The 69,531-nt window shown below is 52.4% G+C and overlaps 2 protein-coding genes and 1 pseudogene across 2 annotated transcripts; all 3 read right to left on the bottom strand.

The window, feature by feature from the left end:
- Positions 1-19,162: 19,162 nt before the first annotated feature.
- LOC129201301 (electroneutral sodium bicarbonate exchanger 1-like) lies at positions 19,163-31,481 on the bottom strand. Its single transcript, XM_054812422.1, has 23 exons — positions 31,307-31,481; positions 30,856-30,990; positions 30,248-30,383; positions 29,878-30,038; positions 29,255-29,386; positions 28,972-29,081; positions 28,694-28,851; positions 28,248-28,335; positions 27,620-27,766; positions 27,345-27,436; positions 26,668-26,842; positions 26,401-26,534; positions 25,481-25,726; positions 25,269-25,374; positions 24,201-24,362; positions 23,371-23,484; positions 22,886-23,047; positions 22,037-22,288; positions 21,182-21,250; positions 20,524-20,697; positions 20,287-20,424; positions 19,747-19,844; positions 19,163-19,250 (listed from the first exon to the last, which is right to left on the bottom strand). The coding sequence occupies exons 1-23, from the start codon at positions 31,479-31,481 to the stop codon at positions 19,163-19,165; spliced, it is 3,252 nt and encodes a 1,083-aa protein (XP_054668397.1).
- Positions 31,482-39,610: 8,129 nt separating this feature from the next.
- LOC129201303 (electroneutral sodium bicarbonate exchanger 1-like) lies at positions 39,611-51,675 on the bottom strand. The gene is made up of 23 exons (XM_054812424.1): positions 51,588-51,675; positions 51,143-51,271; positions 50,540-50,675; positions 50,170-50,330; positions 49,490-49,678; positions 49,293-49,381; positions 49,015-49,172; positions 48,569-48,656; positions 47,941-48,087; positions 47,666-47,757; positions 46,989-47,163; positions 46,722-46,855; positions 45,802-46,047; positions 45,590-45,695; positions 44,516-44,677; positions 43,686-43,799; positions 43,201-43,362; positions 42,354-42,605; positions 41,557-41,625; positions 40,900-41,073; positions 40,663-40,800; positions 40,195-40,292; positions 39,611-39,698 (listed from the first exon to the last, which is right to left on the bottom strand). The coding sequence occupies exons 2-23, from the start codon at positions 51,240-51,242 to the stop codon at positions 39,611-39,613; spliced, it is 3,078 nt and encodes a 1,025-aa protein (XP_054668399.1). The 5' UTR covers positions 51,243-51,271; positions 51,588-51,675.
- An 8,792-nt stretch (positions 51,676-60,467) lies between these two features.
- LOC129201300 (electroneutral sodium bicarbonate exchanger 1-like) overlaps positions 60,468-69,531 on the bottom strand; it is a 12,231-nt pseudogene continuing 3,167 nt past the window's right edge.

The following is a 69,531-nucleotide window of genomic DNA, read 5'->3' as shown; positions in this document are numbered from 1 at the left end:
GCTAGGTGGGCGTGTTAGGAGGAGAGATCCCCCATGCACCCCAGTGCTGAATAAACCAATGTTGGCTTTCTCAACTGCATTTCTGTTTGGAAAGGGTTTTTTATTGCCGTTTGAGCGGTAACAAAGGGATCCCCTTTGTACTGGGACAGGGCCCAGTCTGTACTGGGAGGGTTTTAAGGGATCCAGTGTCCACTGGCGTGGTGTCCAGTCTGCAGTGGGAGGGGTCTGGAGGACGGAGCTTTTACTGGTACTGAGGAGCAGTCTGTACTGGGCAGGGTTCAAGGGGTCCCGTTTGTGCTGGGAAAGGGCCCAGTCTTTACAGGTAGGGATCAGCGGTTCCACTTTGGCCTGGGACAGGGCCCATGTCTATACTGGGAGGTGTAAAAGAGATGCAGTTTGACCTGGGAGGGAGCCCAGTCTCCACTTGGAGCTGTTCAAGGGAACCAGTTTGTACTAGGATGACACCCAGTCTGTAGTGGGAAGGGTTCAAGGGGTCCTGTTTGTACAGGGACTGGGCCCAGTCTGTACTGGGAGGGATCAGGGGATCCGCGTTGTACTGGGCACTGACCAGGCTCTACTGGGAGTGGTTAAAGGCATCCAGCTTGTACTGGGACAGTGGACCAGTCCATACTGGGTGGGGTTAAAGAGATTGAGTCTGACTAGGAGTGGGCTCAGTCTTACTGGAAGGGGTTAAGGGAACCAGTTTCTACTGGAGAAAGCTCCATATGGACTGGGAGGGGTTAAAGTGATCCAGCTTGTACTGGGTCAGAGGACCAGGGGATCGAGTTTTTACTGGGACATGGCCCAGCTTGTACTGGGAGGTGTTAAACAAATCCAGTTTACACTGGGAGGGAGCCCAGACCATGCTGGGAGGGGTTAAAGTGATTCAGTTTGTACTGAGAGGGGGCAATGGCTGTAGTGGGAGGAGATAAAGAGAACCAGTTTGTAGTGTGACAGGGCCCAGTCTGTACTGGGAGGGCTCAGGGGACATACCTTTTACTAGGACAGGTCCCACTCTGTGCTGGGAGGGCATAAAGGGATCCAGCCTGTGCTGTGACAGAGTCCAGTCTGTAGTGGGAGGGGTTTAAGGGATCCAGTTTGTACTGGGAAAAGTGTCCAGTCTGTACTTGGAGGGGTTAAAGGGGAACCAGTTTGTACTGGGACAGGCCCATGTCTGTACAGGGAGGGGATAAATTGACCCAGTTTGACCTGGGAGGGCTCCTCGACTTGACTTGCAGGAGTTAAAAGGACCAACTTTTAGTGGGAAGGGGGCCCCGTCTGTACTGGGAGAGGTTAAAGGGATCCAGCTTGTGCTGGGACTGGGGAGCCCCATTCTTTACTGGGAGGTATCAGGGATTCCAGTTTGTACTGTTACAGATCCCAGTCCATAGCACGAGAGGTTAAAGGGATCCAGTTTGAACTGGGGAAGGGCACAGTCTGTACTGAAATGGATCAGTGGTTCCAGTTTGTACAGGTACAGGGCCCATTCTGGATGGGGAGGTGAATGAGGGACAGAGCTTCTACTGGGACAAGGGACCAATTTATACTGGGAGGAGTTAAAGAGATGCAGTTTGTAGTGGGTCAGAGCCCAGCCCATACGGAGGGGGTTAAAGGGATCCAGCTTTTACTGGGACTGGGGACCATTTTGTACTGGGAGGGCTTAAAAGGATCCAGTTTGTACTGGGAAAGGGGTCCAGTCTGTACTTGGAGGGGTTAAAGGGGATCCAGTTTGTACTGGGAAATGTCACAGTGTGTACTGGGAGTGGTTAAAGGAATTCAGTTTTTACTGGGATAGTGCCCAGTCATACTGGGAGGGGCTAAGAGAACCAGTTTTATTTGAGATTGCAGAGAGTCTGTACTGGGAGTGGTTAAAGGGAATCAGTTTGTACTGGAGGGGCCCCAGTCTGTACTGGGAGGGGTCTGGGGAACAGAGCTTTTCCTGGGCAAGGTCCCACTCTGGGGGGTACAGACCTGGAGAGATGAAAGGTATCCAGTTTGTACTGGGACAAATGGCGTGCTCACGCCGGACAGCCATCCTTCCCAGCACCTCCCTCCCTCTCTGCCCAGTCCATCCCGATTCAGGGCAGCATCCCAAGCCAGCTCAAGGACAACCCTTCGCACCTCAAGTCTCACCAGCCTGTCCCCATTCTGGTGGATGAAAGCCTTGTTGACAGCCCCAGCTGGGAAACCAGGCTGATGCTGGGACAAACGGGTCCCTTGCTGGAGTGCAGGAATCTCACAGATCCAGCGCTGCTCCCAGCTCTGTGCACTATAGCCCGATGGAAACGGACAAAACAGCCCAGGACTCGCTGCTTTTGCCAAAACAGAGTTGCTCTTCTCTATTCTAAAAAGCATCGTCTTCAGATGTACAGTATCCCTGTTGGTACTGGTAGCAGGGACACCAGAAGGGCTTGGGCAGAGGCGAGTCCAGAGAAATGCAGGTGTCCAGTGAAGAGGCATCGTCGCTGAGAGAGCAGCTGGGACAAGTGGGCAGAGGGGAGGGCTCTGTGCTCATGTTCCTGTACAGATGGGTGAGCTCTGCCGCAAAGGGCCACGGTGATGGGCAGGAGCTGTTGCAGATCTCCTTTTCTTGGGCACTCTCACCCTTTTCTGTTCCTTCTCCTGACTCTGCTTTGCCTTTATCTCGAGTTTGACCTTCACTTTTCCAGGCAGAGTCAGTATCGGCTTGTCCCGGTGCTTCTTCGTCTCTCTGGGTCCTTCTGTACAAATGGGTTTCAGAGAAGACTGCTCACTGATGTGAATTCAGAGGCCAGCCAAAGACCTTACTGCAGAAATCTCAGCAGAGTACTGCCAGCAGGTGCCTTGGCACTCCCTCGTACTCTAACTGCAAACACCTCATTGCCAACTGCAGCAAGAACTAACTCTGGGGAAAAGCCAACTCACGGGTCTCTCTTCCTCAGCCGGGAAATGGCTACGCAAGATACCACTGCCCCAGCCAGCAGCAGACCCAAGGCTGCTGCAGTCACTGCGATATAGAACTTGTGCAGCTCCTCAGGACCGGCAGCCTCAGCCTTTTTCCCAGCGTCCGCCCCTGGAGGAGAAGAGACAATGCCAGACGTTACTGTGCTCTGCGCTACGGATCATCTCACTGTGTGTGTGCTTCGCATGGCCAAGAGATTTTCTGTTTCAGTGTGCGTGCCTCTGGCTCTGGTGTCTTCTGATCTATGTCGTCATAACTGCATAGCAGAACAGACAAGGGGGTCCCGTAATGACCCCGTGCACACACATGCAGGTCTGTCTTCTCACACCTGCAGAGGCGCCTGGCTGACTTGGTGCTTTGAGCTGGCAGCTCTCAAGGGAAGGAAAAAGCCATGACGTACCCACACGACCTGCCTGCGGGTCATCCCTGGAACCCAGCCAGGCAGCTGGATAACCATCGCCTGCCGCCACGTCTGTAAATGAACACAGGACAGAGAAGCTCCCATGAAATATTGCAATGTACTTCTTCAGATGTGAATGAGAGTGAATGCAGTAAAAACACGGGATTACTCCAGAGCACTCCTCTCTCCCTTCCACTCAGGAGCATCTTGCAAACACCGACCTGGTGCCCACAGCGGCCACTAACCAGGCACAGAGCTGTCGGCAGAAAGGACTCCTTGGAGCTCACGCCAGCTCTAAGCTCAACCCCAACGTGCCCGCTGGCTTTGCGGCCAGCACTGGAAGCAGCGCAGGGGAGGAGAAGCTGGCAAAGACAGCTTTGCAAGGCAGAGCCCTCTGGGGCACATCACTGAGCCCAACCCATTCCCACTCTGCTCTTCTGCGTGCCCAAGCATCAGCCAAGAAAGCAGTAAGCTGAATTTCACATGAACAGGAAATTAAAATGTCCGTGCTCGGTCGTTCAAGGGAACGAACCTGCCTGTGGGATCACCCTGAGGCTCACGGACAGGCCCAAGTCAAGAAGTCCAGTAGCCGTTGCCTACAGGGAGAGCTGTAATCAAGCAGAGATGGAAAAGATTTCCATTGTTTGTGGTGATCCACCTCTTCCTTAGCAACTTGCGGCGACTGGAAGCAGGTCAGGCAACAACATGGGACCCGGGCGCAGGCAGAGATCTCCAAAGCTGCAGAGGGGCCTGGTGACCTCTTGGCTGGGAGCTGGCACCTTTCAAACTACTGTCTCCAGGCCATGTGCAACACCCCTCAATGACTAGATGGACGAACACACGGCCTCTCGGGGCCTTCTTACCAGGAGACCTCTCCCACACAAAAGGAAGCCCAGACTAAAGCGGGAGCATGTAGCACCCGAGGAAGAAATGATCATGCACGATTCCTATAGAGAAGAGCCTGCTGGCCACTGGAAGGCTGAACGATCACGAGAAGATATTAACAAATAACAAACCAAATACTACCAAGTACAAAAGGCCGGTAACAAATGAAGACTGAACACTTACCTCTGGGATGCCCCCCCGGCTCAGGAACAGGATTCCACCAAGTAGCTTGATCGACACGGGCTGCAGGAACCAAACAGGTAATCAGACAGAGGTGGGGAGAGTTTCCATTGCATGGCGTGATCTACTTCTTCCTTAGTCACCTCCAGTGACTGGAAGGGGGTGAGGTAATGACATGGGACACACAGAAAGGGGTAGGTTCCCACACCTAAAAAGGAACATGGGGGACCTTTTTGCCAAGATCTAGCAGTTCTTCAGGAAAAGAAATATTCAAGACTCATTTGTGCAATGCCTCCAAGGCACAAAAAGCTCTTGGAAGATCCTTAAGAGGGGCTTAGGTAAAACTGCACACGAATAACCTATTAAAACATCAATGTTTATTCCTTCTAGCAAACAGACATCGACAAGTTACCTCTGGGATACCCCCGAGGCTCATAACCAGGATCCAGCCGAGAAGCTCGATAAGCACTGCCAATGCCCTCATCTGGAATCAAGCACAGATCAGAGATGTTTCCATGCACACAGAAGAAGCCCACACTAAGGAACTGGAGGAAAAAGTGATTGTCTATGCTTGTTGTGGTCGAGAGCCCATGAAAGGCTACACCAGCACGACCCCTGCGTGTTCCTGTGGGCCAGGGACCTGCGGTTGATCCAAGGGGAGCAGGGCTGCAGGACTAGAGCAGATGCGCTCCTGTTTTACTGAGCGGACATCTCCTGAGCATGCCCCTCCGGGACGTCCCTGAGGCTGAAAGCCAGAGGGACTCGGCACCAGATTTCTTGCCCCGCACCACCACTCCCAGCCCCTTTGCTCGCCCAAAAACTGTTCCGGAAGCTGCTGCAGCCCCTCTGCACCTCCCACGGTGTGTCTGCCCCACTGCCCAAACTCTGGTGCCTGCCCAGCCCAGCTCCTCTCCCAGACACAGCCCTAGTCCCGGCCCCACTGCCACCACGCTGAGGTGCAGTGGGTGCCAGGCCGCACTGCTCGGGGCTGGGTGCTGGCCCCCTGCCCACCTACCTGCTCCCCATGCTCGTTTCGGAGCAGCCTGGGCATCCCAGGCTTGCAGGGCCACCAGGAGGAGGAGGCGGTGGGTGAGAACCACGGCCCCCCCACACTCGCATGCGCCCAGCAGTGACTCCATGGCACTCTGTCCAGGGAAGAGGCAGCGGCGAGGAAATAAATCAATGGGAAAAAGAAGAAAAAACCCAAAGCAAATTCACTGCAGCGAAGATTTTGCATGAGTTTTGCGCTCCCCCACGCCACCCAAGAGAGCTGCTCACGATGTGGCCGTCGGTCGCCTCCCCCAGCAGTCCCCCGAAGGTGATGACAGGGGACATGCAGGCACAGAAGAGGAAGAGGAAGGACGCCAGACACTGCAGGCTCAGACCATCCCGAAAGTCGCTCCAGAACCACGGGGCTTTGCGCTTCACGTCCAGGATCAAACCTCCAAAGAGCCTGGAGGAAGGAAAAACAAATAGACTGTTTCCCTGCAAGACCACACAGAGGGGTTTTTGCTGCAGAAGGACAAGCCCAAGCAGACAGTAACCTTCATTGCTAACCAGCAGCAGTCTCCTTCGGCCGTTTTATACCCGGCAGAAACCAAGCAAGCACAAAAACCCCTCCAACAAAAAGAAAAAGGACCAAACCTGAAAGCCCATCCCCTCTTACTGCAACTGTCCCTTGCTTGGAGAAGCAGCAGAGCTCTCCCTGGAGGTATTTACACAGCTGCTTCCACCCCAAATCAAGAAAATCTGTCTGCAGTGGTGCTGTGGCTGAGCCCAGCTGCCCAGATCTCACCTGCCCAGCCCAGGGGACCGAGCTGGTAATGTGAAGCCCCTTCACTGAACCAACTAACCCCAGAAAACTGCTACAAGGGAAGGTGCACGCTCCGATTCTAGAGGCAAAGAGAAAAAAAAAAACCAAACAACAAACCCCACAAACTATTAAAGCTCACACCTTCCCGTGCGCTCCAGTTCAGGACCACTGTGTTTCTCTGGCTTGCTGTGAGAAGCACTGTCATCGAGAGCTCCTGGCATCTTCCTTTTTCCCTGTTAAAAAGGAAATAAGCCAAAGCTATGGATTCGTAACCACTGGCTTGTTGGGCTTCTGGTCTGGGTATGTGACTGCGTCAAACTGGGACCTGGTGAATCTGGGTCCCAGAACAGCATCCCCGGCCGGCCGGCCGCCGGCCTGCCCGTCCCCCTCGCGCCTCCCTCCGCCGCAGCACCCACCTGCGAAGGGACGTTTTTCGGGGGCTCGATTCGGATCGATGGATCCCATTCTCCTGGCGGCAAGACCGTGACCTGATCCAGAAACTCGTCGATGCCGGCCACGAGGTCAGCCCGGTTCTTGGCTTTATAGGCAACGTCACGGAAAACCTGCCGACAGGAGACAACCTGCTCAGAGGACAACCCATCTCCGATGTCCTAAGCACTACAGTAAGCTCCTGGCTAAATGCAAGATCATTTTCCCCAAATTTCCTGCTTGTAATGGCAGGAAATATTCGCCCAAATGGAAAAATCTGTCCATCACGGTACTTGTAATCATCTCCTCCACGAGGTCCCCATCCCTCATGGCACACCATACCCTTTTGCTTAAAGCGGGGAAGTTTCACTGGCCCTGGCAACGCCACCACTGGGGACAGGGTGCTGGGGACCCCGGGGAGGTGCAGGATGCACACCGGGTGGGATTTCAACCTCCAAGAGGTGGGGTGATACAAATCCGTGCGTTTGCTTCGGCGTGTGAACGAGGGGTGGGCTATCTGGAGAGGTGTGGGCAGTTGGGAAGCAAATCCTCTTCCTCACTACTGCAGAGAGCTGAAGAAAACCAAAAATGACCCGGAATTCTCTCTTCTCGCACCTCATCCGTCATGATAGTAGCCATGGACCTGCCGATCTCATGGTACTGATGGGCTTTGCCTTCTGGTCCAAGCAAAACAAACAGGAACCTGGGCAAGAAAAACACAATGAGCGAGAAGAACGTGTCCTTGCTCAAAGGACACCCAAGGAAATCCCTGGGAGCCCCCAGCCCCGAGCGCAGCTCCAGAGGGGACACGTAGGCTCACCGACTCCGCCAGGAATTTGAAATTCACCAAAACCGATGGCAAATTTAATTTTTGGGCCAATTTTCATTAAAATTGGCCAAGGGGTTTGAAAGACACAGCAGGGAAGGGATGCGAGTGGGAGAAATGTCCTCGCTCCCCCTGCCCTTGTTCCCTTGGGACGCCAAACTGATGCATGCACCTTGATGTTCTTTCGTTGGGTGGGGGTTTTTTGAAATAAAATCTTTGTGCTTCTCGTTCAGACCTTGTTGGGATGGGAACTTCCGTCATGCCCGAGAGGAGGACAGCCGGGGTCAGGCGGACAAATGCCACGATGGGCTGGCGAAGGAAATCCAGCTCTCCTACGAGCACGTTGGATGCTTCAGCCCCGGTGGGAATTTTCTTCATGAAATGCAGCTGCGCCTAGGCACAACAAGCGATATTCAAGCAAATACCCCAAAAGCAAAGCCCTCAGCACTCTGCAGCCAAATTTGCAAGACCAAATCTGGCCCTAAAGGCATAAGATAGCTACGAGCGTCTCACCTTGCTTAAGTCCATCACGTTGCTCTCGTGGTTCACCCCATTTTTAGCTTCTGCAGTGGTAGGAGAAGGATGCGGGGTGAGTGTTTGGGCTGGTAGGAAAAAGAAAGACACTCAGAAAGACGGACAAGGAGCAATTGGGATGCTTCTCCTCTGCCAGGACAAGTCGAATGGGACCAGAGCCCTGCAGGAACCCTCACCTGGTGCCAAACCCTGCCGGAACCCTCACCTGGCTTGTCAAGGAGGTGCAGGTCTGACTGCTTCTTGCTCACATCAGCAAACGAGCGGACGATGGGAAGAAGGTTGTTTCTTTTCTTCTCATTCTGATGGTGATGCTTCTTCAGTAGGACTTCTCGAACTTTTGCCCGCACGTGCTCGTCAAACTCCGTGGACTGGTCTTGCGGGCCCAGGATCATATCTGGGGATGGCAAAGGGAAACGAAGCCGTCAGAGCAGAAACCCCCCCAGGTCCCAATCCCCGAAGCCCCCGGGGGAAGGCTGTGCCACGCAGGATCCCCTGACACAGGCCCAGCCTTGCTTAGCAAGACATTTTAATACAGTTCAGCCTTTGCAGCGAAAGCAAGAAGTTTCTTTTGCTAAAAAACACGAGCAAAGTGCTTATTCATCACTCTGCTAAGATAATTATTTCCCATTCGAAATAATGCAATTTTCTTGCCCCGTCTGGCCTTTCTGTCTGACTCTACACATTCAAAAAAAAAAAATGGAAAAAACACACCAGAAAAAGCTGGTGTGACTGTTGCACGCCCAGCCTGCATCCAAAACCAACTTAAAAACACAGCGGGGTTTCTGGAAAAGGACGCGCCGTTGGGGCAGGGTTTGATTCGGGAGCGGAGGGCACCGCGGCAAACCGAGCTCGGCCGTTCCCGCAGAGACGCGGCGCCCGCGGTACCTGCAATCTCTTCGATGCTGTTGGCACAAATGTCCAGCAGCACCGTCCCGTTGATGATGCAACTCCTCAGCTCAGAGAGGCTGTGCAAGGACAGCGTGGCCACGTAGGGCTTGCTCCAGCGCTCGCCGCCGTCTTCCACGTCCTCCTCAAACTTCAGCCACCTGCGGACATCAGGCGCGATCAGCCCCATTGCGAGGAAACGGCCTCAGCTCCGCAACCCCTTTAACAGAGCTACAGGGCGGCGAGAGAAGGCTCCTCGCATCGGCACCTGCAAAAGCTTTGCCAAAGTCCCGGAGAGCGGAAAGCAGAGCCCGCGGGCGCTGCCGGCGAGGGGACTCCTCTCCCACCGCGGCCGGCAGCGGGGATTTACCTTGCCGTTTCCTTCCACTCGGCATCTTCACCCTCTTTCACGCAGATCTCATCCAGCTCGGTGAACAAGTCATGGGGAACGTGCTGCTCGTCCTCCTCGGTCCCGAGGATGAACTGCACTCGCTGGGACGGAGTGTCTGGGGGCAGAAGGCAAAGCCCCGTCCCGTTACCGTGCCCGAATACGGCCCGTCACGCTCACAGGCAAAGCGGGCATCGATCGGCACCATAAACATCGGGCTGGCCCCTCTGCCCTGGCTCTGTCCAGGCTTGCACAGAGCCCCAGAGAAGGAGAAGCATCTAATCCACCTCTGCATAAGGATGGGCATCTTCCCTTCCCCACAGTTCCATTTTTAAAGCCAGGATCCCTCTGAGGAAGGCAAGCCTAAATCCTTTATGCATTTAACTGTCTTAAAAAAATAAAAAAATAAAAATAAAAAAAAAAGAGAAGAAAGAGGAAAGTTTGGGAAAAGAGAGAGGGTCCTGCTAAATGATGCCGCTTTCCCTCAGAAGAACAGCAAGCCACTCAAACCGGCACGGGGACCTGCTTGCAGAAGACCCCAGCACCCACGTAGCCCCGAGGAGTTCAGTGAACGCTGCGGCGGGACTTACAGTGGTAGCCCTGCTCCGTCGGGGCAGAGTCCTTCTCCCGTTCCCGATGCTTCTGGCTGTGGGGACGGTGATGCCGGTGGCTTTGCCTCACCAGCGGCATCCGCACGCCCACGTACAGGGTCCGGTGGCCTGCAAAAAAGCGGCGTTTGCATCGTTCTCGATACCGCGGAGACGCTTGACGCAGATGCCGCAATTAAATCAGTGCAGCCACCCCAGGAGGAAACACCAACTTCTCTTAATTTTCTTTTAACTGGATCCCTGAACGTCACAGACCTGCCCTTTTTTCCCAAGCCTATTTTACTCAAACTTTGCAACGAGAGAGCAACAACAAGTGATGGTTCCCGATCATCTAAAATGCCAAGCAAGGGACGTCGCAGGGACTTTGTGCGACGGGAAAAGGCGCTGGGCTGGCGGCTCCTCTACCGGGATCTCAGCAGAGACTCACCTTCCAACTCCTCCTTCTCATAGTGAATATTGACGACGTTGCTCATTCTTCCTTGGTCAATCGCTGCCTCTTCGTCATCTCCCTGTTTAGAAAGGAGAAGGGAAAAGTTGCGCAGAGCTCCCTTACGTCCTCCCGGCCATCGTCCACCCCCGTGTCCACCCAAATCCACGAGCATCACGCCTCCGCGTGCCTCCTCCTCCAGGCACAGCCCTAAAAGCACGGACTTGGAGGAGGTTTCTCTTCCCATAACCCAATAAAACAGCCCGTAGCATCGTTCAAACACAAAAAAAACCCCAAAAAAACCTCTGAGATTCGCACCCAGTTGCTCGATTTCTGAAACCGAAGTTTGAAGAAGAGCAAAACACCAAGAAAACTTGGGGAACTGTCAGGGCTGTTGGACGAAATTCAAGAAGCAAGAGCTACACCGGGCACTGGGAAACAGCCCAAAAGAACCAAACCCATAATTTAAAATAAAACTTCAAACGCTGCGCTGGCATATGCTGCCCGTCGTACTAATGATGATGCATTAATCACAAAGACTTAATTAAAAAAAAAAAAACAACAAACCCAAAGCCAGAGAATAAATAACTTGTTATGATTTAACCTGCAAACACTAACGTGAAATCTGCTTTTTATCCCCCAAATTCCTGCTTCGACTGAACAGCATCACCTGCCACCGTGCAGCAGCGATGCTCAGGAAAGGCACCAGTTAATTTAACGAACAAGAGGAAGAAACGCTCCTGTCTGGAAACGAGTTTGCTGGTCCCCGAGTATTAATTTCAGAGCCGACCTGTTGCTAACTCCCCGCCAGCTCCCGGGACTCGCCCACGTAACCCGGCAGCCGGATTATCACGCGCCCGTGGCTTTCCTGTCCTCTCTCCGATGACGGCCTCCACCACCCTCCGTCCCCTCTTAGCAAAAATGCATCCTGCTCCCCTTTGGTTTTGCCAAAAAAAAAAAAAAATCCCCAAAAAAACCAACCCCAAGAAACTCCAAACCCCAAGCCGGGAAAAGGTATGGGATGAAAGGGCTTAATAAAATCGCTTTAAATTGCAATTTAAAAAAAAAAAATTACTGTTTAAAGAAAAAATCGCGGTTTCAAAAAAAAATTGCAGTTTAAAAAAAAAAAAAATCGCGATTTAAACGAAATCACAAGCTCGAGCGCATTAGGTGGGTGTTGGAGTGGGAATACATGGGGCGGTTTGGGAGTCAAACACCCCGCGGGTGACACAGGAAAGTCTCCGTCTCTCTTAGAAACCGTTTTGCCCCCGTACTCCGACCAACGACGCTGAACCTGCCGCCGGGAGCCCTCCCCGGCACAAAGCATCTCCCCCCTCCGCATCCCTCTGCGCTCCGGGGAAATGCCGACGGGATTTCGGGGAGAGGTTTCCAACCGTTTGGGGCGGGGTGGGGGGGCATCGGGGACGTTGGGCCCCTCGGCAGAGCCCCTACCTGTAACTCTTCCAGCAGCGTCATTTTGTAACCCTCGTCCTGGCTCATCCTGACGTCGGTCAGCGGTTTTGGGGTTTTGGGGATCAATCAAGGGGGGTTAGACCCCCCCCAGGACACCGCAGTAACCCTCACCGAGAGGAGCTCAGTGTCGCCCGCTGTGTACCAACTCCAGGTACACAAAAAGTGACCGTTTCTTGGAATCGGAATCTTGGGCATGGGCGGTTATTTAAAGCCACGCAACCCCAAAACTCATCCTGCTTGGAAAACTTAGTGGATGGGGAGAAACCAGCTCTGTTTTGAACCAAACCTACCCGGAGGAGAGAAATGGGGTGTAAACGCCGGGGCGAAAGGCATAAGCGGCGTTTTGGTGTGTTTCACAGCATAAGCTGCCAACATACGACTGAGGCGCAAACCCTTGGGAAAATACCCGTTACGGGGCGGCTCAGATCCCCCGCTGCTTTTATATTATTAAGTTTTAAAGCTTCAGGAGCAAACGTGGGAGGAAACGGGACAAGTGGGGACCTCCAGGTCCGTGGTGAGATGCTCCGAGCATCCCATCCCCCTTCCCCGGCCACCACAGCATCCCCGAAATCGCAGCGAGCCTCGCACGGAGATGCCACCAAAGAAATTAAACCAGAGCAATGAAAGTGCGTGGTGATAGGCAAACAAGTGTCGAATTTTCAGCAAATGAGGGGGGGTGGGGGGTGGCATTTTACTCCCCCTGAAGTGCTAAGGCATCCAGCAAAGATAAAAAATGTACAACTCTAATTAATCTTTGAGTCTGCCGCTTCTTCCTCCTCACGGGGAGGACTCCTCTCATCGTTCCCCTGCTCCTACATGGAGCCTCTCCCACGGGCTACAGTCCTTCACGAACTGCTCCAGCGTGGTCTCTCCCACGGGGTGCAGACCTTCAGGAGCAAACTGCTCCAGCGTGGGTCCCCCACAGGGTCACAAGTCCTGCCAGCAAACCTGCTCCGGCGTGGGCTCCTCTCTCCACGGGTCCACAGGTCCTGCCAGCAACTTGATCCAGCGTGGGCTTCCCACGGGCCACGGCCTCCTTCAGGTGCCTCCACCTGCTCTGGCGTGGGGTCCTCCACGGGCTGCAGGGGGAATCTCTGCACCCCCTCATCCTTCCTCCATGGGCTGCAGGGGGAATCTCTACACCCCCTCATCCTTCCTCCACGGGCTGCAGGTGGAATCTCTGCACCCCCTCATCCTTCCTCCATGGGCTGCAGGGGGAATCTCTGCACCCCCTCATCCTTCCTCCATGGGCTGCAGGGGGAATCTCTGCACCCCCTCATCCTTCCTCCATGGGCTGCAGGGGGACAGCCTGCTTCACCATGGCCTTCACCACGGGCTGCAGGGGGATCTCTGCTCCGGTGCCTGGAGCACCTCCTGCCCCTCCTTCTGCACTGACCTGGGTGTCTGCAGAGTTTCTTACAGCTTCTCACTCCTCTCTCCCGCTGCAAAAGCTCTCTCTAACTGGTTTTTTTTTCCTTCTTAAATATGTTCTCACAGAGGCGCTGATTGGCTCGGCCTTGGCCAGGGGCGGGTCCATCTTGGAGCCGGCTGCCATTGGCTCTGTCAGACACAGGGGAAGCTTCTGGCAGCTTCTCACAGAAGCCACCCCTGTAGCCCCCCCGCTACCAAAACCTTGCCACACAAACCCAACACATTTGGGCTGGGTGCTGAGCCCCGCTCCATGCCGGCAGCTGTGTGGGAGGAAAATCCTTTGGGGATCTTCTGCCGGGGGGAATTTGTGGAAGGGGGGGACCCCAATGTCAGCTCTCTGTCCTGGAGCTGGAGGAGGTTGATCTAAACCTCGGGGCGGCACCACGCTCCCTCCCTCCCTCCCTCCCTCCCTCCCTCCCAGGCATGAACCCACCACAGCCGAGCAAGGAGTAGGGCAAATAATATGGGATAGGATAGTGCGTATATATGATGTCGGGGACAACCCTGGCCTGGCTTGGCAGACCCTCCCGAGGCTGCAAATTATTTTTCTTTATTATTAGAGCTTTTCTGGAGGATGCTGCACACAGTAAAGTACTTTACAGGACACACCCCCCACTCTGGGCACCTCCCGCAGGGACAATGCAGGATGCCACCATGTGCATTAAACCACATTTTCTTCCCCCATCCTTCTCTCCCGAGCAGATGGCAGTCGTACGAATCCCAAAGCGCCCAAAGCTTCGCCTCCAACATCAAGCGACACTCGGAAGGCACCTTCACCAGCGACTTCACCCGCTACCTGGACAAGATGAAGGCCAAGGACTTTGTGCACTGGCTCATCAACACCAAGCGGTACAGGTAAAAAGAGGAGAGGGGAAGGGGACCACGCTGGGAAATAACCTCCCACCACGCCACGATCCCAGTCGATAACGCAGTTTTAGAAGTTTTCTCTCCACCTGTTTTCTTATATTCGGCAGCTCCGCAAAGAGGTCCCCGAAGGAGGAGCCCCGTGGCGTCCCCTTCCCGGCCGCGTTCCCACCGCTCACGTAAGTCAGCCCAAACAGCAGACGTGGCCCATTAAAAACAAATAAAGGAATCATTTCAAAACGTAGCCACAAATCAGCGGGTGTGGTGCAAAGTCAGAGTCTGGCTTCCTACGCCTGACGCTGCTTCTCATTTTTGCTGGCTCACGGGGCTTCTCTGGTGTTTACTCGTAATAAAATAAAACAAGGAAAATTAAGCTGCTTTGGGGGAGAGTTGATAATTTACGATGGGAAGAGGCTGTTTTGTTCTTGCCGTGCTCCGTGCTGACGTTTTGCATTTCATTTCAGTCTCAACGCGGCGGGATCGTTTGCATTTACAGGGGATATTACCACGTTGCGGTCTCGTCGAAGCAAAGCATTTGCTCCTTTGCGAACGAGAAAATCCGCTGTTCCCAAGCTCCTAAACTGATGTTAGGGGGAGTTTCTAGTCCGTGAAACTGTTTGGTGGTTGTTTGCTTTTTATTTTGAAGGTACAATTAAACGGCAACATCAGCTTTCCAGCAGCATCAGCCTGGGGATAGTTGCACCCGTCCATCACTGCCAGCGATGGGATGCTCCACGGGAAGGATTTATCCATCACACGCAGCCGCATCAATCAATCCCTTCGGTGTTTCCCAGTCACCTCCTCCGAAAATTGGCACCCGCGGATCAGCCTTCCCTTCAAACCTGCATTTCTCCGGCTTCATTTTCTCTCTAACAGCTCCGAGGGCGCTGTAGATCCTGCGGCTTTCCCTAAACCGTAATAAAACCTTTGTTAAATCCGGCAGCCGGTTGGTGACGTCTCCAATGCTTCCGAGCATCCCATCGGGATCCCGCGCGCCGCTGGTCCCGGGGGATTTTGAGGCACCGGGCTCCGATCCCCGGCTTGGCTCAAGTGCCCCATTTTTCTCTCAATTCCTCAAGTTTTAGGTAAAAGGGTGATCGGGATGAACCTGCCTGACCCCACAGACCTGTGCCAGAGGGGATTTGGAAAGAAATTTAAAAAAAAAAAAAAAAAAAGGAAGATAACTAGAACCTTTGGATTGAATGGTAATTAATTGTGTTGCAAATGGTCCAAAAAAAAGCCAAAATAGGCAGGGGGGAGGATCTGCTCACTCTGGATGGGGTGACTTCTCTCCTGTACCAACACCTTCACCCCCCCAAGTCCCATTTCTGAACTCCCCGCACACCCCCAGTCTGGCAGAGGTGACGTGGGTGATGCTGCTGTCGCCTCCCTCCTGCAACACAGAGCTCATTGCCATCACTTGCATAGAGAAATTAAAATAATTTTTTTTTTTAAAAGAAAATAAATAAAAAAATCAATAAAACCCCAAACCCACTGATTTCAACTCTTTCCCCAGTCGGTTGGTTCCTGACCCAACATCCCAGGGAGATGGATTTCCCCCAAATCAGCGCTGCCCACTCCAAACCCCCCCTTAAAGAGCTCCAAAGATGCCTCCAACTCCTCTCCTCCCTTTAAAAGACTCGGGAGTGGCACAGCAAGACACACGAGACTTTTATTACATTCTTTTCCCATTACGTTCAATGGGTGACAAGAGAAAAATCAGACAGACACGGCTCAGGAGGGTGGACCCGTCAGCCAACATCAACCCTTCACGGACGGGACCCACGAGACGGCGACACAGATTTATATTATTTGAGTTTCACAGAAGGAACCCAAAATCAATCAAATAATAATTAAAACAAAACAAAACAAAACAAAACACACAAAGATTCAAAGTGATAAATAACACAGATATGCTCGATGGATTCCCCCCCCCCCCAGTTTTATTTACAACACGGAGCATTTCCAAACTAGATCATCTCTTACCATAAAATAAATATATTTCAGCATCTCCAAAATGAAAAAATTGTGTCTGTATTTCTAAATGGGGGAAAAAAATGAAATAAAATTTAAAAAAAAAAAATTGTGCCAGTACCTTATTTATTACCTTTTTACATCTTTTTTCCCCCCTTAGGGATTTCCATGCACCTACATTTTAGGAAACTTCTTTCGAAGGGGCTCCCGGGAGATCTGGGGAGCTGTTTTAAGGCACCAAAGATGAGGAAAACACCCAGCACCCATCCTGCATCGATGGCAAAGGGGCTTTGCTACCAACCAAAGCGTCACGGGTCACTTCAAGGATGGGGTTTTTTTTCAGTCAGAAAGTGATTCCAGGAGCACCTTTGAGAGGGTTTTTTTCCCCCCCTCGTATAATTTTCCTCTGCACAGGGCAATATTAAATCCTCCCAAAATAAGGAGCCGTCCCTGGGTTTCTGGTGTCTAACGGGGGCAGGCAGCCGGAGCGCTGGGTCTCCAGCCAGGCTGGGGGGTTCCAAACACCATTGAGATGACCCAGAGTCACGTTAGAAAGTAAGACATCAGCTTTCATTTAAATAAAAAAAAAGTTAAAAATGACAATAAATACAGAAAAAAGAAAAAAGAAAAATCTAGCCCTGTAAGTAGCCAAAGCTCCAAATGGAGAAGCTGGGGCGCGCCGAGGAAGCCTGGTTTGCTTTTTAAATAAGGAACTGCCCAGGCAGCTGCCAAATTTTCGCAGCCCCCCGAGGCCAGGGGAGATGCAGATCCCGGCGGAGCTGGCCCCAGCCCGCTCTTCGTTCAACCCGGCCCCGTTTTCCTTCCCGGGTGGGTTTCTGTCTTTTCTTTCTTTCCGAGCCGAAGAGACGCCAGGCACGTGCAGGGAACAATCCCAGCCTCCGGCCCCTGCCAGGAGGGAGCCGAGTCCAGCCCTGCGCTCTCCTCTTACGGAAAAGAACAAGGACAAAAGAAAAACTGGCCGCTACGAGAAGCCAAATAATTTCATTTAGGGACAGGGCAGCAAGGGGACTGGTACCACAACCGCCCAGCTCCACGCCCATGCCCGTCACCGGCTTAACGCTTCTACCTCCACGGGAATTCAAGTTTATTTTCCAACTGGTGGAGAGCTCAGGGCTCTCCCCCACTGCGACCTTTTCTCCCTGGGGAGGGAGGGACGGCACGGGGGAGCAGCACAGGAAGGCAGCGTGGACGGGAGGTGCACGGAGGAAGAGCAGCGAGAAAACCCAGGCTTTGCACCTTTCCCTTCCTCCAAGCACACACACCCCCCTTTTTTTTTTTTGGCCTCCCCTCCTTTTTGAAGAGCTAAACCAGTTTCCTCCCCCTCCACCGGTCACCCCGCCGTGCCGGCAACCGTCAAACTACGGTTTGCAAAGCCCCATCCCGTAAAAGCGTCCGATTTTGGCCCTGCTCGGTGATGTGCCGCTCTCACCCTTACAGAGCCATTTCACATTTTCTTTTCCCCACCCGCACGTCACTTTGGGTCGGTTTGATGCACAAAACGGTTCCCGCGGCGGATGGGAGAAGCCGATGGCAGGAGGGTTCGTGCGCCCGTCCCAGCTGGGCGCGGGGCAGCGGCCGCAGCCGCCAAGAGCCTGGAGCAGGTGCTGAGCCCCCAGCAAGGTGCAGGGCTGCAAGGGGACCTTTTCTTCTGGGTTGTCCTCTCCTCCCAGGCTCCAGGGCCACCCGACTCGACCGCATGTGCCTGGGGTGACGCCGCAGCCCAAGGACCCCCCCAAAACGTGAAGGGGGCACGAGAACCGTCTCTGCTGAACAGCTTGTTCCTGCAAAGCGGCAGGGAGAGGGAGGAGGAGAAGGCAGCTTCCCGCTTTCCTCCCAGCTCGTCCCACCCTGCGGGAGAAAAGACTTTGCAAGGACAGGGCTGAAAAAAGAAAAACCAAAACAACCAACCCCTAGAGTCCCAGGGAGGTAAAAGGAAGGAAAGCGGAGGAACAACGGGGGGGCAGCCCAGGGACGCAGAGCCCCAGGTCTCACCTGGCCGTTCCCAAAACCATACGCTGTATTCAAAGTATTCGATTTTAAGTGGTCCCTTATATTCGGTTTACGGCCAGGGGACAAGAAAGGGGCATTTCTGCATTTTGCAGCTTCCAGGCTGATGGCAGAGCCAAAGGAAAAGAAAATAAATACAATAAAAATAAAATTAAAATAAAATAAAAATAAAAAAATAAAAATTAAAATAAAATAAAATAAAAGTCAAAAAGAAAATAAAAAGAAAATAAAAATGAAAATTAAAATAAAGTAAAATGCTGTAAAACTGGAGGGCAGGGAGCAAACGCTTTTCCTTCGCCTTAGCCCAACTGCTCGGACGCTCCTTAGGCTGCCCCGCCAGGCAGGACATCCCTCTCCTACCTGTAAGGGACGTAGGAGTGAACGAAAGCCTGGACCCCAAACCAGACCAAAAACCCGGCCGTGATAAAGAAGAAAACGGAGAAGGCGTCAAGTATAACAGAAAACTATTTGGAACATAAACATGAGTTTATATTTGGAAAAAAAAAAGAGAAAGGAGAGGAGGAATTGGGTATTAAAAAAATAGCACTGAATGATAAAGCGGTAGCAGTCCCTCTACCACTACGCAACCGCAACAAACACACGCACGTACGCCCGGAGGCTCAACAACACCGAACTCCCATTGACCGTGATGTGCACCTCAGTTTGCTGGTCTAGAGATACTGAATGCCTGAAGCACACCAAGGATAACTGAAGACGTCTGCATGGCTTTCATGGGAATCCTCCAACTGGAAAAAAAAAAAGCAGTTTCTCCCCGTGTCCGCGTTGGCACATCCCTGAGTCACGTTCTCGCTCCTCTCCTTCAAAGTCAAGATTCCTAAACATGAAAACTGGGGAGGGGGAAGAATGAAAAAAAAAAAAAAAGGGAGAGCATCATCAGTGGAAGATGGGGTTTGAGCCCCGTTCGTGGGACCACCGCGGCAGAGAGGAGCTGGCTGGCGTGCCACCGTCCTCGCCGCTGCTCGTTTGCTCAGCATTGCCGGCCGAAGCACGGGAAAACCGTACGCGCGCGTCTCGTCACGCTCGCATGCGGTCCTTTACCTTTTTCCTCCCCAAATTCAGACTGTTTCTGTGTTCATAGGGAGAGTCTTCCACACGGTCGTTTTCGACATTTCATCCCAGATATTAATCTCGGAAGGATCGGTCCTGCAATAAATATTTTACATCGCAATCCGTGATTACGGGAACTGCTGCCGCCAAGTGCGTTAGCACCAGCAAGAGGACCAGGGGGGCCCAGGGAACCAAAGCTCAGCGTAAGCACCGGAGGTTTTGCTGGATGAGGAGTTTCGGGAGGCAAGCCTGTAGAACAACAGCTCCAGGCAAAGGCTCTTGCTGGCGTTTAGCCCTGGAGCGGGCTCCTAAGCCACTGCTGCTACAGGTCGTGCCTACACCACCTCTTTCTTAAATATGAGGATCTCCTGCTACCCTAAAGTCACTGATGATGCAAGTTTTGGGGGTTAAATGGGAGTTGTGCAGCCGCTCTGCGCAGGGGCAGAGCCCCGCCATCGCCTCCGGCAGCCCTGCCCAGAAATTTGATTTTCCCGCCGAGCGGACCGCTTTACCGAGGGACGCTCGATAAAGACGGTGCCAAACACCTTCAAACGAATCTTGCCGGGGGTCCTGGCGCTTGGTGGCACTTTACCTGTCGCTGCTTTGCTGTGGGATATCCAAGTCGCTGGTCTTCCCCACTTTCAGTTGAACCCAATTTGCAGCAGCAGCTTCCATCACCTTCTGGGACTCCTGACGGAAAAGGGACAAATCAAGTTCTCGGTCTTTAATCAAAGCGGAGATAAACTCAGCACCCAGTAAAGACGTTGCACGCTGTCCTCTCCTCCTGACCTGCGGCAGCTTTAGCTATTAGTGCAGCAGGGTGAAGACCTTTCACTCCAAATACTTTGGGGGGATTAAAAAACGCTATTATGAGTAAACCTTTCCGTAGTATTAATAATAATAATAATAATAATCTTTATTATAGGACTCATTTTTAAAATTATACCTCTAGTCAAGTGTTAAGCTCACTGCTAATTTAGGATAAAAGGTTACGATGTGTGATCCAGGCTATTAGGATCTGTTTCTGTTTAGTTCTGATCTTGCCCCGACATTTAAAGACGAGCTGTGGCAGAAAGAGGCAATCTCACAGCCCGAGGGAGATGCCCGGCCCCGAGCACCCAGCAAGCTTCACCTCTTCTTCTTTGGCTTCATTTTTGGCATCGTCCAACTTCTTCTGCTTGCTTTCTGGCATAAGGTCATCCAGAAAGCTGAGCTCTCGCTTCGAGAAGCAGAAATCCATCACTTTCCGGACAAAAACGAGAGCCAAAACCTTCACGAATAAGAGGGAAGGTGCAGCGAGGTCAGAGATGATGCCACAGCTCGCTCCGACGCTACAAACACCCCGACGCCGAGCAGCACCGGCTCTTACCATCATGGGGAAGATGATGGCGGCACGCGACACCTTGATGGCCCAGAGCAGGACGAGGCAGATCAGCTGGATCATGGTGAAGCAATGCACCTTTCGCAAGGGGACGTGCCGCAGGTAGATGAAATCCGGCTGGTGTTTCGCCGGCATCCCAAACAGCTTCAAGCGATCGAAGAACTGTAAAATAACAGTGAGAAGTTTCTGGCCCCGGGGAGACGCGGAGGGAGTGTTCAGGATCTCACTTGCAATGAGAAATCCTGGATCCCACCGCGTTCCTCTGCGAGCAGCACCCAATTTTCCCTCCGCTCCATCTATAAACCGGCTTGCCCGCGAGAGCTGCCCACCGAACTGCAATTATTCCCCGTTATTCTGTTCTCAGCGTTTCTCAGCACGCTGAATCCCCCAGCAAGGATTTCCACCAGCCACAGAAATCGCCTTCCCTTCGCGCTGAATTCCCCCATTTTCCTGTAACCTGCCCTGAACTTGCCCGGTCCTCCCGGCCCTATACACCTCCTGTGCCTCCTCCAATCTTTTTCTTACACAAAATATTTTGATCGCTTGCTTTCGGAGAGGGGTTTTTCCCCCCATGCCACTGCTTTTTTTACCTGCTTCTATAGAGATGAAATACCAGGGACCCAACACGCTGTAAAAGAGGCCGTACCTGAATTCCTCTGAGCGACGACACACCCATGTAGAGAAAGACGCCATAAAGCACAGGCATTGGTATAAACTCCAAAAATAAATACAGAAATTAGTGCATTCTTGTTTTCAAATTGCATTTTCAGTATTACCGCTCTCTTCTACAGTCCCTGCCTAAAATTGCCTAAAGCCTTCCAGCTTCCAGAGGGTTAGAGAAGTGTCGCATTTTAACCATCAGAGATTTTGTGCGTGCGAATGATTTAATGCTCTGCTTTAGGCTGAGCTTTTGAGTTACACTTCATCAGAATAATCCTGTTTTCCAGAAAGGTTGGAGGAAAATAGGTGATTTCGCCCATGCTACCATATGCCGCGTTCTGCGACGGTAGAAAAACATTTGTACGTGTTCTTGTGGCAACACGCAAGAGCAGCGTGCCTCCTGTGAGCCTAGAGATGAGATTACTTTGTGGGAGGAACACGCAAGGAAGCCCACGGGGACGATTTCAGCGCGTTTAGCTACTGGGAACGGCTGTTCCGAGGCATCTGGGGGAACAAATTGCAACCGATAACATGCTGCCTGGTTGAAAGAGCAGAGGTACTGCTCTAAATACGCTTCATCGTAACCCATAAACACGGGTGGGCCTGAAAGACATCTGAAAATCCAAGCAGTTGGCTTGCTCGCTTGGCTCGAGCGTGCCAAACTGGGGTCTGAAGGGCTGGAAAGTGCAACCGAGGGTGGTTCCCACCACGGATCGAGCCCCAAGGTTTGGGATCACCTCCTCCTCTGCTCCACAGCTACTCAGGCCTGGAGAAAGGGGACTAGTTTTGCATAACCTCCAAAAAGCTCGCGGTTGTTGGGTGGTTTCCATTTTCCTCTTACCTTTAACACCGAAGTGAAGAAGACTGAGCAGCCCATGAGCACAAAGATCATCAAGCCAGTGACTCTCTGCTCTCGTATCCCCAGAAACTTGGGCTGTTCTCCTGGAGCTGAGCAGCCAGACTCTACTTTGAGGCTATTCACGTGGGTGATGGACAGGACGGTCGCAGCCACAAACCACGGCAGCCCCATCACGGAGCACACCCCCAGCATCACGGCCACCATGAAGAGGTCCAGGTGGTACCCGCATCCTTTCTGCGCGGAGCGAAACAAGAAACAGAGCATCTCACGGGACAAGAGCAAGGACAACGTCGCAAGTCAGACCCAAACAACCCTGTTTGAGCTCAAGTCGACGTCTTGAAAATTTAAAACACGAACTGGAAACAAATAAGGATGTATCCAGTCTTTGCGCAAGCACCTTGCATGACAATCCGGCAGCACTTCAGACAAAGTGGATTTGGGGAGTTTGTATCTACTTCTCAACAAAAAAAACCCACCTTACTATTTTTCATTCATAAAGACATTTCTACCACTTGCGAGTAAGATATGACTCTCAGTTATGCCTGGCAGCACATCAAAATGATTCGTTCCCCAGCTGCTGCTGACATTTTAAAACAAAAGCGTGCTTCTACAACGCTCTAAGCTTAATATGCTCCTCCGAAAGATTGCTCATCTGAACTCCCCTGTTGTCGTTTGCTCCCTGTGTCATCATTAAGCCAGGAGACCATCTTGCCACGCTGCCTGACGTTGTTCCAAACCAATGCCTTCACAAGGCATTTGGAATTGGAGCTTCTCCCCGTACCTGCAGCCCAGAGCGGGTTGGGGATGGGGTTGTCTCCTGCAGCCCCTTACCTTCAGCCTGTGCTCCTTCCTGTTCACGATAAGAGCCGTGATCTGCTGGTCCATGAATATCAAGATGGTGCAAAGCAGAGCTGGGATGAGCGCAGCCACCACCGTCCACCAAGGGTTGGGTCCTATGGGGTTGATGAACCACCCGCGGTCGTCTCTGGTAGGCTGCAACAAAGCACACACATCAGCCTCGTCTCCCAGCCCAGCTACTTCACCGGCTTGGATTTTCCCCTCCATCCCCGTGTCACAGCATCTCCCAGCCCTGGTTTCACGTCACCCCGGGGCTCAGCAGTGCCAGCATCCTCTTTGCAAGCACCTGTAGTTATTTCTCCTGCAGGTACCTAGTTTTGGGGCTGTCTTCTCATTTCCAGGAGGAAACGATGCACTTGGAGGTGGAGGAGGAGATGGTCACACCACCAGCATCTCCTCCAGACTCAGCCCTGTCCTGCCCCGGTGAAACCCGCTCCGTGCCACAACACCCCCCCTACCTTGAACGTATGGGGGATGTGGAGCTTCGGTGACGGGATCCCAGTCATGAAGTCAGTGAGCACCATGATGACGATGGTGAGGAAAACAGCAAAGTCACTTATTGTGGACCGCACCTGGGGCAAGAAACCAGAGCTGAAAGGGGCATCGCAAAGGGGGCCACAACATGAGATGGAAAAATGAGAGACATCAACAACATTAAGGCTGGTTAACAAAATCCCACCACTCTGAGGACATGCAGCCAAATCCCTTGGTTAGCTACTGTTGCTGTGCTTGTCTCTGTGAGAGATGGTGTCAGACAAGAAAAAAAAAGAGTTTAATTAGGTGGAAGAGGGTTGTTTGAATTCAAACCTTAAGTAAAAAAAAAAATTAAAAAATAAGGAAGCAGATGGCTGCCACTGCAGCCACGCTCACAGCTAAAATGGGAATAAGGCGCACTGAGGCATCGTATGTTCCTCAAAAGGAAGAAAAAGTGTCTTTTCCTATGGCAGCTCCTCATTTGAACCAACTTTCCCCTTGAGCATAATGCACAGAAGGTTAAAAAAAAAAAAAAAAAAAAGGCAAATAAACCCCCACAACTTTGGAAGACCTCTTTTCCCACTGCCTGAGCAAAATATCGCTCGGGGGCAGGTCGCGAGGCAGGTGGGAAACGCCACGGTCGTTTAGCACTCATGGAAACGAGGGAGGGACATCCAAGCTGCTGGAGAGTTTGGCCTTCAAGGTCAATGTTTCCCAGCTTGACCAAGCGGTGGCAAATACTGCTTAGCGCTCCGGGAAAGCCATTTTGGGAAATGAGTGTGGAGACTGCTGCCGGCCACCATCTTCTACCTACTCTGGTTGGGAAGTAACGGCTGCTTTTAAACTTCTTCAAGAAGCTCGACAGGACAAAGGTGGAGAAGAAGAGGATGCAGCACCAGAAGAGGACATTAGGCGCGTAGGGGCCATTGCGTCCACAGGCAGGTCCGTGAAACTCTCCATGCAAATACCGACATTCCTGGAGAAACAGAGCATCAGGACACAAAGGTAGTGCACGTGCAGCAAGGAAACCTGGGATAACTCGGGGCTTTTGAGGATCTTGGTCCAAGATCCATGACCTTGTAACTGCTGCTGCTGCTGCTGACGGAGATTTATATTGAATGAGCAGCAGCTGAACAAGTGACACATCGAACCGCACAGAGGAGAGCGGAGAGGCGAGATGTGATGGGACACCATATCACAGACCCATGGCACATCCTCCGCTCGAATGGCAGGCAACCGTGGCTGAAGAAGACGCCAAGAGGGGAAGGAAACACTGGAAGTTCTTGGGGATAGAGAAAGAGGGAGCAGGGAAGGAGGGCTAAGACAGCCGCGGAAGGCAAGGAGAAGAGACGAATCGTCCCTTCCCAGCGAAGGGCTCCCAGGACACGGCCAAGAGGGGATGAAGATGTCCTGAAGAGCCTCCCATCCTATGCCTGGGCTTTGCTTCCAGCAACAGCAGCCCGAGAGGCTGCTCAGACGTGCAAATTTATGCATGGACCTACAGACAGTGCTGAGTAAGCAAGCAAGGACTGGAGTTCTTAGGAACCAAGTAAGGAAGCTAAGGACTACCTTCAAGCAGGAACTTAAGTCCTCCAACTTCTACAAGAATCAAACCACCCACTTAACCTTGCTCCTGGTCAGAAAAATTGTCCTGCGACAGGGTCAAGGAGGACAGTTATTACCCACGATGTTGGGGGGACAAGGTGGACTCTCCTTCCCAGGACCAAGCGGGTTAAAACCACACGTTAGATTTAAAGAATGCCTTTGCAGAGCAGCACTAGCACAGTCTGAAGCCCCTCATCACCCGAAGGGCTCTGACTTTTGCAAAATGTGAACGCCCCTGGACCCCGCGGCCGCGGAAGTAGTGGCTTGGGGCACTTACAGTCACCGTGAGGTTTTCCCAGGCGATGCCAGACACGTTGATCTCGTTGCTCTCCCAGAAACGCAGGGTTGCCTTGCTGGGATGGCTTGGTGCCTCACACTTACAGCTGGGAGGAGAAAAGCCAAGACGAGGGTGAGGGAAAGGCAATGGAGGTGCAGCCCTGAGCTCCTGCCAAGGGGCAGCAGCCTTTTAGGAGGAAAAGAAAAACTCACTAGTAGACGGTGAGGAAGTCGAGCTTGCTGTGCATGTGCACAGGGTAGGTCTCTCGCAGGTGACTCAGCTTCTCCAGAGCCTCGTAGATGAAGATGATGCAGATGAGGGAGGCGAAGGCTTCTTCGGTGAAGCGGGTGATGTAGCACACCAAACAGCTGGCGTCGGTGGCCACCAGCACTATGCAGAAGAAGGCAGTCCACAGCCCGATGCAGGCCCGCAGAGAGAGATAGGAGAGCGCGTACTCCCTGGGAAACCAAAATCAAACAAAGGCTGGAAAGGCCAGGAAGAGGCGCCGAGCCGTGCCTTCCTTCGGGGAAAATCACGAGCAATTTAGGAGCACGTCAAGGCTGCAGATGGTAAATGCACTTTCCATGTCCTACTACAGACAGCCTTGGGGCTGCGGTGCAGGGTGCGGACCTGCAGGAGGAGAGGCCAATTATTTCATGATTGTTATTTAACAATTAGCTTGTGTTAAGGCCTTGGAGGCTAATTGAGGTCAGGGCCCTTTGTGGAAGGTGGTGTCCTCCCACATCACCCCCATGCCCTAACACCAAAACCCCGGCTGATTTTGCACCCAGTCACCTGCTACCAGCAAGCTGGGGCTGAAGAATAAATTGAATTGCAATCAGGGTGTCTCATCTCACATCAAACTCATCACAACACAAGGATCCCCATCCTTATGGCTTCTCCTCTTCCTGCTTCATTTTAACCCTAAAAACCCCAAACAACCTCATCCATCCTTCAGAGACCAAGGGCTCTTGCACCATCACATACTAAAGCAGCAGCGTGCAACGTCTGCGACACAGAAAACAACTGAAATCTAACAACTCTCACTGAGAAAAAGACGAGAAAAACATCTTTTCTCCACCAGTGCCTCCTGAAGGCTCTCGCGGCACTCGGCCGCGGCAGCCGGCCTTACTTGCAGAATTTGTAGAGGATCTTTTCGAACACGAGGACAGGTCCAGTGCTGCCGAGGATGGTGAGAGGTTGGCCAGCAAAGAGGGAATACACCACGCCGGTCATGGATGCGCCCAGCAGTGACTCCATGGCACTCTGTCCAGGGAAGAGGCAGCGGCGAGGAAATAAATCAATGGGAAAAAGAAGAAAAAACCCAAAGCAAATTCACTGCAGCGAAGATTTTGCATGAGTTTTGCGCTCCCCCACGCCACCCAAGAGAGCTGCTCACGATGTGGCCGTCGGTCGCCTCCCCCAGCAGTCCCCCGAAGGTGATGACAGGGGACATGCAGGCACAGAAGAGGAAGAGGAAGGACGCCAGACACTGCAGGCTCAGACCATCCCGAAAGTCGCTCCAGAACCACGGGGCTTTGCGCTTCACGTCCAGGATCAAACCTCCAAAGAGCCTGGAGGAAGGAAAAACAAATAGACTGTTTCCCTGCAAGACCACACAGAGGGGTTTTTGCTGCAGAAGGACAAGCCCAAGCAGACAGTAACCTTCATTGCTAACCAGCAGCAGTCTCCTTCGGCCGTTTTATACCCGGCAGAAACCAAGCAAGCACAAAAACCCCCTCCAACAAAAAGAAAAAGGACCAAACCTGAAAGCCCATCCCCTCTTACTGCAACTGTCCCTTGCTTGGAGAAGCAGCAGAGCTCTCCCTGGAGGTATTTACACAGCTGCTTCCACCCCAAATCAAGAAAATCTGTCTGCAGTGGTGCTGTGGCTGAGCCCAGCTGCCCAGATCTCACCTGCCCAGCCCAGGGGACCGAGCTGGTAATGTGAAGCCCCTTCACTGAACCAACTAACCCCAGAAAACTGCTACAAGGGAAGGTGCACGCTCCGATTCTAGAGGCAAAGAGAAAAAAAAAAAACAAACAACAAACCCCACAAACTATTAAAGCTCACACCTTCCCGTGCGCTCCAGTTCAGGACCACTGTGTTTCTCTGGCTTGCTGTGAGAAGCACTGTCATCGAGAGCTCCTGGCATCTTCCTTTTTCCCTGTTAAAAAGGAAATAAGCCAAAGCTATGGATTCGTAACCACTGGCTTGTTGGGCTTCTGGTCTGGGTATGTGACTGCGTCAAACTGGGACCTGGTGAATCTGGGTCCCAGAACAGCATCCCCGGCCGGCCGGCCGCCGGCCTGCCCGTCCCCCTCGCGCCTCCCTCCGCCGCAGCACCCACCTGCGAAGGGACGTTTTTCGGGGGCTCGATTCGGATCGATGGATCCCATTCTCCTGGCGGCAAGACCGTGACCTGATCCAGAAACTCGTCGATGCCGGCCACGAGGTCAGCCCGGTTCTCGGCTTTATAGGCAACGTCACGGAAAACCTGCCGACAGGAGACAACCTGCTCAGAGGCCAACCCATCTCCGATGTCCTAAGCACTACAGTAAGCTCCTGGCTAAATGCAAGATCATTTTCCCCAAATTTCCTGCTTGTAATGGCAGGAAATATTCCCCCAAATGGAAAAATCTGTCCATCACGGTACTTGTAATCATGTCCTCCACGAGGTCCCCATCCCTCATGGCACACCATACCCTTTTGCTTAAAGCGGGGAAGTTTCACTGGCCCTGGCAATGCCACCACTGGGGACAGGGTGCTGGGGACCCCGGGGAGGTGCAGGATGCACACCGGGTGGGATTTCAACCTCCAAGAGGTGGGGTGATACAAATCCGTGCGTTTGCTTCGGCGTGTGAACGAGGGGTGGGCTATCTGGAGAGGTGTGGGCAGTTGGGAAGCAAATCCTCTTCCTCACTACTGCAGAGAGCTGAAGAAAACCAAAAGTGACCCGGAATTCTCTCTTCTCGCACCTCATCCGTCATGATAGTAGCCATGGACCTGCCGATCTCATGGTACTGATGGGCTTTGCCTTCTGGTCCAAGCAAAACAAACAGGAACCTGGGCAAGAAAAACACAATGAGCGAGAAGAACGTGTCCTTGCTCAAAGGACACCCAAGGAAATCCCTGGGAGCCCCCAGCCCCGAGCGCAGCTCCAGAGGGGACACGTAGGCTCACCGACTCCGCCAGGAATTTGAAATTCACCAAAACCGATGGCAAATTTAATTTTTGGGCCAATTTTCATTAAAATTGGCCAAGGGGTTTGAAAGACACAGCAGGGAAGGGATGCGAGTGGGAGAAATGTCCTCGCTCCCCCTGCCCTTGTTCCCTTGGGACGCCAAACTGATGCATGCACCTTGATGTTCTTTCGTTGGGTGGGGGTTTTTTGAAATAAAATCTTTGTGCTTCTCGTTCAGACCTTGTTGGGATGGGAACTTCCGTCATGCCCGAGAGGAGGACAGCCGGGGTCAGGCGGACAAATGCCACGATGGGCTGGCGAAGGAAATCCAGCTCTCCTACGAGCACGTTGGATGCTTCAGCCCCGGTGGGAATTTTCTTCATGAAATGCAGCTGCGCCTAGGCACAACAAGCGATTTTCAGGCAAATACCCCAAAAGCAAAGCCCTCAGCACTCTGCAGCCAAATTTGCAAGACCAAATCTGGCCCTAAAGGCATAAGATAGCTACGAGCGTCTCACCTTGCTTAAGTCCATCGCGTTGCTCTCGTGGTTCACCCCATTTTTAGCTTCTGCAGTGGTAGGAGAAGGATGCGGGGTGAGTGTTTGGGCTGGTAGGAAAAAGAAAGACACTCAGAAAGACGGACAAGGAGCAATTGGGATGCTTCTCCTCTGCCAGGACAAGTCGAATGGGACCAGAGCCCTGCAGGAACCCTCACCTGGTGCCAAACCCTGCAGGAACCCTCACCTGGCTTGTCAAGGAGGTGCAGGTCTGACTGCTTCTTGCTCACATCAGCAAACGAGCGGACGATGGGAAGAAGGTTGTTTCTTTTCTTCTCATTCTGATGGTGATGCTTCTTCAGTAGGACTTCTCGAACTTTTGCCCGCACGTGCTCGTCAAACTCCGTGGACTGGTCTTGCGGGCCCAGGATCATATCTGGGGATGGCAAAGGGAAACGAAGCCGTCAGAGCAGAAACCCCCCCAGGTCCCAATCCCCGAAGCCCCCGGGGGAAGGCTGTGCCACGCAGGATCCCCTGACACAGGCCCAGCCTTGCTTAGCAAGACATTTTAATACAGTTCAGCCTTTGCAGCGAAAGCAAGAAGTTTCTTTTGCTAAAAAACACGAGCAAAGTGCTTATTCATCACTCTGCTAAGATAATTATTTCCCATTCGAAATAATGCAATTTTCTTGCCCCGTCTGGCCTTTCTGTCTGACTCTACACATTCAAAAAAAAAAAATGGAAAAAACACACCAGAAAAAGCTGGTGTGACTGTTGCACGCCCAGCCTGCATCCAAAACCAACTTAAAAACACAGCGGGGTTTCTGGAAAAGGACGCGCCGTTGGGGCAGGGTTTGATTCGGGAGCGGAGGGCACCGCGGCAAACCGAGCTCGGCCGTTCCCGCAGAGACGCGGCGCCCGCGGTACCTGCAATCTCTTCGATGCTGTTGGCACAAATGTCCAGCAGCACCGTCCCGTTGATGATGCAACTCCTCAGCTCAGAGAGGCTGTGCAAGGACAGCGTGGCCACGTAGGGCTTGCTCCAGCGCTCGCCGCCGTCTTCCACGTCCTCCTCAAACTTCAGCCACCTGCGGACATCAGGCGCGATCAGCCCCATTGCGAGGAAACGGCCTCAGCTCCGCAACCCCTTTAACAGAGCTACAGGGCGGCGAGAGAAGGCTCCTCGCATCGGCACCTGCAAAAGCTTTGCCAAAGTCCCGGAGAGCGGAAAGCAGAGCCCGCGGGTGCTGCCGGCAAGGGGACTCCTCTCCCACCGCGGCCGGCAGCGGGGATTTACCTTGCCGTTTCCTTCCACTCGGCATCTTCACCCTCTTTCACGCAGATCTCATCCAGCTCGGTGAACAAGTCATGGGGAACGTGCTGCTCGTCCTCCTCGGTCCCGAGGATGAACTGCACTCGCTGGGACGGAGTGTCTGGGGGCAGAAGGCAAAGCCCCGTCCCGTTACCGTGCCCGAATACGGCCCGTCACGCTCATAGGCAAAGCGGGCATCGATCGGCACCATAAACATCGGGCTGGCCCCTCTGCCCTGGCTCTGTCCAGGCTTGCACAGAGCCCCAGAGAAGGAGAAGCATCTAATCCACCTCTGCATAAGCATGGGCACCTTCCCTTCCCCACAGTTCCATTTTTAAAGCCAGGATCCCTCTGAGGAAGGCAAGCCTAAATCCTTTATGCATTTAACTGTCTTAAAAAAATAAAAAAATAAAAATAAAAAAAAAAGAGAAGAAAGAGGAAAGTTTGGGAAAAGAGAGAGGGTCCTGCTAAATGATGCCGCTTTCCCTCGGAAGAACAGCAAGCCACTCAAACCGGCACGGGGACCTGCTTGCAGAAGACCCCAGCACCCACGTAGCCCCGAGGAGTTCAGTGAACGCTGCGGCGGGACTTACAGTGGTAGCCCTGCTCCGTCGGGGCAGAGTCCTTCTCCCGTTCCCGTTCCCGATGCTTCTGGCTGTGGGGACGGTGATGCCGGTGGCTTTGCCTCACCAGCGGCATCCGCACGCCCACGTACAGGGTCCGGTGGCCTGCGAAAAAGCGGCGTTTGCATCGTTCTCGATACCGCGGAGACGCTTGACGCAGATGCCGCAATTAAATCAGTGCAGCCACCCCAGGAGGAAACACCAACTTCTCTTAATTTTCTTTTAACTGGATCCCTGAACGTCACAGACCTGCCCTTTTTTCCCAAGCCTATTTTACTCAAACTTTGCAACGAGAGAGCAACAACAAGTGATGGTTCCCGATCATCTAAAATGCCAAGCAAGGGACGTCGCAGGGACTTTGTGCGACAGGAAAAGGCGCTGGGCTGGCGGCTCCTCTACCGGGATCTCAGCAGAGACTCACCTTCCAACTCCTCCTTCTCATAGTGAATATTGACGACGTTGCTCGTTCTTCCTTGGTCAATCACTGCCTCTTCGTCATCTCCCTGTTTAGAAAGGAGAAGGGAAAAGTTGCGCAGAGCTCCCTTACGTCCTCCCGGCCATCGTCCACCCCCGCGTCCACCCAAATCCACGAGCATCACGCCTCCGCGTGCCTCCTCCTCCAGGCACAGCCCTAAAAGCACGGACTTGGAGGAGGTTTCTCTTCCCATAACCCAATAAAACAGCCCGTAGCATCGTTCAAACACAAAAAAAAAAACCCAAAAAAACCCTCCAAGATTCGCACCCAGTTGCTCGATTTCTGAAACCGAAGTTTGAAGAAGAGCAAAATACCAAGAAAACTTGGGGACCTGGCAGGGCTGTTGGACGAAATTCAAGAAGCAAGAGCTACACCGTGCACTGGGAAACAGCCCAAAAGAACCAAACCCATAATTTAAAATAAAACTTCAAACACTGCGCTGGCATATGCTGCCCGTCGTACTAATGATGATGCATTAATCACAAAGACTTACTTAAAAAAAAAAAAAAAAACAAACCCAAAGCCAGAGAATAAATAACTTGTTACGATTTAAGCTGCAAACACTAACGTGAAATCTGCTTTTTATCCCCCAAATTTCTGCTTCGACTGAACAGCATCACCTGCCACCGCGCGGCAGCGATGCTCGGGAAAGGCACCGGTTAATTTAACGACCAAGAGGAAGAAACGCTCCTGTCTGGAAACGAGTTTGCTGGTCCCCGAGTATTAATTTCAGAGCCGACCTGTTGCTAACTCCCCGCCAGCTCCCGGGACTCGCCCACGTAACCCGGCAGCCGGATTATCACGCGCCCGTGGCTTTCCTGTCCTCTCTCCGATGACGGCCTCCACCACCCTCCGTCCCCTCTTAGCAAAAATGCATCCTGCTCCCCTTTGGTTTTGCCAAAAAAAAAAAAAAATCCCCAAAAAAACCAACCCCAAGAAACTCCAAACCCCAAGCCGGGAAAAGGTATGGGATGAAAGGGCTTAATAAAATCGCTTTAAATTGCAATTTAAAAAAAAAATCGCTGTTTAAAGAAAAAAATCGCGGTTTCAAAAAAAAAATCGCAGTTTTAAAAAAAAAAAATCGCGATTTAAACGAAATCACAAGCTCGAGCGCATTAGGTGGGTGTTGGAGTGGGAATACATGGGGCGGTTTGGGAGTCAAACACCCCGCGGGTGACACAGGAAAGTCTCCGTCTCTCTTAGAAACCGTTTTGCCCCCGTACTCCGACCAACGACGCTGAACCTGCCGCCGGGAGCCCTCCCCGGCACAAAGCATCTCCCCCCTCCGCATCCCTCTGCGCTCCGGGGAAATGCCGACGGGATTTCGGGGAGAGGTTTCCAACCGTTTGGGGCGGGGTGGGGGGGCATCGGGGACGTTGGGCCCCTCGGCAGAGCCCCTACCTGTAACTCTTCCAGCAGCGTCATTTTGTAACCCTCGTCCTGGCTCATCCTGACGTCGGTCAGCGGTTTTGGGGTTTTGGGGATCAATCAAGGGGGGTTAGACCCCCCCCAGGACACCGCAGTAACCCTCACCGAGAGGAGCTCAGTGTCGCCCGCTGTGTACCAACTCCAGGTACACAAAAAGTGACCGTTTCTTGGAATCGGAATCTTGGGCATGGGCGGTTATTTAAAGCCACGCAACCCCAAAACTCATCCTGCTTGGAAAACTTAGTGGATGGGGAGAAACCAGCTCTGTTTTGAACCAAACCTACCCGGAGGAGAGAAATGGGGTGTAAACGCCGGGGCGAAAGGCATAAGCGGCGTTTTGGTGTGTTTCACAGCACAAGCTGCCAACATACGAGTGAGGCGCAAACCCTTGGGAAAATACCCGTTACGGGGCGGCTCAGATCCCCCGCTGCTTTTATATTATTAAGTTTTAAAGCTTCAGGAGGAAACGTAGGAGGAAACGGGACAAGTGGGGACCTCCGGGTCCATGGCGAGATGCTCCGAGCATCTCATCGCCCTTCCCCGGCCACCACAGCATCCCCAAAATCGCAGCGAGCCTCACACGGAGATGCCACCAAAGAATTTAAACCAGAGCACTGAAAGTGCGTGGTGATAGGCAAACAAAAGCCAAAGTTTCAGCAAATGAGGGGGGGGTGGGGGGTGGCATTTTACTCCCCCTGAAGTGCTAAGGCATCCAGCAAAGATAAAAAATGTACAACTCTAATTAATCTTTGAGTCTGCCGCTTCTTCCTCCTCACGGGGAGGACTCCTCTCATCGTTCCCCTGCTCCTACATGGAGCCTCTCCCACGGGCTACAGTCCTTCACGAACTGCTCCAGCGTGGTCTCTCCCACGGGGTGCAGACCTTCAGGAGCAAACTGCTCCAGCGTGGGTCCCCCACAGGGTCACAAGTCCTGCCAGCAAACCTGCTCCGGCGTGGGCTCCTCTCTCCATGGGTCCACAGGTCCTGCCAGCAACTTGATCCAGTGTGGGCTTCCCACGGGCCACGGCCTCCTTCAGGTCCCTCCACCTGCTCTGGCGTGGGGTCCTCCACGGGCTGCAGGGGGAATCTCTGCACCCCCTCATCCTTCCTCCACGGGCTGCAGGTGGAATCTCTGCACCCCCTCATCCTTCCTCCATGGGCTGCAGGGGGAATCTCTGCACCCCCTCATCCTTCCTCCATGGGCTGCAGGGGGAATCTCTGCACCCCCTCATCCTTCCTCCATGGGCTGCAGGGGGAATCTCTACACCCCCTCATCCTTCCTCCATGGGCTGCAGGGGGACAGCCTGCTTCACCATGGCCTTCACCACGGGCTGCAGGGGGATCTCTGCTCCGGTGCCTGGAGCACCTCCTGCCCCTCCTTCTGCACTGACCTGGGTGTCTGCAGAGTTTCTTACAGCTTCTCACTCCTCTCTCCCGCTGCAAAAGCTCTCTCTAACTGGTTTTTTTTTCCTTCTTAAATATGTTCTCACAGAGGCGCTGATTGGCTCGGCCTTGGCCAGGGGCGGGTCCATCTTGGAGCCGGCTGCCATTGGCTCTGTCAGACACAGGGGAAGCTTCTGGCAGCTTCTCACAGAAGCCACCCCTGTAGCCCCCCCGCTACCAAAACCTTGCCACACAAACCCAACACATTTGGGCTGGGTGCTGAGCCCCGCTCCATGCCGGCAGCTGTGTGGGAGGAAAATCCTTTGGGGATCTTCTGCCGGGGGGAATTTGTGGAAGGGGGGGACCCCAATGTCAGCTCTCTGTCCTGGAGCTGGAGGAGGTTGATCTAAACCTCGGGGCGGCACCACGCTCCCTCCCTCCCTCCCTCCCTCCCTCCCTCCCAGGCATGAACCCACCACAGCCGAGCAAGGAGTAGGGCAAATAATATGGGATAGGATAGTGCGTATATATGATGTCGGGGACAACCCTGGCCTGGCTTGGCAGACCCTCCCGAGGCTGCAAATTATTTTTCTTTATTATTAGAGCTTTTCTGGAGGATGCTGCACACAGTAAAGTACTTTACAGGACACACCCCCCACTCTGGGCACCTCCCGCAGGGAGAATGCAGGATGCCACCATGTGCATTAAACCACATTTTCTTCCCCCATCCTTCTCTCCCGAGCAGATGGCAGTCGTACGAATCCCAAAGCGCCCAAAGCTTCGCCTCCAACATCAAGCGACACTCGGAAGGCACCTTCACCAGCGACTTCACCCGCTACCTGGACAAGATGAAGGCCAAGGACTTTGTGCACTGGCTCATCAACACCAAGCGGTACAGGTAAAAAGAGGAGAGGGGAAGGGGACCACGCTGGGAAATAACCTCCCACCACGCCACGATCCCAGTCGATAACGCAGTTTTAGAAGTTTTCTCTCCACCTGTTTTCTTATATTCGGCAGCTCCGCAAAGAGGTCCCCGAAGGAGGAGCCCCGTGGCGTCCCCTTCCCGGCCGCGTTCCCACCGCTCACGTAAGTCAGCCCAAACAGCAGACGTGGCCCATTAAAAACAAATAAAGGAATCATTTCAAAACGTAGCCACAAATCAGCGGGTGTGGTGCAAAGTCAGAGTCTGGCTTCCTACGCCTGACGCTGCTTCTCATTTTTGCTGGCTCACGGGGCTTCTCTGGTGTTTACTCGTAATAAAATAAAACAAGGAAAATTAAGCTGCTTTGGGGGAGAGTTGATAATTTACGATGGGAAGAGGCTGTTTTGTTCTTGCCGTGCTCCGTGCTGACGTTTTGCATTTCATTTCAGTCTCAACGCGGCGGGATCGTTTGCATTTACAGGGGATATTACCACGTTGCGGTCTCGTCGAAGCAAAGCATTTGCTCCTTTGCGAACGAGAAAATCCGCTGTTCCCAAGCTCCTAAACTGATGTTAGGGGGAGTTTCTAGTCCGTGAAACTGTTTGGTGGTTGTTTGCTTTTTATTTTGAAGGTACAATTAAACGGCAACATCAGCTTTCCAGCAGCATCAGCCTGGGGATAGTTGCACCCGTCCATCACTGCCAGCGATGGGATGCTCCACGGGAAGGATTTATCCATCACACGCAGCCGCATCAATCAATCCCTTCGGTGTTTCCCAGTCACCTCCTCCGAAAATTTGCACCCGCGGATCAGCCTTCCCTTCAAACCTGCATTTCTCCGGCTTCATTTTCTCTCTAACAGCTCCGAGGGCGCTGTAGATCCTGCGGCTTTCCCTAAACCGTAATAAAACCTTTGTTAAATCCGGCAGCCGGTTGGTGACGTCTCCAATGCTTCCGAGCATCCCATCGGGATCCCGCGCGCCGCTGGTCCCGGGGGATTTTGAGGCACCGGGCTCCGATCCCCGGCTTGGCTCAAGTGCCCCATTTTTCTCTCAATTCCTCGAGTTTTAGGTAAAAGGGTGATCGGGATGAACCTGCCTGACCCCACAGACCTGTGCCAGAAGGGATTTGGAAAGAAATTTTAAAAAAAAAAAAAAAAAAAAAAAAGGAAGATAACTAGAACCTTTGGATTGAATGGTAATTAATTGTGTTGCAAATGGTCCAAAAAAAAGCCAAAATAGGCAGGGGGGAGGATCTGCTCACTCTGGATGGGGCGACTTCTCTCCTGTACCAACACCTTCACCCCCCCAAGTCCCATTTCTGAACTCCCCGCACACCCCCGGTCTGGCAGAGGTGACGTGGGTGATGCTGCTGTCGCCTCCCTCCTGCAACACAGAGCTCATTGCCATCACTTGCATAGAGAAATTAAAAGAATTTTTTTTTTTAAATTACATAAATCAATAAAACCCCAAACCCACTGATTTCAACTCTTTCCCCAATCGGTTGGTTCCTGACCCAACATCCCAGGGAGATGGATTTCCCCCAAATCAGCGCTGCCCACTCCAAACCCCCCCTTAAAAAGCTCCAAAGATGCCTCCAACTCCTCTCCTCCCTTTAAAAGACTCGGGAGCGGCACAGCAAGACACACGAGACTTTTATTATATTCTTTTCCCATTACGTTCAATGGGTGACAAGAGAAAAATCAGACAGACACGGCTCAGGCGGGTGGACCCGTCAGCCAACATCAACCCTTCACGGACGGGACCCACGAGACGGCGACACAGATTTATATTATTTGAGTTTTACAGAAGGAACCCAAAATCAATCAAAGAATAATTAAAACAAAACAAAAAAAAACAAAACACACAAAGAATCAAAGTGATAAATAACACAGATTTGCTTGATGGATTCCAACCCCCTCCCCCGCTCAGTTTTATTTACAACACGGAGCATTTCCAAACTAGAGCATCTCTTACCATAAAATAAATATATTTCAGCATCTCCAAAATGAAAAAATAGTGTCTGTATTTCTAAATGTAGCACATGGGGGGAAAAAATGAAATAAAATTTAAAAAAAGAAAAAGTGCCAGCACCTTATTTATTACCTTTTTACATCTTTTTTCCCCCCTTAGGGATTTCCATGCACCTACATTTTAGGAAACTTCTTTCGAAGGGGCTCCCAGGAGATCTGGGGAGCTCTTCGTTCAACCCGGCCCCGTTTTCCTTCCCGGGTGGGTTTCTGTCTTTTCTTTCTTTCCGAGCCGAAGAGACGCCAGGCACGCGCAGGGAACAATCCCAGCCTCCGGCCCCTGCCAGGAGGGAGCCGAGTCCAGCCCTGCGCTCTCCTCTTACGGAAAAGAACAAGGACAAAAGAAAAACTGGCCGCTACGAGAAGCCAAATAATTTCATTTAGGGACAGGGCAGCAAGGGGACTGGTACCACAACCGCCCAGCTCCACGCCCATGCCCGTCACCGGCTTAACGCTTCTACCTCCACGGGAATTCAAGTTTATTTTCCAACTGGTGGAGAGCTCAGGGCTCTCCCCCACTGCGACCTTTTCTCCCTGGGGAGGGAGGGACGGCACGGGGGAGCAGCACAGGAAGGCAGCGTGGACGGGAGGTGCACGGAGGAAGAGCAGCGAGAAAACCCAGGCTTTGCACCTTTCCCTTCCTCCAAGCACCCCACCCCCTTTGCTTTTTTTTTTTTTTTTTTTTGGCCTCCCCTCCTTTTTGAAGAGCTAAACCAGTTTCCTCCCCCTCCACCGGTCACCCCGCCGTGCCGGCAACCGTCAAACTACGGTTTGCAAAGCCCCATCCCGTAAAAGCGTCCGATTTTGGCCCTGCTCGGTGATGTGCCGCTCTCACCCTTACAGAGCCATTTCACATTTTCTTTTCCCCACCCGCACGTCACTTTGGGTCGGTTTGATGCACAAAACGGTTCCCGCGGCGGATGGGAGAAGCCGATGGCAGGAGGGTTCGTGCGCCCGTCCCAGCTGGGCGCGGGGCAGCGGCCGCAGCCGCCAAGAGCCTGGAGCAGGTGCTGAGCCCCCAGCAAGGTGCAGGGCTGCAAGGGGACCTTTTCTTCTGGGTTGTCCTCTCCTCCCAGGCTCCAGGGCCACCCGACTCGACCGCATGTGCCTGGGGTGACGCCGCAGCCCAAGGACCCCCCCCAAAACGTGAAGGGGGCACGAGAACCGTCTCTGCTGAACAGCTTGTTCCTGCAAAGCGGCAGGGAGAGGGAGGAGGAGAAGGCAGCTTCCCGCTTTCCTCCCAGCTCGTCCCACCCTGCGAGAGAAAAGACTTTGCAAGGACAGGGCTGAAAAAAGAAAAAACAAAACAACCAACCCCTAGAGTCCCAGGGAGGTAAAAGGAAGGAAAGCGGAGGAACAACGGGGGGGGCAGCCCAGGGACGCAGAGCCCCAGGTCTCACCTGGCCTTTCCCAAAACCATACGCTGTATTCAAAGTATTCGATTTTAAGTGGTCCCTTATATTCGGTTTACGGCCAGGGGACAAGAAAGGGGCATTTCTGCATTTTGCAGCTTCCAGGCTGATGGCAGAGCCAAAGGAAAAGAAAATAAATACAATAAAAATAAAATTAAAATAAAATAAAAATAAAAAAAAAATTAAAATAAAAGAAAAATAAAAGTCAAAAAGAAAATAAAAAGAAAATAAAAATGAAAATTAAAATAAAGTAAAATGCTGTAAAACTGGAGGGCAGGGAGCAAACGCTTTTCCTTCGCCTTAGCCCAACTGCTCGGACGCTCCTTAGGCTGCCCCGCCAGGGAGGACATCCCTCTCCTACCTGTAAGGGACGTGGGAGTGAACGAAAGCCTGGACCCCAAACCAGACCAAAAACCCGGCCGTGATAAAGAAGAAAACGGAGAAGGCGTCAAGTATAACAGAAAACTATTTGGAACATAAACATGAGTTTATATTTGGAAAAAAAAAGAGAAAGGAGAGGAGGAATTAGATATTAAAAAAATAGCACTGAATGATAAAGCGCTAGCAGTCCCTCTACCACTACGCAACTGCAACAAACACACGCACGTACGCCCGGAGGCTCAACAACACCGAACTCCCATTGACCGTGATGTGCACCTCAGTTTGCTGGTCTAGAGATACTGAATGCCTGAAGCACACCAAGGATAACTGAAGACGTCTGCATGGCTTTAATGGGAATCCTCCAACTGGAAAAAAAAAAAAGCAGTTTCTCCCCGTGTCCGCGTTGGCACATCCCTGAGTCACGTTCTCGCTCCTCTCCTTCAAAGTCAAGATTCCTAAACATAAAAACTGGGGAGGGGGAAGAATGGGAAAAAAAAAAAAAGGGAGAGCATCATCAGTGGAAGATGGGGTTTGAGCCCCGTTCGTGGGACCACCGCGGCAGAGAGGAGCTGGCTGGCGTGCCACCGTCCTCGCCGCTGCTCGTTTGCTCAGCATTGCCGGCCGAAGCACGGGAAAACCGTACGCGCGCATCTCGTCACGCTCACATGCGGTCCTTTACCTTTTTCCTCCCCAAATTCAGACTGTTTCTGTGTTCATAGGGAGAGTCTTCCACACGGTCGTTTTCGACATTTCATCCCAGATATTAATCTCGGAAGGATCGGTCCTGCAATAAATATTTTACATAGCAATCCGTGATTACGGGAACTGCTGCCGCCAAGTGCGTTAGCACCAGCAAGAGGACCAGGGGGGCCCGGGGAACCAAAGCTCAGCGTAAGCACCGGAGGTTTTGCTGGATGAGGAGTTGCGGGAGGCAAGCCTGTAGAACAACAGCTCCAGGCAAAGGCTCTTGCTGGCGTTTAGCCCTGGAGCGGGCTCCTAAGCCACTGCTGCTACAGGTCGTGCCTACACCACCTCTTTCTTAAATATGAGGATCTCCTGCTACCCTAAAGTCACTGATGATGCAAGTTTTGGGGGTTAAATGGGAGTTGTGCAGCCGCTCTGCGCAGGGGCAGAGCCCCGCCATCGCCTCCGGCAGCCCTGCCCAGAAATTTGATTTTCCCGCCGAGCGGACCGCTTTACCGAGGGACGCTCGATAAAGACGGTGCCAAACACCTTCAAACGAATCTTGCCGGGGGTCCTGGCGCTTGGTGGCACTTTACCTGTCGCTGCTTTGCTGTGGGATATCCAAGTCGCTGGTCTTCCCCACTTTCAGTTGAACCCAATTTGTAGCAGCAGCTTCCATCACCTTCTGGGACTCCTGACGGAAAAGGGACAAATCAAGTTCTCGGTCTTTAATCAAAGCGGAGATAAACTCAGCACCCAGTAAAGACGTTGCACGCTGTCCTCTCCTCCTGACCTGCGGCAGCTTTAGCTATCAGTGCAGCAGGGTATAATAATAATAATAATAATCTTTATTATAGGACTCATTTTTAAAATTATACCTCTAGTCAAGTGTTAAGCTCACTGCTAATTTAGGACAAAAGGTTACGATGTGTGATCCAGGCTATTAGGATCCGTTTCTGTTTAGTTCTGATCTTGCCCCGACATTTAAAGACGAGCTGTGGCAGAAAGAGGCAATCTCACAGCCCGAGGGAGACGCCCGGCCCCGAGCACCCAGCAAGCTTCACCTCTTCTTCTTTGGCTTCATTTTTGGCATCGTCCAACTTCTTCTGCTTGCTTTCTGGCATAAGGTCATCCAGAAAGCTGAGCTCTCGCTTCGAGAAGCAGAAATCCATCACTTTCCGGACAAAAACGAGAGCCAAAACCTTCACGAATAAGAGGGAAGGTGCAGCGAGGTCAGAGATGATGCCACAGCTCGCTCCGACGCTACAAACACCCCGACGCCGAGCAGCACCGGCTCTTACCATCATGGGGAAGATGATGGCGGCACGCGACACCTTGATGGCCCAGAGCAGGACGAGGCAGATCAGCTGGATCATGGTGAAGCAATGCACCTTTCGCAAGGGGACGTGCCGCAGGTAGATGAAATCCGGCTGGTGTTTCGCCGGCATCCCAAACAGCTTCAAGCGATCGAAGAACTGTAAAATAACAGTGAGAAGTTTCTGGCCCCGGGGAGACGCGGAGGGAGTGTTCAGGATCTCACTTGCAATGAGAAATCCTGGATCCCACCGCGTTCCTCTGCGAGCAGCACCCAATTTTCCCTCCGCTCCATCTATAAACCGGCTTGCCCGCGAGAGCTGCCCACCGAACTGCAATTATTCCCCGTTATTCTGTTCTCAGCGTTTCTCAGCACGCTGAATCCCCCAGCAAGGATTTCCACCAGCCACAGAAATCGCCTTCCCTTCGCGCTGAATTCCCCCATTTTCCTGTAACCTGCCCTGAACTTGCCCGGTCCTCCCGGCCCTATACACCTCCTGTGCCTCCTCCAATCTTTTTCTTACACAAAATATTTTGATCGCTTGCTTTCGGAGAGGGGTTTTTCCCCCATGCCACTGCTTTTTTTACCTGCTTCTATAGAGATGAAATACCAGGGACCCAACACGCTGTAAAAGAGGCCGTACCTGAATTCCTCTGAGCGACGACACACCCATGTAGAGAAAGACGCCATAAAGCACAGGCATTGGTATAAACTCCAAAAATAAATACAGAAGTTAGTGCATTCTTGTTTTCAAATTGCATTTTCAGTATTACCGCTCTCTTCTACAGTCCCTGCCTAAAATTGCCTAAAGCCTTCCAGCTTCCACAGGGTTAGAGAAGTGTCGGATTTTAACCATCAGAGATTTTGTGCGTGCGAATGATTTAATGCTCTGCTTTAGGCTGAGCTTTTGAGTTACACTTCATCAGAATAATCCTGTTTTCCAGAAAGGTTGGAGGAAAATAGGTGATTTCGCCCATGCTACCATATGCCGCGTTCTGCGACGGTAGAAAAACATTTGTACGTGTTCTTGTGGCAACACGCAAGGAAGCCCACGGGGACGATTTCAGCGCGTTTAGCTACTGGGAACGGCTGTTCCGAGGCATCTGGGGGAACAAATTGCAACCGGTAACGTGCTGCCTGGTTGAAAGAGCAGAGGTACTGCTCTAAATACGCTTCATCGTAACCCATAAACACGGGTGGGCCTGAAAGACATCTGAAAATCCAAGCAGTTGGCTTGCTCGCTTGGCTCGAGCGTGCCAAACTGGGGTCTGAAGGGCTGGAAAGTGCAACCGAGGGTGGTTCCCACCACGGATCGAGCCCCAAGGTTTGGGATCACCTCCTCCTCTGCTCCACAGCTACTCAGGCCTGGAGAAAGGGGACTAGTTTTGCATAACCTCCAAAAAGCTCGCGGTTGTTGGGTGGTTTCCATTTTCCTCTTACCTTTAACACCGAAGTGAAGAAGAATGAGCAGCCCATGAGCACAAAGATCATCAAGCCAGTGACTCTCTGCTCTCGTATCCCCAGAAACTTGGGCTGTTCTCCTGGAGCTGAGCAGCCAGACTCTACTTTGAGGCTATTCACGTGGGTGATGGACAGGACGGTCGCAGCCACAAACCACGGCAGCCCCATCACGGAGCACACCCCCAGCATCACGGCCACCATGAAGAGGTCCAGGTGGTACCCGCATCCTTTCTGCGCGGAGCGAAACAAGAAACAGAGCATCTCACGGGACAAGAGCAAGGACAACGTCGCAAGTCAGACCCAAACAACCCTGTAGGAGCTCAAGTCGACGTCTTGAAAATTGAAAACACGAACTGGAAACAAATAAGGATGTATCCAGTCTTTGCGCAAGCACCTTGCATGACAATCCGGCAGCACTTCAGACAAAGTGGATTTGGGGAGTTTGTATCTACTTCTCAACCAAAAAACCACCTTACTATTTTTCATTCATAAAGACATTTCTACCACTTGCGAGTAAGATATGACTCTCAGTTATGCCTGGCAGCACATCAAAATGATTCGTTCCCCAGCTGCTGCTGACATTTTAAAACAAAAGCGTGCTTCTACAACGCTCTAAGCTTAATATGCTCCTCCGAAAGATTGCTCATCTGAACTCCCCTGTTGTCGTTTGCTCCCTGTGTCATCATTAAGCCAGGAGACCATCTTGCCACGCTGCCTGACGTTGTTCCAAACCAATGCCTTCACAAGGCATTTGGAATTGGAGCTTCTCCCCGTACCTGCAGCCCAGAGCGGGTTGCGGATGGGGTTGTCTCCTGCAGCCCCTTACCTTCAGCCTGTGCTCCTTCCTGTTCACGATAAGAGCCGTGATCTGCTGGTCCATGAATATCAAGATGGTGCAAAGCAGAGCTGGGATGAGCGCAGCCACCACCGTCCACCAAGGGTTGGGTCCTATGGGGTTGATGAACCACCCGCGGTCGTCTCTGGTAGGCTGCAACAAAGCACACACATCAGCCTCGTCTCCCAGCCCAGCTACTTCACCGGCTTGGATTTTCCCCTCCATCCCCGTGTCACAGCATCTCCCAGCCCTGGTTTCACGTCACCCCGGGGCTCAGCAGTGCCAGCATCCTCTTTGCAAGCACCTGTAGCTATTTCTCCTGCAGGTACCTAGTTTTGGGGCTGTCTTCTCATTTCCAGGAGGAAACGATGCACTTGGAGGTGGAGGAGGAGATGGTCACACCACCAGCATCTCCTCCAGACTCAGCCCTGTCCTGCCCCGGTGAAACCCGCTCCGTGCCACAACACCCCCCCTACCTTGAACATATGGGGGATGTGGAGCTTCGGTGACGGGATCCCAGTCATGAAGTCAATGAGCACCATGATGACGATGGTGAGGAAAACAGCAAAGTCACTTATTGTGGACCGCACCTGGGGCAAGAAACCAGAGCTGAAAGGGGCATCGCAAAGGGGGCCGCAACATGAGATGGAAAAATGAGAGACATCAACAACATTAAGGCTGGTTAACAAAATCCCACCACTCTGAGGACATGCAGCCAAATCCCTTGGTTAGCTACTGTTGCTGTGCTTGTCTCTGTGAGAGCTGGTGTCAGACAATAAAAAAAAAAAGAGTTTAATTAGGTGGAAGAGGGTTGTTTGAATTCAAACCTTAAGTAAAAAAAATATTAAAAAATAAGGAAGCAGATGGCTGCCACTGCAGCCACGCTCACAGCTAAAATGGGAATAAGGCGCACTGAGGCATCGTATGTTCCTCAAAAGGAAGAAAAAGTGTCTTTTCCTATGGCAGCTCCTCATTTGAACCAACTTTCCCCTTGAGCATAATGCACAGAAGGTAAAAAAAAAAAAAATAAAAAGGCAAATAAACCCCCACAACTTTGGAAGACCTCTTTTCCCACTGCCTGAGCAAAATATCGCTCGGGGGCAGGTCGCGAGGCAGGTGGGAAACGCCGCGGTCGTTTAGCACTCATGGAAACGAGGGAGGGACATCCAAGCTGCTGGAGAGTTTGGCCTTCAAGGTCAATGTTTCCCAGCTTGACCAAGCGGTGGCAAATACTGCTTAGCGCTCCGGGAAAGCCATTTTGGGAAATGAGTGTGGAGACTGCTGCCGGCCACCATCTTCTACCTACTCTGGTTGGGAAGTAACGGCTGCTTTTAAACTTCTTCAAGAAGCTCGACAGGACAAAGGTGGAGAAGAAGAGGATGCAGCACCAGAAGAGGACATTAGGCGCGTAGGGGCCGTTGCGTCCACAGGCAGGTCCGTGAAACTCTCCATGCAAATACCGACATTCCTGGAGAAACAGAGCGTCAGGACACAAAGGTAGTGCACGTGCGGCAAGGAAACCTGGGATAACTCGGGGCTTTTGAGGATCTTGGTCCAAGATCCATGACCTTGTAACTGCTGCTGCTGCTGCTGCTGCTGACGGAGATTTATATTGAATGAGCAGCAGCTGAACAAGTGACACATCGAACCGCACAGAGGAGAGCGGAGAGGCGAGATGTGATGGGACACCATATCACAGACCCATGGCACATCCTCCGCTCGAATGGCAGGCAACCGTGGCTGAAGAAGACGCCAAGAGGGGAAGGAAACACTGGAAGTTCTTGGGGATAGAGAAAGAGGGAGCAGGGAAGGAGGGCTAAGACAGCCGCGGAAGGAAAGGAGAAGAGACGAATCGTCCCTTCCCAGCGAAGGGCTCCCAGGACACGGCCAAGAGGGGATGAAGATGTCCTGAAGAGCCTCCCATCCTATGCCTGGGCTTTGCTTCCAGCAACAGCAGCCCGAGAGGCTGCTCAGACGTGCAAATTTATGCATGGACCTACAGACAGTGCTGAGTAAGCAAGCAAGGACTGGAGTTCTTAGGAACCAAGTAAGGAAGCTAAGGACTACCTTCAAGCAGGAACTTAAGTCCTCCAACTTCTACAAGAATCAAACCACCCACTTAACCTTGCTCCTGGTCAGAAAAATTGTCCTGCGACAGGGTCAAGGAGGACAGTTATTACCCACGATGTTGGGGGGACAAGGTGGACTCTCCTTCCCAGGACCAAGCGGGTTAAAACCACACGTTAGATTTAAAGAATGCCTTTGCAGAGCAGCACTAGCACAGTCTGAAGCCCCTCATCACCCGAAGGGCTCTGACTTTTGCAAAATGTGAACGCCCCTGGACCCCGCGGCCGCGGAAGTAGTGGCTTGGGGCACTTACAGTCACCGTGAGGTTTTCCCAGGCGATGCCAGACACGTCGATCTTGTTGCTCTCCCAGAAACGCAGGGTTGCCTTGCTGGGATGGCTTGGTGCCTCACACTTACAGCTGGGAGGAGAAAAGCCAAGACGAGGGTGAGGGAAAGGCAATGGAGGTGCAGCCCTGAGCTCCTGCCAAGGGGCAGCAGCCTTTTAGGAGGAAAAGAAAAACTCACTAGTAGACGGTGAGGAAGTCGAGCTTGCTGTGCATGTGCACAGGGTAGGTCTCTCGCAGGTGACTCAGCTTCTCCAGAGCCTCGTAGATGAAGATGATGCAGATGAGGGAGGCGAAGGCTTCTTCGGTGAAGCGGGTGATGTAGCACACCAAACAGCTGGCGTCGGTGGCCACCAGCACTATGCAGAAGGCGGCAGTCCACAGCCCGATGCAGGCCCGCAGAGAGAGATAGGAGAGCGCGTACTCCCTGGGAAACCAAAATCAAACAAAGGCTGGAAAGGCCAGGAAGAGGCGCCGAGCCGTGCCTTCCTTCGGGGAAAATCACGAGCAATTTAGGAGCACGTCAAGGCTGCAGATGGTAAATGCACTTTCCATGTCCTACTACAGACAGCCTTGGGGCTGCGGTGCAGGGTGCGGACCTGCAGGAGGAGAGGCCAATTATTTCATGATTGTTATTTAACAATTAGCTTGTGTTAAGGCCTTGGAGGCTAATTGAGGTCAGGGCCCTTTGTGGAAGGTGGTGTCCTCCCACATCACCCCCATGCCCTAACACCAAAACCCCGGCTGATTTTGCACCCAGTCACCTGCTACCAGCAAGCTGGGGCTGAAGAATAAATTGAATTGCAATCAGGGTGTCTCATCTCACATCAAAGTCATCACAACACAAGGATCCCCATCCTTATGGCTTCTCCTCTTCCTGCTTCATTTTAACCCTAAAAACCCCAAACAACCTCATCCATCCTTCAGAGACCAAGGGCTCTTGCACCATCACATACTAAAGCAGCAGCGTGCAACGTCTGCGACACAGAAAACAACTGAAATCTAACAACTCTCACTGAGAAAAAGTCGAGAAAAACATCTTTTCTCCACCAGTGCCTCCTGAAGGCTCTCGCGGCACTCGGCCGCGGCAGCCGGCCTTACTTGCAGAATTTGTAGAGGATCTTTTCGAACACGAGGACGGGTCCAGTGCTGCCGAGGATGGTGAGAGGTTGGCCAGCAAAGAGGGAATACACCACGCCGGTCATGGATGCGCCCAGCAGTGACTCCATGGCACTCTGTCCAGGGAAGAGGCAGCGGCGAGGAAATAAATCAATGGGAAAAAGAAGAAAAAACCCAAAGCAAATTCACTGCAGCGAAGATTTTGCATGAGTTTTGCGCTCCCCCACGCCACCCAAGAGAGCTGCTCACGATGTGGCCGTCGGTCGCCTCCCCCAGCAGTCCCCCGAAGGTGATGACAGGGGACATGCAGGCACAGAAGAGGAAGAGGAAGGACGCCAGACACTGCAGGCTCAGACCATCCCGAAAGTCGCTCCAGAACCACGGGGCTTTGCGCTTCACGTCCAGGATCAAACCTCCAAAGAGCCTGGAGGAAGGAAAAACAAATAGACTGTTTCCCTGCAAGACCACACAGAGGGGTTTTTGCTGCAGAAGGACAAGCCCAAGCAGACAGTAACCTTCATTGCTAACCAGCAGCAGTCTCCTTCGGCCGTTTTATACCCGGCAGAAACCAAGCAAGCACAAAAAACCCCTCCAACAAAAAGAAAAAGGACCAAACCTGAAAGCCCATCCCCTCTTACTGCAACTGTCCCTTGCTTGGAGAAGCAGCAGAGCTCTCCCTGGAGGTATTTACACAGCTGCTTCCACCCCAAATCAAGAAAATCTGTCTGCAGTGGTGCTGTGGCTGAGCCCAGCTGCCCAGATCTCACCTGCCCAGCCCAGGGGACCGAGCTGGTAATGTGAAGCCCCTTCACTGAACCAACTAACCCCAGAAAACTGCTACAAGGGAAGGTGCACGCTCCGATTCTAGAGGCAAAGAGAAAAAAAAAAAACAAACAACAAACCCCACAAACTATTAAAGCTCACACCTTCCCGTGCGCTCCAGTTCAGGACCACTGTGTTTCTCTGGCTTGCTGTGAGAAGCACTGTCATCGAGAGCTCCTGGCATCTTCCTTTTTCCCTGTTAAAAAGGAAATAAGCCAAAGCTATGGATTCGTAACCACTGGCTTGTTGGGCTTCTGGTCTGGGTATGTGACTGCGTCAAACTGGGACCTGGTGAATCTGGGTCCCAGAACAGCATCCCCGGCCGGCCGGCCGCCGGCCTGCCCGTCCCCCTCGCGCCTCCCTCCGCCGCAGCACCCACCTGCGAAGGGACGTTTTTCGGGGGCTCGATTCGGATCGATGGATCCCATTCTCCTGGCGGCAAGACCGTGACCTGATCCAGAAACTCGTCGATGCCGGCCACGAGGTCAGCCCGGTTCTCGGCTTTATAGGCAACGTCACGGAAAACCTGCCGACAGGAGACAACCTGCTCAGAGGACAACCCATCTCCGATGTCCTAAGCACTACAGTAAGCTCCTGGCTAAATGCAAGATCATTTTCCCCAAATTTCCTGCTTGTAATGGCAGGAAATATTCCCCCAAATGGAAAAATCTGTCCATCACGGTACTTGTAATCATCTCCTCCACGAGGTCCCCATCCCTCATGGCACACCATACCCTTTTGCTCAAAGCGGGGAAGTTTCACTGGCCCTGGCAACGCCACCACTGGGGACAGGGTGCTGGGGACCCCGGGGAGGTGCAGGATGCACACCGGGTGGGATTTCAACCTCCAAGAGGTGGGGTGATACAAATCCGTGCGTTTGCTTCGGCGTGTGAACGAGGGGTGGGCTATCTGGAGAGGTGCGGGCAGTTGGGAAGCAAATCCTCTTCCTCACTACTGCAGAGAGGTGAAGAAAACCAAAAATGACCCGGAATTCTCTCTTCTCGCACCTCATCCGTCATGATAGTAGCCATGGACCTGCCGATCTCATGGTACTGATGGGCTTTGCCTTCTGGTCCAAGCAAAACAAACAGGAACCTGGGCAAGAAAAACACAATGAGCGAGAAGAACGTGTCCTTGCTCAAAGGACACCCAAGGAAATCCCTGGGAGCCCCCAGCCCCGAGCGCAGCTCCAGAGGGGACACGTAGGCTCACCGACTCCGCCAGGAATTTGAAATTCACCAAAACCGATGGCAAATTTAATTTTTGGGCCAATTTTCATTAAAATTGGCCAAGGGGTTTGAAAGACACAGCAGGGAAGGGATGCGAGTGGGAGAAATGTCCTCGCTCCCCCTGCCCTTGTTCCCTTGGGACGCCAAACTGATGCATGCACCTTGATGTTCTTTTGTTGGGTGGGGGTTTTTTGAAATAAAATCTTTGTGCTTCTCGTTCAGACCTTGTTGGGATGGGAACTTCCGTCATGCCCGAGAGGAGGACAGCCGGGGTCAGGCGGACAAATGCCACGATGGGCTGGCGAAGGAAATCCAGCTCTCCTACGAGCACGTTGGATGCTTCAGCCCCGGTGGGAATTTTCTTCATGAAATGCAGCTGCGCCTAGGCACAACAAGCGATTTTCAGGCAAATACCCCAAAAGCAAAGCCCTCAGCACTCTGCAGCCAAATTTGCAAGACCAAATCTGGCCCTAAAGGCATAAGATAGCTACGAGCGTCTCACCTTGCTTAAGTCCATCGCGTTGCTCTCGTGGTTCACCCCATTTTTAGCTTCTGCAGTGGTAGGAGAAGGATGAGGGGTGAGTGTTTGGGCTGGTAGGAAAAAGAAAGACACTCAGAAAGACGGACAAGGAGCAATTGGGATGCTTCTCCTCTGCCAGGACAAGTCGAATGGGACCAGAGCCCTGCAGGAACCCTCACCTGGCTTGTCAAGGAGGTGCAGGTCTGACTGCTTCTTGCTCACATCAGCAAACGAGCGGACGATGGGAAGAAGGTTGTTTCTTTTCTTCTCATTCTGATGGTGATGCTTCTTCAGTAGGACTTCTCGAACTTTTGCCCGCACGTGCTCGTCAAACTCCGTGGACTGGTCTTGCGGGCCCAGGATCATATCTGGGGATGGCAAAGGGAAACGAAGCCGTCAGAGCAGAAACCCCCCCAGGTCCCAAGCCCTGAAGCCCCCAGGGGAAGGCTGTGCCACGCAGGATCCCCTGACACAGGCCCAGCCTTGCTTAGCAAGACATTTTAATACAGTTCAGCCTTTGCAGCGAAAGCAAGAAGTTTCTTTTGCTAAAAAACACGAGCAAAGTGCTTATTCATCACTCTGCTAAGATAATTATTTCCCATTCGAAATAATGCAATTTTCTTGCCCCGTCTGGCCTTTCTGTCTGACTCTACACATTCAAAAAAAAAAAATGGAAAAAACACACCAGAAAAAGCTGGTGTGACTGTTGCACGCCCAGCCTGCATCCAAAACCAACTTAAAAACACAGCGGGGTTTCTGGAAAAGGACGCGCCGTTGGGGCAGGGTTTGATTCGGGAGCGGAGGGCACCGCGGCAAACCGAGCTCGGCCGTTCCCGCAGAGACGCGGCGCCCGCGGTACCTGCAATCTCTTCGATGCTGTTGGCACAAATGTCCAGCAGCACCGTCCCGTTGATGATGCAACTCCTCAGCTCAGAGAGGCTGTGCAAGGACAGCGTGGCCACGTAGGGCTTGCTCCAGCGCTCGCCGCCGTCTTCCACGTCCTCCTCAAACTTCAGCCACCTGCGGACATCAGGCGCGATCAGCCCCATTGCGAGGAAACGGCCTCAGCTCCGCAACCCCTTTAACAGAGCTACAGGGCGGCGAGAGAAGGCTCCTCGCATCGGCACCTGCAAAAGCTTTGCCAAAGTCCCGGAGAGCGGAAAGCAGAGCCCGCGGGCGCTGCCGGCGAGGGGACTCCTCTCCCACCGCGGCCGGCAGCGGGGATTTACCTTGCCGTTTCCTTCCACTCGGCATCTTCACCCTCTTTCACGCAGATCTCATCCAGCTCGGTGAACAAGTCATGGGGAACGTGCTGCTCATCCTCCTCGGTCCCGAGGATGAACTGCACTCGCTGGGACGGAGTGTCTGGGGGCAGAAGGCAAAGCCCCATCCCGTTACCGTGCCCGAATACGGCCCATCACGCTCACAGGCAAAGCGGGCATCGATCGGCACCATAAACATCGGGCTGGCCCCTCTGCCCTGGCTCTGTCCAGGCTTGCACAGAGCCCCAGAGAAGGAGAAGCATCTAATCCACCTCTGCATAAGGATGGGCACCTTCCCTTCCCCACAGTTCCATTTTTAAAGCCAGGATCCCTCTGAGGAAGGCGAGCCTAAATCCTTTATGCATTTAACTGTCTTAAAAAAAAATAAAAAAAAAAAAAAAAAGAGAAGAAAGAGGAAAGTTTGGGAAAAGAGAGAGGGTCCTGCTAAATGATGCCGCTTTCCCTCGGAAGAACAGCAAGCCACTCAAACCGGCACGGGGACCTGCTTGCAGAAGACCCCAGCACCCACGTAGCCCCGAGGAGTTCAGTGAACGCTGCGGCGGGACTTACAGTGGTAGCCCTGCTCCGTCGGGGCAGAGTCCTTCTCCCGTTCCCGATGCTTCTGGCTGTGGGGACGGTGATGCTGCTGGCTTTGCCTCACCAGCGGCATCCGCACGCCCACGTACAGGGTCCGGTGGCCTGCGAAAAAGCGGCGTTTGCATCGTTCTCGATACCGCGGAGACGCTTGACGCAGATGCTGCAATTAAATCAGTGCAGCCATCCCAGGAGGAAACATCAACTTCTCTTAATTTTCTTTTAACTGGATCCCTGAACGTCACAGACCTGTCCTTTTTTCCCAAGCCTATTTTACTCAAACTTTGCAACGAGAGAGCAACAACAAGTGATGGTTCCCGATCATCTAAAATGCCAAGCAAGGGACGTCGCAGGGACTTTGTGCGACGGGAAAAGGCGCTGGGCTGGCGGCTCCTCTACCGGGATCTCAGCAGAGACTCACCTTCCAACTCCTCCTTCTCATAGTGAATATTGACGACGTTGCTCGTTCTTCCTTGGTCAATCGCTGCCTCTTCGTCATCTCCCTGTTTAGAAAGGAGAAGGGAAAAGTTGCGCAGAGCTCCCTTACGTCCTCCCGGCCATCGTCCACCCCCGCGTCCACCCAAATCCACGAGCATCACGCCTCCGCGTGCCTCCTCCTCCAGGCACAGCCCTAAAAGAACGGACTTGGAGGAGGTTTCTCTTCCCATAACCCAATAAAACAGCCCGTAGCATCGTTCAAACACAAAAAAAACCCCCAAAAAACCTCTGAGATTCGCACCCAGTTGCTCGATTTCTGAAACCGAAGTTTGAAGAAGAGCAAAACACCAAGAAAACTTGGGGAACTGTCAGGGCTGTTGGACGAAATTCAAGAAGCAAGAGCTACACCGGGCACTGGGAAACAGCCCAAAAGAACCAAACCCATAATTTAAAATAAAACTTCAAACGCTGCGCTGGCATATGCTGCCCGTCGTACTAATGATGATGCATTAATCACAAAGACTTAATTAAAAAAAAAAAAACACAAACCCAAAGCCAGAGAATAAATAACTTGTTATGATTTAACCTGCAAACACTAACGTGAAATCTGCTTTTTATCCCCCAAATTCCTGCTTCGAGTGAACAGCATCACCTGCCACCGCGCAGCAGCGATGCTCGGGAAAGGCACCGGTTAATTTAACGAACAAGAGGAAGAAACGCTCCTGTCTGGAAACGAGTTTGGTGGTCCCCGAGTATTAATTTCAGAGCCGACCTGTTGCTAACTCCCCGCCAGCTCCCGGGACTCGCCCACGTAACCCGGCAGCCGGATTATCACGCGCCCGTGGCTTTCCTGTCCTCTCTCCGATGATGGCCTCCACCACCCTCCGTCCCCTCTTAGCAAAAATGCATCCTGCTCCCCTTTGGTTTTGCCAAAAAAAAAAAAAAATCCCCAAAAAAACCAACCCCAAGAAACTCCAAACCCCAAGCCGGGAAAAGGTATGGGATGAAAGGGCTTAATAAAATCGCTTTAAATTGCAATTTAAAAAAAAAAAATTACTGTTTAAAGAAAAAAATCGCGGTTTCAAAAAAAATTCACGGTTTAAAAAAAAAAAAATCGCGATTTAAACAAAATCACAAGCTCGAGCGCATTAGGTGGGTGTTGGAGTGGGAATACACGGGGCGGTTTGGGAGTCAAACACCCCGCGGGTGACACGGGGAAAGTCTCCGTCTCTCTTAGAAACCGTTTTGGCCCCGTACTCCGACCAACGACGCTGAACCTGCCGCCGGGAGCCCTCCCCGGCACAAAGCATCTCCCCCCTCCGCATCCCTCTGCGCTCCGGGGAAATGCCGACGGGATTTCGGGGAGAGGTTTCCAACCGTTTGGGGCGGGGTGGGGGGGCATCGGGGACGTTGGGCCCCTCGGCAGAGCCCCTACCTGTAACTCTTCCAGCAGCGTCATTTTGTAACCCTCGTCCTGGCTCATCCTGACGTCGGTCAGCGGTTTTGGGGTTTTGGGGATCAATCAAGGGGGGTTAGACCCCCCCCAGGACACCGCAGTAACCCTCACCGAGAGGAGCTCAGTGTCGCCCGCTGTGTACCAACTCCAGGTACACAAAAAGTGACCGTTTCTTGGAATCGGAATCTTGGGCATGGGCGGTTATTTAAAGCCACACAACCCCAAAACTCATCCTGCTTGGAAAACTTAGTGGATGGGGAGAAACCAGCTCTGTTTTGAACCAAACCTACCCGGAGGAGAGAAATGGGGTGTAAATGCCGGGGCGAAAGGCATAAGCGGCGTTTTGGTGTGTTTCACAGCACAAGCTGCCAACATACGACTGAGGCGCAAACCCTTGGGAAAATACCCGTTACGGGGCGGCTCAGATCCCCCGCTGCTTTTATATTATTAAGTTTTAAAGCTTCAGGAGCAAACGTGGGAGGAAACGGGACAAGTGGGGACCTCCAGGTCCGTGGCGAGATGCTCCAAGCATCCCATCGCCCTTCCCCGGCCACCACAGCATCCCCGAAATCGCAGCGAGCCTCACACGGAGATGCCACCAAAGAAATTAAACCAGAGCACTGAAAGTGCGTGGTGATAGGCAAACAAATGTCGAATTTTCAGCAAATGAGGGGGGGTGGGGGGTGGCATTTTACTCCCCCTGAACTGCTAAGGCATCCAGCAAAGATAAAAAATGTACAACTCTAATTAATCTTTGAGTCTGCCGCTTCTTCCTCCTCACGGGGAGGACTCCTCTCATCGTTCCCCTGCTCCTACATGGAGCCTCTCCCACGGGCTACAGTCCTTCACGAACTGCTCCAGCGTGGTCTCTCCCACGGGGTGCAGACCTTCAGGAGCAAACTGCTCCAGCGTGGGTCCCCCACGGGGTCACAAGTCCTGCCAGCAAACCTGCTCTGGCGTGGGCTCCTCTCTCCACGGGTCCACAGGTCCTGCCAGCAACGTGATCCAGCGTGGGCTTCCCACAGGCCACGGCCTCCTTCAGGTCCCTCCACCTGCTCCGGCGTGGGGTCCTCCACGGGCTGCAGGTGGAATCTCTGCACCCCCTCATCCTTCCTCCACGGGCTGCAGGGGGAATCTCTACACCCCCTCATCCTTCCTCCATGGGCTGCAGGTGGAATCTCTGCACCCCCTCATCCTTCCTCCATGGGCTGCAGGTGGAATCTCTGCACCCCCTCATCCTTCCTCCATGGGCTGCAGGGGGAATCTCTGCACCCCCTCATCCTTCCTCCATGGGCTGCAGGGGGAATCTCTGCACCCCCTCATCCTTCCTCCATGGGCTGCAGGGGGACAGCCTGCTTCACCATGGCCTTCACCATGGGCTGCAGGGGGATCTCTGCTCCGGTGCCTGGAGCACCTCCTGCCCCTCCTTCTGCACTGACCTGGGTGTCTGCAGAGTTTCTTACAGCTTCTCACTCCTCTCTCCCGCTGCAAAAGCTCTCTCTAACTGGTTTTTTTTCCTTCTTAAATATGTTCTCACAGAGGCGCTGATTGGCTCGGCCTTGGCCAGGGGCGGGTCCATCTTGGAGCCGGCTGCCATTGGCTCTGTCAGACACAGGGGAAGCTTCTGGCAGCTTCTCACAGATGCCACCCCTGTAGCCCCTCCCTGCTACCAAAACCTTGCCACACAAACCCAACACATTTGGGCTGGGTGCTGAGCCCCGCTCCATGCCGGCAGCTGTGTGGGAGGAAAATCCTTTGGGGATCTTCTGCCGGGGGGAATTTGTGGAAGGGGGGGACCCCAATGTCAGCTCTCTGTCCTGGAGCTGGAGGAGGTTGATCTAAACCTCGGGGCGGCACCACGCTCCCTCCCTCCCTCCCTCCCTCCCAGGCATGAACCCACCACAGCCGAGCAAGGAGTAGGGCAAATAATATGGGATAGGATAGTGCGTATATATGATGTCGGGGACAACCCTGGCCTGGCTTGGCAGACCCTCCCGAGACTGCAAATTATTTTTCTTTATTATTAGAGCTTTTCTGGAGGATGCTGCACACAGTAAAGTACTTTACAGGACACAACCCCCGCTCTGGGCACCTCCCGCAGGGACAATGCAGGATGCCACCACGTGCATTAAACCACATTTTCTTCCCCCATCCTTCTCTCCCGAGCGGATGGCAGTCGTACGAATCCCAAAGCGCCCAAAGCTTCGCCTCCAACATCAAGCGACACTCGGAAGGCACCTTCACCAGCGACTTCACCCGCTACCTGGACAAGATGAAGGCCAAGGACTTTGTGCACTGGCTCATCAACACCAAGCGGTACAGGTAAAAAGAGGAGAGGGGAAGGGGACCACGCTGGGAAATAACCTCCCACCACGCCACGATCCCAGTCGATAACGCAGTTTTAGAAGTTTTCTCTCCACCTGTTTTCTTATATTCGGCAGCTCCGCAAAGAGGTCCCCGAAGGAGGAGCCCCGTGGCGTCCCCTTCCCGGCCGCGTTCCCACCGCTCACGTAAGTCAGCCCAAACAGCAGACGTGGCCCATTAAAAACAAATAAAGGAATCATTTCAAAACGTAGCCACAAATCAGCGGGTGTGGTGCAAAGTCAGAGTCTGGCTTCCTACGCCTGACGCTGCTTCTCATTTTTGCTGGCTCACGGGGCTTCTCTGGTGTTTACTCGTAATAAAATAAAACAAGGAAAATTAAGCTGCTTTGGGGGAGAGTTGATAATTTACGATGGGAAGAGGCTGTTTTGTTCTTGCCGTGCTCCGTGCTGACGTTTTGCATTTCATTTCAGTCTCAACGCGGCGGGATCGTTTGCATTTACAGGGGATATTACCACGTTGCGGTCTCGTCGAAGCAAAGCATTTGCTCCTTTGCGAACGAGAAAATCCGCTGTTCCCAAGCTCCTAAACTGATGTTAGGGGGAGTTTCTAGTCCGTGAAACTGTTTGGTGGTTGTTTGCTTTTTATTTTGAAGGTACAATTAAACGGCAACATCAGCTTTCCAGCAGCATCAGCCTGGGGATAGTTGCACCCGTCCATCACTGCCAGCGATGGGATGCTCCACGGGAAGGATTTATCCATCACACGCAGCCGCATCAATCAATCCCTTCGGTGTTTCCCAGTCACCTCCTCCGAAAATTGGCACCCGCGGATCAGCCTTCCCTTCAAACCTGCATTTCTCCGGCTTCATTTTCTCTCTAACAGCTCCGAGGGCGCTGTAGATCCTGCGGCTTTCCCTAAACCGTAATAAAACCTTTGTTAAATCCGGCAGCCGGTTGGTGACGTCTCCAATGCTTCCGAGCATCCCATCGGGATCCCGCGCGCCGCTGGTCCCGGGGGATTTTGAGGCACCGGGCTCCGATCCCCGGCTTGGCTCAAGTGCCCCATTTTTCTCTCAATTCCTCGAGTTTTAGGTAAAAGGGTGATCGGGATGAACCTGCCTGACCCCACAGACCTGTGCCAGAAGGGATTTGGAAAGAAATTAAAAAAAAAAAAAAAAAAAAAAGGAAGATAACTAGAACCTTTGGATTGAATGGTAATTAATTGTGTTGCAAATGGTCCAAAAAAAGCCACAAAAGGCAGGGGGGAGGATCTGCTCACTCTGGAGGGGGCGACTTCTCTCCTGTACCAACACCTTCACCCCCCCAAGTCCCATTTCTGAACTCCCCGCACACCCCTGGTCTGGCAGAGGTGACGTGGGTGATGCTGCTGTCCCCTCCCTCCTGTAACACAGAGCTCATTGCCATCACTTGCATAGAGAAATTAAAATAATATTTTTTTTTTTAAAGAAAATAAATAAAAAAATCAATAAAACCCCAAACCCACTGATTTCAACTCTTTCCCCAATCGGTTGGTTCCTGACCCAACATCCCAGGGAGATGGATTTCCCCCAAATCAGCGCTGCCCACTCCAAACCCCCCCTTAAAAAGCTCCAAAGATGCCTCCAACTCCTCTCCTCCCTTTAAAAGACTCGGGAGTGGCACAGCAAGACACACGAGACTTTTATTATATTCTTTTCCCATTACGTTCAATGGGTGACAAGAGAAAAATCAGACAGACACGGCTCAGGCGGGTGGACCCGTCAGCCAACATCAACCCTTCACGGACGGGACCCACGAGACGGCGACACAGATTTATATTATTTGAGTTTCACAGAAGGAACCCAAAATCAATCAAAGAATAATTAAAACAAAACAAAACAAAACACACAAAGATTCAAAGTGATAAATAACACAGATATGCTCGATGGATTCCAACCTCCCCCAGTTTTATTTACAACACGGAGCATTTCCAAACTAGATCATCTCTTACCATAAAATAAATATATTTCAGCATCTCCAAAATGAAAAAATAGTGTCTGTATTTCTAAATGGGGGAAAAAAATGAAATAAAATTTAAAAAAAAAAAATTGTGCCAGTACCTTATTTATTACCTTTTTACATCTTTTTTCCCCCCTTAGGGATTTCCATGCACCTACATTTTAGGAAACTTCTTTCGAAGGGGCTCCCGGGAGATCTGGGGAGCTGTTTTAAGGCACCAAAGATGAGGAAAACACCCAGCACCCATCCTGCATCCATGGCAAAGGGGCTTTGCTACCAACCAAAGCGTCACGGGTCACTTCAAGGATGGGGTTTTTTTTCAGTCAGAAAGCGATTCCAGGAACACCTTTGAGAGGGTTTTTTCCCCCTCGTATAATTTTCCTCTGCACAGGGCAATATTAAATCCTCCCAAAATAAGGAGCCATCCCTGGGTTTCTGGTGTCTAATGGGGGCAGGCAGCCGGAGCGCTGGGTCTCCAGCCAGGCTGGGGGGTTCCAAACACCATTGAGATGACCCAGAGTCACGTTAGAAAGTAAGACATCAGCTTTCATTTAAATAAAAAAAAAGTTTAAAATGACAATAAATACAGAAAAAAGAAAAAAGAAAAATCTAGCCCTGTAAGTAGCCAAAGCTCCAAATGGAGAAGCTGGGGCGCGCCGAGGAAGCCTGGTTTGCTTTTTAAATAAGGAACTGCCCAGGCAGCTGCCAAATTTTCGCAGCCCCCCGAGGCCAGGGGAGATGCAGATCCCGGCGGAGCTGGCCCCAGCCCGCTCTTCGTTCAGCCCGGCCCCGTTTTCCTTCCCGGGTGGGTTTCTGCCTTTTCTTTCTTTCCGAGCCGAAGAGACGCCAGGCACGCGCAGGGAACAATCCCAGCCTCCGGCCCCTGCCAGGAGGGAGCCGAGTCCAGCCCTGCGCTCTCCTCTTACGGAAAAGAACAAGGACAAAAGAAAAACTGGCCGCTACGAGAAGCCAAATAATTTCATTTAGGGACAGGGCAGCAAGGGGACTGGTACCACAACCGCCCAGCTCCACGCCCATGCCCGTCACCGGCTTAACGCTTCTACCTCCACGGGAATTCAAGTTTATTTTCCAACTGGTGGAGAGCTCAGGGCTCTCCCCCACTGCGACCTTTTCTCCCTGGGGAGGGAGGGACGGCACGGGGGAGCAGCACAGGAAGGCAGCGTGGACGGGAGGTGCACGGAGGAAGAGCAGCGAGAAAACCCAGGCTTTGCACCTTTCCCTTCCTCCAAGCACACACACCCCCCTTTTTTTTTTTGGCCTCGCCTCCTTTTTGAAGAGCTAAACCAGTTTCCTCCCCCTCCACCGGTCACCCCGCCGTGCCGGCAACCGTCAAACTACGGTTTGCAAAGCCCCATCCCGTAAAAGCGTCCGATTTTGGCCCTGCTCGGTGATGTGCCGCTCTCACCCTTACAGAGCCATTTCACATTTTCTTTTCCCCACCCGCACGTCACTTTGGGTCGGTTTGATGCACAAAACGGTTCCCGCGGCGGATGGGAGAAGCCGATGGCAGGAGGGTTCGTGCGCCCGTCCCAGCTGGGCGCGGGGCAGCGGCCGCAGCCGCCAAGAGCCTGGAGCAGGTGCTGAGCCCCCAGCAAGGTGCAGGGCTGCAAGGGGACCTTTTCTTCTGGGTTGTCCTCTCCTCCCAGGCTCCAGGGCCACCCGACTCGACCGCATGTGCCTGGGGTGACGCCGCAGCCCAAGGACCCCCCCAAAACGTGAAGGGGGCACGAGAACCGTCTCTGCTGAACAGCTTGTTCCTGCAAAGCGGCAGGGAGAGGGAGGAGGAGAAGGCAGCTTCCCGCTTTCCTCCCAGCTCGTCCCACCCTGCGAGAGAAAAGACTTTGCAAGGACAGGGCTGAAAAAAGAAAAAACAAAACAACCAACCCCTAGAGTCCCAGGGAGGTAAAAGGAAGGAAAGCGGAGGAACAACGGGGGGGGGCAGCCCAGGGACGCAGAGCCCCAGGTCTCACCTGGCCGTTCCCAAAACCATACGCTGTATTCAAAGTATTCGATTTTAAGTGGTCCCTTATATTCGGTTTACGGCCAGGGGACAAGAAAGGGGCATTTCTGCATTTTGCAGCTTCCAGGCTGATGGCAGAGCCAAAGGAAAAGAAAATAAATACAATAAAAATAAAATTAAAATAAAATAAAAATAAAAAAAATAAAAATTAAAATAAAAGAAAAATAAAAGTCAAAAAGAAAATAAAAAGAAAATAAAAATGAAAATTAAAATAAAGTAAAATGCTGTAAAACTGGAGGGCAGGGAGCAAACGCTTTTCCTTCGCCTTAGCCCAACTGCTCGGACGCTCCTTAGGCTGCCCCGCCAGGGAGGACATCCCTCTCCTACCTGTAAGGGACGTAGGAGTGAACGAAAGCCTGGACCCCAAACCAGACCAAAAACCCGGCCGTGATAAAGAAGAAAACGGAGAAGGCGTCAAGTATAACAGAAAACTATTTGGAACATAAACATGAGTTTATATTTGGAAAAAAAAAAGAGAAAGGAGAGGAGGAATTGGGTATTAAAAAAATAGCACTGAATGATAAAGCGGTAGCAGTCCCTCTACCACTACGCAACCGCAACAAACACACGCACGTACGCCCGGAGGCTCAACAACACCGAACTCCCATTGACCGTGATGTGCACCTCAGTTTGCTGGTCTAGAGATACTGAATGCCTGAAGCACACCAAGGATAACTGAAGACGTCTGCATGGCTTTCATGGGAATCCTCCAACTGGAAAAAAAAAAAGCAGTTTCTCCCCGTGTCCGCGTTGGCACATCCCTGAGTCACGTTCTCGCTCCTCTCCTTCAAAGTCAAGATTCCTAAACATAAAAACTGGGGAGGGGGAAGAATGGGAAAAAAAAAAAAAAGGGAGAGCATCATCAGTGGAAGATGGGGTTTGAGCCCCGTTCGTGGGACCACCGCGGCAGAGAGGAGCTGGCTGGCGTGCCACCGTCCTCGCCGCTGCTCGTTTGCTCAGCATTGCCGGCCGAAGCACGGGAAAACCGTACGCGCGCATCTCGTCACGCTCACATGCGGTCCTTTACCTTTTTCCTCCCCAAATTCAGACTGTTTCTGTGTTCATAGGGAGAGTCTTCCACACGGTCGTTTTCGACATTTCATCCCAGATATTAATCTCGGAAGGATCGGTCCTGCAATAAATATTTTACATCGCAATCCGTGATTACGGGAACTGCTGCCGCCAAGTGCGTTAGCACCAGCAAGAGGACCAGGGGGGCCCGGGGAACCAAAGCTCAGCGTAAGCACCGGAGGTTTTGCTGGATGAGGAGTTTCGGGAGGCAAGCCTGTAGAACAACAGCTCCAGGCAAAGGCTCTTGCTGGCGTTTAGCCCTGGAGCGGGCTCCTAAGCCACTGCTGCTACAGGTCGTGCCTACACCACCTCTTTCTTAAATATGAGGATCTCCTGCTACCCTAAAGTCACTGATGATGCAAGTTTTGGGGGTTAAATGGGAGTTGTGCAGCCGCTCTGCGCAGGGGCAGAGCCCCGCCATCGCCTCCGGCAGCCCTGCCCAGAAATTTGATTTTCCCGCCGAGCGGACCGCTTTACCGAGGGATGCTCGATAAAGACGGTGCCAAACACCTTCAAACGAATCTTGCCGGGGGTCCTGGCGCTTGGTGGCACTTTACCTGTCGCTGCTTTGCTGTGGGATATCCAAGTCGCTGGTCTTCCCCACTTTCAGTTGAACCCAATTTGCAGCAGCAGCTTCCATCACCTTCTGGGACTCCTGACGGAAAAGGGACAAATCAAGTTCTCAGTCTTTAATCAAAGCGGAGATAAACTCAGCACCCAGTAAAGACGTTGCACGCTGTCCTCTCCTCCTGACCTGCGGCAGCTTTAGCTATTAGTGCAGCAGGGTGAAGACCTTTCACTCCAAATACTTTGGGGGGATTAAAAAACGCTATTATGAGTAAACCTTTCCATAGTATTAATAATAATTAATAATAATAATAATCTTTATTATAGGACTCATTTTTAAAATTATACCTCTAGTCAAGTGTTAAGCTCACTGCTAATTTAGGACAAAAGGTTACGATGTGTGATCCAGGCTATTAGGATCCGTTTCTGTTTAGTTCTGATCTTGCCCCGACATTTAAAGACGAGCTGTGGCAGAAAGAGGCAATCTCACAGCCCGAGGGAGACGCCCGGCCCCGAGCACCCAGCAAGCTTCACCTCTTCTTCTTTGGCTTCATTTTTGGCATCGTCCAACTTCTTCTGCTTGCTTTCTGGCATAAGGTCATCCAGAAAGCTGAGCTCTCGCTTCGAGAAGCAGAAATCCATCACTTTCCGGACAAAAACGAGAGCCAAAACCTTCACGAATAAGAGGGAAGGTGCAGCGAGGTCAGAGATGATGCCACAGCTCGCTCCGACGCTACAAACACCCCGACGCCGAGCAGCACCGGCTCTTACCATCATGGGGAAGATGATGGCGGCACGCGACACCTTGATGGCCCAGAGCAGGACGAGGCAGATCAGCTGGATCATGGTGAAGAAATGCACCTTTCGCAAGGGGACGTGCCGCAGGTAATGAAATCCGGCTGGTGTTTCGCCGGCATCCCAAACAGCTTCAAGCGATCGAAGAACTGTAAAATAACAGTGAGAAGTTTCTGGCCCCGGGGAGACGCGGAGGGAGTGTTCAGGATCTCACTTGCAATGAGAAATCCTGGATCCCACCGCGTTCCTCTGCGAGCAGCACCCAATTTTCCCTCCACTCCATCTATAAACCGGCTTGCCCGCGAGAGCTGCCCACCGAACTGCAATTATTCCCCGTTATTCTGTTCTCAGCGTTTCTCAGCACGCTGAATCCCCCAGCAAGGATTTCCACCAGCCACAGAAATCGCCTTCCCTTCGTGCTGAAATCCCCCATTTTCCCGTAACCTGCCCTGAACTTGCCTGGTCCTCCCGGCCCTATACACCTCCTGTGCCTCCTCCAATCTTTTTCTTACACAAAATATTTTGATCGCTTGCTTTCGGAGAGGGATTTTTCCCCCATGCCACTGCTTTTTTTACCTGCTTCTATAGAGATGAAATACCAGGGACCCAACACGCTGTAAAAGAGGCCGTACCTGAATTCCTCTGAGCGACGACACACCCATGTAGAGAAAGACGCCATAAAGCACAGGCATTGGTATAAACTCCAAAAATAAATACAGAAATTAGTGCATTCTTGTTTTCAAATTGCATTTTCAGTATTACCGCTCTCTTCTACAGTCCCTGCCTAAAATTGCCTAAAGCCTTCCAGCTTCCACAGGGTTAGAGAAGTGTCGCATTTTAACCATCAGAGATTTTGTGCGTGCGAATGATTTCATGCTCTGCTTTAGGCTGAGCTTTTGAGTTACACTTCATCAGAATAATCCTGTTTTCCAGAAAGGTTGGAGGAAAATAGGTGATTTCGCCCATGCTACCATATGCCGCGTTCTGCGACGGTAGAAAAACATTTGTACGTGTTCTTGTGGCAACACGCAAGGAAGCCCACGGGGACGATTTCAGCGCGTTTAGCTACTGGGAACGGCTGTTCCGAGGCATCTGGGGGAACAAATTGCAACCGGTAACGTGCTGCCTGGTTGAAAGAGCAGAGGTACTGCTCTAAATACGCTTCACCGTAACCCATAAACACGGGTGGGCCTGAAAGACATCTGAAAATCCAAGCAGTTGGCTTGCTCGCTTGGCTCAAGCGTGCCAAACTGGGGTCTGAAGGGCTGGAAAGTGCAACCGAGGGTGGTTCCCACCACGGATCGAGCCCCAAGGTTTGGGATCACCTCCTCCTCTGCTCCACAGCTACTCAGGCCTGGAGAAAGGGGACTAGTTTTGCATAACCTCCAAAAAGCTCGCGGTTGTTGGGTGGTTTCCATTTTCCTCTTACCTTTAACACCGAAGTGAAGAAGACTGAGCAGCCCATTAGCACAAAGATCATCAAGCCAGTGACTCTCTGCTCTCGTATCCCCAGAAACTTGGGCTGTTCTCCTGGAGCTGAGCAGCCAGACTCTACTTTGAGGCTATTCACGTGGGTGATGGACAGGACGGTCGCAGCCACAAACCACGGCAGCCCCATCACGGAGCACACCCCCAGCATCACGGCCACCATGAAGAGGTCCAGGTGGTACCCGCATCCTTTCTGCGCGGAGCGAAACAAGAAACAGAGCATCTCACGGGACAAGAGCAAGGACAACGTCGCAAGTCAGACCCAAACAACCCTGTAGGAGCTCAAGTCGACGTCTTGAAAATTGAAAACACGAACTGGAAACAAATAAGGATGTATCCAGTCTTTGCGCAAGCACCTTGCATGACAATCCGGCAGCAGTTCAGACAAAGTGGATTTGGGGAGTTTGTATCTACTTCTCAACCAAAAAACCACCTTACTATTTTTCATTCATAAAGACATTTCTACCACTTGCGAGTAAGATATGACTCTCAGTTATGCCTGGCAGCACATCAAAATGATTCGTTCCCCAGCTGCTGCTGACATTTTAAAACAAAAGCGTGCTTCTACAACGCTCTAAGCTTAATATGCTCCTCCGAAAGATTGCTCATCTGAACTCCCCTGTTGTCGTTTGCTCCCTGTGTCATCATTAAGCCAGGAGACCATCTTGCCACGCTGCCTGACGTTGTTCCAAACCAATGCCTTCACAAGGCATTTGGAATTGGAGCTTCTCCCCGTACCTGCAGCCCAGAGCGGGTTGCGGATGGGGTTGTCTCCTGCAGCCCCTTACCTTCAGCCTGTGCTCCTTCCTGTTCACGATAAGAGCCGTGATCTGCTGGTCCATGAATATCAAGATGGTGCAAAGCAGAGCTGGGATGAGCGCAGCCACCACCGTCCACCAAGGGTTGGGTCCTATGGGGTTGATGAACCACCCGCGGTCGTCTCTGGTAGGCTGCAACAAAGCACACACATCAGCCTCGTCTCCCAGCCCAGCTACTTCACCGGCTTGGATTTTCCCCTCCATCCCCGTGTCACAGCATCTCCCAGCCCTGGTTTCACGTCACCCCGGGGCTCAGCAGTGCCAGCATCCTCTTTGCAAGCACCTGTAGCTATTTCTCCTGCAGGTACCTAGTTTTGGGGCTGTCTTCTCATTTCCAGGAGGAAACGATGCACTTGGAGGTGGAGGAGGAGATGGTCACACCACCAGCATCTCCTCCAGACTCAGCCCTGTCCTGCCCCGGTGAAACCCGCTCCGTGCCACAACACCCCCCCTACCTTGAACATATGGGGGATGTGGAGCTTCGGTGACGGGATCCCAGTCATGAAGTCAATGAGCACCATGATGACGATGGTGAGGAAAACAGCAAAGTCACTTATTGTGGACCGCACCTGGGGCAAGAAACCAGAGCTGAAAGGGGCATCGCAAAGGGGGCCGCAACATGAGATGGAAAAATGAGAGACATCAACAACATTAAGGCTGGTTAACAAAATCCCACCACTCTGAGGACATGCAGCCAAATCCCTTGGTTAGCTACTGTTGCTGTGCTTGTCTCTGTGAGAGCTGGTGTCAGACAATAAAAAAAAAAAGAGTTTAATTAGGTGGAAGAGGGTTGTTTGAATTCAAACCTTAAGTAAAAAAAATATTAAAAAATAAGGAAGCAGATGGCTGCCACTGCAGCCACGCTCACAGCTAAAATGGGAATAAGGCGCACTGAGGCATCGTATGTTCCTCAAAAGGAAGAAAAAGTGTCTTTTCCTATGGCAGCTCCTCATTTGAACCAACTTTCCCCTTGAGCATAATGCACAGAAGGTTAAAAAAAAAAAAAAAAAAAAAAGGCAAATAAACCCCCACAACTTTGGAAGACCTCTTTTCCCACTGCCTGAGCAAAATATCGCTCGGGGGCAGGTCGCGAGGCAGGTGGGAAACGCCGCGGTCGTTTAGCACTCATGGAAACGAGGGAGGGACATCCAAGCTGCTGGAGAGTTTGGCCTTCAAGGTCAATGTTTCCCAGCTTGACCAAGCGGTGGCAAATACCGCTTAGCGCTCCGGGAAAGCCATTTTGGGAAATGAGTGTGGAGACTGCTGCCGGCCACCATCTTCTACCTACTCTGGTTGGGAAGTAACGGCTGCTTTTAAACTTCTTCAATAAGCTCGACAGGACAAAGGTGGAGAAGAAGAGGATGCAGCACCAGAAGAGGACATTAGGCGCGTAGGGGCCATTGCGTCCACAGGCAGGTCCGTGAAACTCTCCATGCAAATACCGACATTCCTGGAGAAACAGAGCGTCAGGACACAAAGGTAGTGCACGTGCGGCAAGGAAACCTGGGATAACTCGGGGCTTTTGAGGATCTTGGTCCAAGATCCATGACCTTGTAACTGCTGCTGCTGCTGCTGCTGCTGACGGAGATTTATATTGAATGAGCAGCAGCTGAACAAGTGACACATCGAACCGCACAGAGGAGAGCGGAGAGGCGAGATGTGATGGGACACCATATCACAGACCCATGGCACATCCTCCGCTCGAATGGCAGGCAACCGTGGCTGAAGAAGACGCCAAGAGGGGAAGGAAACACTGGAAGTTCTTGGGGATAGAGAAAGAGGGAGCAGGGAAGGAGGGCTAAGACAACCGCGGAAGGAAAGGAGAAGAGACGAATCGTCCCTTCCCAGCGAAGGGCTCCCAGGACACGGCCAAGAGGGGATGAAGATGTCCTGAAGAGCCTCCCATCCTATGCCTGGGCTTTGCTTCCAGCAACAGCAGCCCGAGAGGCTGCTCAGACGTGCAAATTTATGCATGGACCTACAGACAGTGCTGAGTAAGCAAGCAAGGACTGGAGTTCTTAGGAACCAAGTAAGGAAGCTAAGGACTACCTTCAAGCAGGAACTTAAGTCCTCCAACTTCTACAAGAATCAAACCACCCACTTAACCTTGCTCCTGGTCAGAAAAATTGTCCTGCGACAGGGTCAAGGAGGACAGTTATTACCCACGATGTTGGGGGGACAAGGTGGACTCTCCTTCCCAGGACCAAGCGGGTTAAAACCACACGTTAGATTTAAAGAATGCCTTTGCAGAGCAGCACTAGCACAGTCTGAAGCCCCTCATCACCCGAAGGGCTCTGACTTTTGCAAAATGTGAACGCCCCTGGACCCCGCGGCCGCGGAAGTAGTGGCTTGGGGCACTTACAGTCACCGTGAGGTTTTCCCAGGCGATGCCAGACACGTCGATCTCGTTGCTCTCCCAGAAACGCAGGGTTGCCTTGCTGGGATGGCTTGGTGCCTCACACTTACAGCTGGGAGGAGAAAAGCCAAGACGAGGGTGAGGGAAAGGCAATGGAGGTGCAGCCCTGAGCTCCTGCCAAGGGGCAGCAGCCTTTTAGGAGGAAAAAAAAAACTCACTAGTAGACGGTGAGGAAGTCGAGCTTGCTGTGCATGTGCACAGGGTAGGTCTCTCGCAGGTGACTCAGCTTCTCCAGAGCCTCGTAGATGAAGATGATGCAGATGAGGGAGGCGAAGGCTTCTTCGGTGAAGCGGGTGATGTAGCACACCAAACAGCTGGCGTCGGTGGCCACCAGCACTATGCAGAAGAAGGCAGTCCACAGCCCGATGCAGGCCCGCAGAGAGAGATAGGAGAGCGCGTACTCCCTGGGAAACCAAAATCAAACAAAGGCTGGAAAGGCCAGGAAGAGGCGCCGAGCCGTGCCTTCCTTCGGGGAAAATCACGAGCAATTTAGGAGCACGTCAAGGCTGCAGATGGTAAATGCACTTTCCATGTCCTACTACAGACAGCCTTGGGGCTGCGGTGCAGGGTGCGGACCTGCAGGAGGAGAGGCCAATTATTTCATGATTGTTATTTAACAATTAGCTTGTGTTAAGGCCTTGGAGGCTAATTGAGGTCAGGGCCCTTTGTGGAAGGTGGTGTCCTCCCACATCACCCCCATGCCCTAACACCAAAACCCCGGCTGATTTTGCACCCAGTCACCTGCTACCAGCAAGCTGGGGCTGAAGAATAAATTGAATTGCAATCAGGGTGTCTCATCTCACATCAAAGTCATCACAACACAAGGATCCCCATCCTTATGGCTTCTCCTCTTCCTGCTTCATTTTAACCCTAAAAACCCCAAACAACCTCATCCATCCTTCAGAGACCAAGGGCTCTTGCACCATCACATACTAAAGCAGCAGCGTGCAACGTCTGCGACACAGAAAACAACTGAAATCTAACAACTCTCACTGAGAAAAAGACGAGAAAAACATCTTTTCTCCACCAGTGCCTCCTGAAGGCTCTCGCGGCACTCGGCCGCGGCAGCCGGCCTTACTTGCAGAATTTGTAGAGGATCTTTTCGAACACGAGGACGGGTCCAGTGCTGCCGAGGATGGTGAGAGGTTGGCCAGCAAAGAGGGAATACACCACGCCGGTCATGGATGCGCCCAGCAGTGACTCCATGGCACTCTGTCCAGGGAAGAGGCAGCGGCGAGGAAATAAATCAATGGGAAAAAGAAGAAAAAACCCAAAGCAAATTCACTGCAGCGAAGATTTTGCATGAGTTTTGCGCTCCCCCACGCCACCCAAGAGTGGTGCTCACGATGTGGCCGTCGGTCGCCTCCCCCAGCAGTCCCCCGAAGGTGATGACAGGGGACATGCAGGCACAGAAGAGGAAGAGGAAGGACGCCAGACACTGCAGGCTCAGACCATCCCGAAAGTCGCTCCAGAACCACGGGGCTTTGCGCTTCACGTCCAGGATCAAACCTCCAAAGAGCCTGGAGGAAGGAAAAACAAATAGACTGTTTCCCTGCAAGACCACACAGAGGGGTTTTTGCTGCAGAAGGACAAGCCCAAGCAGACAGTAACCTTCATTGCTAACCAGCAGCAGTCTCCTTCGGCCGTTTTATACCCGGCAGAAACCAAGCAAGCACAAAAAACCCCTCCAACAAAAAGAAAAAGGACCAAACCTGAAAGCCCATCCCCTCTTACTGCAACTGTCCCTTGCTTGGAGAAGCAGCAGAGCTCTCCCTGGAGGTATTTACACAGCTGCTTCCACCCCAAATCAAGAAAATCTGTCTGCAGTGGTGCTGTGGCTGAGCCCAGCTGCCCAGATCTCACCTGCCCAGCCCAGGGGACCGAGCTGGTAATGTGAAGCCCCTTCACTGAACCAACTAACCCCAGAAAACTGCTACAAGGGAAGGTGCACGCTCCGATTCTAGAGGCAAAGAGAAAAAAAAAAAACAAACAACAAACCCCACAAACTATTAAAGCTCACACCTTCCCGTGCGCTCCAGTTCAGGACCACTGTGTTTCTCTGGCTTGCTGTGAGAAGCACTGTCATCGAGAGCTCCTGGCATCTTCCTTTTTCCCTGTTAAAAAGGAAATAAGCCAAAGCTATGGATTCGTAACCACTGGCTTGTTGGGCTTCTGGTCTGGGTATGTGACTGCGTCAAACTGGGACCTGGTGAATCTGGGTCCCAGAACAGCATCCCCGGCCGGCCGGCCGCCGGCCTGCCCGTCCCCCTCGCGCCTCCCTCCGCCGCAGCACCCACCTGCGAAGGGACGTTTTTCGGGGGCTCGATTCGGATCGATGGATCCCATTCTCCTGGCGGCAAGACCGTGACCTGATCCAGAAACTCGTCGATGCTGGCCACCAGGTCAGCCCGGTTCTCGGCTTTATAGGCAACGTCACGGAAAACCTGCCGACAGGAGACAACCTGCTCAGAGGACAACCCATCTCCGATGTCCTAAGCACTACAGTAAGCTCCTGGCTAAATGCAAGATCATTTTCCCCAAATTTCCTGCTTGTAATGGCAGGAAATATTCCCCCAAATGGAAAAATCTGTCCATCACGGTACTTGTAATCATCTCCTCCACGAGGTCCCCATCCCTCATGGCACACCATACCCTTTTGCTCAAAGCGGGGAAGTTTCACTGGCCCTGGCAACGCCACCACTGGGGACAGGGTGCTGGGGACCCCGGGGAGGTGCAGGATGCACACCGGGTGGGATTTCAACCTCCAAGAGGTGGGGTGATACAAATCCGTGCGTTTGCTTCGGCGTGTGAACGAGGGGTGGGCTATCTGGAGAGGTGCGGGCAGTTAGGAAGCAAATCCTCTTCCTCACTACTGCAGAGAGCTGAAGAAAACCAAAAATGACCCGGAATTCTCTCTTCTCGCACCTCATCCGTCATGATAGTAGCCATGGAC

This window comes from Grus americana, unplaced genomic scaffold (genome assembly GCF_028858705.1).
Source record: "Grus americana isolate bGruAme1 unplaced genomic scaffold, bGruAme1.mat scaffold_91, whole genome shotgun sequence".
Taxonomy (NCBI): Eukaryota; Metazoa; Chordata; class Aves; order Gruiformes; family Gruidae; genus Grus; species Grus americana.
This window is presented reverse-complemented; position numbering and strand designations above follow the sequence as displayed.

What these genes read in the sequence shown, in the direction of transcription:
- LOC129201301 (XM_054812422.1), bottom strand. Translation starts at nt 31,481, where the DNA reads ATGCTCGTGGATTTGGGTGGACGCGGGGGTGGACGATGGCCGGGAGGA. An exon ending in GAAGTTCCCATCCCAACAAG is followed by an intron (nt 28,336 to 28,693) that starts GTCTGAACGAGA and finishes TTTCTTGCCCAG; the next exon opens with GTTCCTGTTTGTTTTGCTTG. An exon ending in GACTTCCTCACCGTCTACTA is followed by an intron (nt 25,375 to 25,480) that starts GTGAGTTTTTCT and finishes TTCTCCTCCCAG; the next exon opens with CTGTAAGTGTGAGGCACCAA.
- LOC129201303 (XM_054812424.1), bottom strand. Translation starts at nt 51,242, where the DNA reads ATGCCGCTGGTGAGGCAAAGCCAGCAGCATCACCGTCCCCACAGCCAG. An exon ending in GACGGAGCAGGGCTACCACT is followed by an intron (nt 50,676 to 51,142) that starts GTAAGTCCCGCC and finishes TTCTGCCCCCAG; the next exon opens with ACACTCCGTCCCAGCGAGTG. An exon ending in GGGAAAACCTCACGGTGACT is followed by an intron (nt 44,678 to 45,589) that starts GTAAGTGCCCCA and finishes CTGTTTCTCCAG; the next exon opens with GAATGTCGGTATTTGCATGG.